The sequence below is a fragment of the Juglans microcarpa x Juglans regia genome, chromosome 4D (assembly GCF_004785595.1).
Source record: "Juglans microcarpa x Juglans regia isolate MS1-56 chromosome 4D, Jm3101_v1.0, whole genome shotgun sequence".
NCBI lineage: Eukaryota > Viridiplantae > Streptophyta > Magnoliopsida > Fagales > Juglandaceae > Juglans > Juglans microcarpa x Juglans regia.
Window position 1 is genome coordinate 23,408,887 of NC_054600.1, and position 57,561 is coordinate 23,466,447.

The window sequence follows — 57,561 nt, forward strand, 5'->3', positions numbered from 1 at the left end:
GTTCAGATTGGCACCTTTTGATGAGAATAACGGGTCGGGTTGCATGCTTAGTATTAACTCCTATAAAGTTAATTGAGATACTGCATTAGATGTTAATAATTCTAGAATGGGAGCTGGTATTGTGATAAGAAATTGGGAAGGGGAATTCATTGCTTCTCTATGCATGCCAAAACTTTGTGAATAATCTTGTTGTGGCTGAAACTATGGTTTTAGAGAAAGCTGTTGAGGTCTGTTTGTAAATTGGGATAGAAAATGCTATCTTTGAAGGTGATACTCTTACATAGGGATGTAAATTTAAATTGGAAAATCGGACCGGACCGGACTCGTTTTATCGATTTTGAACCGGTCCAGTTCGGGACCGGTTCTTAAAATGTGAAAACCGGCCGGTTCCGGTCCGATTCCGGTTTTAAGATTTTTCGAACTAGACCGGTTGATAAAAAATACATATAAAAAATAATATTTGTATTATTGTATATATAAGTTTTATAGAAAATATTATATATATATTAATATATATAAGTTATATATATTATGTATAATTATAAATTTTTATGTGAAATTTTTATATATAATATATATAATTATATATATTCATATATGAAATAATTTCTTATTGTAATTTATAAATTATTACATAAAATGTTAATATTAAATCACTAAAAGTTTATAACTAATACTAATAGTTTAATATAGACTAATGACTATAGTTATACTTATAATTAATACTACAAGTTTTTACTAAAAGTTTGTAACTAATACTAATATTAAATATATAGTTTATAACTAATACTAATATATAACTTATAACTATACTAATAGTCTAATATTAATACTATTATATAGTCTAATATATTAATAAAAGTATAAATCAATTTTTTTTAAATCAGTTTTTTTTTTTTTAAAAACAAATTTTTAATAATAAATTGTGAAACTTACATTTTAAAAAAATCGAAAAACCAGACCGGAAGTATCGGTTTATGAGGGTAATCGGTGCGTAATCGATTTTGAAAAATACAAAATCGATACATACCGGTTCGGTCATAGATTTTGTTTAAAACTGGACCGGACCGGATCGGTTACACCCCTACTCTTACAATAATTAAAGATGTTCAAAGGTTTGAAGAGAATTGTTCATGATATGAGCAGATAATAGAAGATAGTAAAAGTTTCTTTCGAAGAAAGAGAAATATGGTGGATTCAATATGCTCATAGAGAAGGCAATCATGCCACATCAAATTGGCCAAGAGGAGGTAGTTTGGTTAGAAGATGGTCATGAATTTATTATGCCTTGTATTCTTTCAGAGAAATGATGTAATGGTTGATTAGATTATAATGAATGAGAATGTTTTGATTTAAAAAAAATATATATTTTTTAATTATATTTTAAATCGAGTATTTATTTAAAATTCAAATTTTAAATTAAAAAAATTAATATATTTTTATGAAGTGGTATAATCATATTGATCAGTCATAAGATTATTCGTCACTAAACCAACTAATGAGAAATATAGAAAATTCTCATATTTATTAAAGTTTTATTGAATTTTTTGTGATAAATTATATAAGAATAAATCTTCACAACCTCCTCACACTCCACACTCCATATTTTTTTTTAATTTTTATTATTTTTTTCTTTTATCAAATATTTAATATATGAATAATGGATAGAAAATTTGAAATAATTTTAAAAAAATAAACTCAAAAAAAATTAAAAAAAAATATTAAAAAATTTAAAAATTTAAAAAAAGTAGAATGTAGAGTGTGGATAGAGATTGTGTAGCAAAACGTCTTCTTATACCTAATCGGGAAAAAAAAAAAAAAATCTCGCACGTAGCCAATTGCATAGTTGTCATATAAATCGTGTACACTTTTGTCTAATATCACAATAATTTATGACTTTCAGAGAAAATTAAATTTTACATTTTCAAATAACCACCTCCTTTAAACGTACACAAATATTATGAAAAAAAAATCAATTTGTACTCTAAATTACCAATAGATTTAATTTGTGCAATAAACAACGAAAGTTGTACACCCAAGTTAGATTAATATTAAAAGGTTTAACTTCACGCCACCCTTTTTTTTTTTTAATTTTTTGTTTATTGGTACTAGGGGTTCAGGAATAGCATCTGACTAATTATGGGGGTGCAGTGACCCTCGTAAAGAGTTTCTTACAAGTACACATCAAGTAATTTAAAAAGAAAATCTTTTAATCTGATAGTCTTTAAAAATTATTTACACTCAAGGAGATTTGAACGCTTTTTTTCTTTCTAATTAGTTCTTGTTTCAAAAATCTTAGATTCAATATATTTTTTTCATTTTGTTTTAATCTTTTTTCATTTTTTTATTACAAGATATATGGGATGTAGAAAATGAAACGATTTGTTATCAAAATACAAAACCTTAGCACCATTCTAAAATTCTGATTAATTATGCATTGAGTTGAGCTTATAAAAAAAAAAAAAATCCCCACTAAGAAGTATTATTTCTAATATTTTTTATTTTATTTTTGGTCGCGTATTCTCTTAGGAAAAATCAGCTGAATTAATTATCTTTGTAATTACGCTACAAGCAGCATGGTATTTTTCGTGAAGAGAAAAGACAGAATTACTACTATATAACAATTTGTTTACAATTATGTAATAAAATAATATTATTTTAAATTTGATTTTAACTTTTTATTTTTGATTTGATAGATTTATACTTAATATAAAAAATATTCTTATATTTAAAATTGTCTATAAATTATAAGAGTAATGATAGAGTTATTATTCTCTTATTAATTATAGTGTATTTGAAGTTTTTTTTTTATCATTTTCTTTTAAGTATTTTTTTAGCATCCTTAATCATTAAAAAAATTAAAAATATATATAATTTTATTAATAATCATTTGTTTAATCATTAAATAAAATTAAAAATTAAAAAAATAATTAAAAATAATAATAAATAAATAGTAAAAGAGTAGTAATAATCCTGTCATTTTTCCAATTAAAAAAAGATTGTAAGCGTATCTCTACGCTTATGGTGAAAGCCAAAGGTACAAAACTCAGCTGAGAAAGTCTACTTTCGTGACCATATATTTTATGTTATTAGAATTTAGAACTCTACGGGGAAATCCTTGTACAATGAAATCCTCGCAGTAAGATAGTTGGCAATGATCTAGTCATTATCAAGTCTAAAGTTTAGCTAAAATCTTAATTTTTAGCTATAATATCAACTTTTGACTAGGTGGATCCACATTGGATTAGCCATTATAAAGTTAAAATAATAATATAATATAATATTTTTCATTTTTTTTTATTTTTTTTTTTTGCAAATACTATTTATATATTTCTTAGATCTTCATGTTTTGTAGAAATAATATATCTACTCTATCAATTAGTATAAATAATGTGCATACCATGCATGTTTTACCATTCAAAGAGAGAGGGAAGTGATGAAATAATTAAATATTACTTTCTATTGTGAATAATAGCTAGCCATATTTGGAGATGACTTAAAATTTACTATTCATCAAGTCTTAAGCTTTGGACCATTGACTAGTCCAATGTGGAGGCTTTTTCTCACATCTAACTAAAGTTTGGACTTGCATTGACATTTAGCTAGTCCATTGCCAATGCTCTAACTGGCCATAACAACAAACGAATACCAGCCCTTGTAGAGTGGAACAGTTGCTTTTAAATATGAATAATGATATCTTCACAATATATTTTACAATATATTTCACGATACATATTATAAAATAAGGATATTTTGATAAAATAATAATATTTTTATAAGTTAGTTTACAAAAATAACCTTACCTTACACGTATTGTTGTGTAAAATGTTGTGAAAAGTAATGTGTGTTTATCATTTTTTTTAGATATATTGCCGTAATAGTAATATTATAAATCACACTCTCATTTCACTTTCATTCAATAGTAATAAATATGTCATATTTTATATAATGACATAAAAGTAGAATGATAATATAGTATATAAAATTTTCCTTATAATAAAATCGCGCCAAATAATATGGTTATGAATTGTATAGAGTTGAAATAGGAATCTATATACCTTAATGTCTGTTGGGGACTACTAGGCCCATCAAGAGATGGTCTCCTATCGATAAGTGTAAAATGTATTTTTTTATTTTATATTTTTTTAAGTATTTTTTAAATCACTTTAAATATTAAAATAAAAAAATCACAAACTCATTTAAAAACACTTACTTAACAATTGAGTAAACAAAAAATAATAGTAAGTAACTTTTATCAGGATCCATCCTCGGTGAATGCATCATTTCCCATGTCTATTATATATGTTGGATATAATATCTACAAAGACTCCTCAAATTATTGGCTCCCCCTCCAGAATTCTAAGAAACAACATCTTTTTTAACGTCCCTCAAACTCTATTTTCTCTATTGTAAAACAAATCGATGCAGTCTTTTATATAAAATCACGTAAATCTTTATGTTTCTTTTTTTTTTTCTTTATATTTTATATGTTTTATTTAATATTTATTTCATAAATCAACATCCAAAAAGGGTACCCAAACCATCGTTACGGGCCATTCAACCGTTGGGCACGGGTCATGTCCAAAAAATACATCAACAATATATATTCCTATATGTAATATTAAAGTCAGTTTAATACATACATATAAAAATGAAACCAATTCGCAAGAACGTCGTTAAGAAAAAATAGATAAATGAAAAGTATATTCTAATTTCTATATCCTCAAACTGAAATGGATTTTGCATTTTGTATCCAAAACTATTAAAATTGACACATTCTATTCTTCAATTATCAAAACATTATATATTTTCCACCATTGTCCAATAGTGAGTGTTAATTTAAATAAAATAAGACAAATGATAGAAGATAATCTTGATGATCAAGTCTCAATTAAAGGTACAAAGTGTTAATTCTCGATAATTTGAGTCCGTAATGTGTCAATCTTAGAAATTTGGGATGCAGAGTGCAAAACTTCAATTTTTGAGTGTATTTGTTAAAGAAAAAGTTATCACTGAAATTTAAAAAAAAAAAAATGGAGACTTTCTGGGGACATCAAGTACTACTGTACTAGGCCAAATAATAACAGTCTCTCTCTCTCTCTCTCTCTCTCTCTCCAGTTTAAGTGCATAGACTACTGAGAAACGTCCTCAAAACCTACACTCCTTTGTCTTGTTTCATCAACCTTTCATACAAATACATATAGAATTGGCCTCAAAAGTAAGGCAGGAAATTTAAAGAGTAAAAACCAGATTGAAAATTAAGATGAATTGTTGCATTACCTGCAAGTGCGTGCGTGCGTGCATGCACTTTGGGGCTTGGGAGGTTGAAGGGAGGGAGACAAGGGTGGGGAGCCCATGTTGGAGAAGGGGAGCACGTGCAAAGGGTTCACTGGCATTTCAGAGCCAAGAGCATTGCACGTGCCCTGCTTCTCCAGCAAGGAGCTTCCCAACCATCAAAGACTGCACACGCTGAAGAATGGTGGGTATAGGTATGTAGTTTAGTTGGAATGGATAAAGGAAGAAGCTCAGTATTTATAGGTGAATTTCAGAGAGAGAGAGAGAGAGAGAGAGAGAGAGAGAGTTAATGACAATGGTAGAAGCAATGAGTAAATTCGAAGTGTGGGTGTGGAGAAAATCTTTCTGCCAAGCCAAGCCAAGCCATGCCATGCCATGATGTAAGTAATTGAGGGAATTCAAAGTTGGGATGTCTAAGAAGACCCATACAGCTTCTTGTCTGCCTTATTTCCACAAAAGCGAGCAACCCTTTTTTGTTCCTCTACGGACTCAATGCACAGGGAGACAAGCACAAGCCTCTAAAACCTCTTTTTCCAGCAGTGAAATGCTAGCCTTTGGATCAAGAATCTCGGGTCCATGATAGTTATATGTTGGGTCCCACCAGCATGTGGGGCCTTCTAGATCACCTACATTAAGTGGGGCCAGCAGCGTGTAAGGATGATCACCTTTTTACTTTTTAGAAAGAACTGGATGGTGGGGTGCAAGCAGACGGGAAGAATAATGTAAGAGTGCACGTAGGCTTTGCGTGTTGGGCGCAAGTTTTTGAGTGGGGGAGGGTATGTGCGTGTGTGAGTTTTTGGGAAGGCTGTGACTTGTGAGGCTCCCTAGGCAGATATGATTCCCTAGTGCTGTAGGCATCAGCTTTCTTTCCCCCAAAACATGTTGTGAATTCATGGATGAGAGGACTCTTAAGAATTTCATACCTCCCGAAACCAAGGTATTAAAAATCTAGGTAGCAGAGTAAGCTTTAACATGGAAAACACCTCTTTCTCACCACCTAGCTAACTGAGAATTGAAGCATGCATGCATGAAATTAATTCCTCGCCGTTTTTAGAAGACACTTCAATCCTCGTGATATGGGTTATCTGTGTGCACGCCACAGATGTCATGCTAGCATCATTGTTCTACTGCAAATTTAGAATTTTGTATGCATCTGAGCTTCAAATATCAGCTTCAGATGCGTGCAGTGTACTTGGGTTCTTCCTTAGGATACTGGTTTTTCTGGATTCCACAGGATATATAGCAGCTTTGCACCGAATCAGTTAATTTATAGGTATTCTGAAATAATCAAGCATACAAGAATTAGTTATAGTAACTGAAATGGGTTTAAGCCACTGAATCATAAGTGTGAGTTAAGTGTTCTAATTTCTCACTCCTCACCTCTTTCAACGCCATAAAAGCGTCTTGTTTCCTAGAGAACTTTTATGCAGAAGGTCAATGTAGGTTGCCCACATCCATCATTTTTGTAGACTGCAATCTTCATAGCCTTGGAAGATTTACAGGTTAAAATCTAGAAAAACAGAGACCTTGTCCGCATGCTGATCTCTGTTTTTGTTTATCTGTAGAGACATAATATCAATGCAGCAAATGCATCCATTACTTCGTGGTTGGTGCATTAAAGAGTCGGTTAGGTGCATCGGACCGTCACACTGTGCCTGCCTCTTTATAATGGATGGGAAACTGTTATCACTCTTAAATCACCATAGATTGTCTTGTGGAAGAAGAACATAGATTCTGGATGAGGTCATTATCAAATCTAGGGACTTAAATACTAGCGTGTGCAACAGAAGCACTTGAAAATGGTGCAGTAAATGCTTTATTTGGTCATACACTCCTACGTTTTCAAAGGCTTTTGAAACTCAATCATGCTTCCAAGACATTAAATTCTACTCACACTTGATGCATATGTTTGACTTCTCTCGGGACTTAGGAACAGCAACAGAACAAAACGTACTTAAAAATCCAAGTGGTAAATTTTATCAGTTCTTTTTGGTTCGACCCTACATAATCATGCCTAATGCAGACAAGGACTGCTCTTTTCTATATTTTATGACCTCAGTTTTAACGAGTTTGTAAAGGTGGGTTAATCGACAATATCCAGATAAAAAGACAGATTGAAGTTAGACTCGAGAGGATTAAAGAGAGACTATGTTTTGACAAACATCATAATTTTTGCCCTTGTTTCTATGCTTACATTGGTAATTTAGTCAGAATTTCTTCTAGAAAATGAAACCTAGATGGGGCAAACTGACACGACCGGATTGTTCTTCCATCGGTGCCATGAAAACTCTGAAACGGCCCACTTAAAAATTCAGTTTCAATTGAAAATTATAACGAATTTCCTTTGACCGCTCATAATTCACTCAAAAACCTGTTATGTATCTGAGTTCCCTTTTAAGGTCCGAAAATTTAGGGCATACAATGCTATCACCTGGACACCTGCTAAAAAAACAGTAAGATATGCATGCCTTTTGAAGGTTTCATTACAGCTGGAAACATAAAAAGAAGAATTTTATGCATCAGCCACTATTCACTTTTACACCCTACACCTATAGTTTATTTTTTATTTTTTCATAAGATATAGGAGTGTTTTTCATAAGGTGTGAGGATAGGGTGTGAGGGTGTTTTTCATAGGGTGTGGAGTGTGAGATAGTGAATAGTGGCTAATGAGAAGAATTTTTCAACATAAAAAATCCCAAGAGTTGAGGATTGATACGAGAACTGCAGAATTGCAATTACACTCGAGAATCTTAAAGCTAGAAAATCACATCTCAAATGGCACATTTGCAACTAAAAAATATACAAACATTACATGCAAGTGCTCGAGATGGTATGATTCTTGTTCACATTGCCTACCCACAAGAAGAAGAGGTGAAAACTCCCCTTTCCCAATATACATTATCAAAAGCGTTATTGCTTGACGACTAGTAAATCGGCAACAAAAATGGATTAGTGCTCTGGTGCTAGCAATTCTTGAAATTTAGAACACTAGTCATCACATGAAATTGAAATTCACTTGAATGACATAACGCATCCTAATCTGATCCACATTGTAAACTATGTACTCATTGTACAATAACGCACCCTGCAAGAAGCACTTAAATGAGAATAAATATGAGCAATGTAACCTCCTTATTACGTGTCCTGCATAAATATTGTCCAGAAGGCAAAACAGTCCCAACGGGGCAGAAGAAAAAAGTATGATGGTTACCAATTAACACTGCCAAAATTTTCTAAATCCTGTGGCATTGTACCTGATGACCCAGTTGCTCCTTTGGTTTTCCTAGGGGAACAACAACACCGTCCTCAAGTGCATGAGCTTCTGATAGATCTGGCGCAGTACCTCCTACACCTTTTGTGCTGCAACATCAGGTTTTAAACCTCATTGACTTTAAAAGCCTTCAATATGATAATCTTGACCATGTGATGCCAAACAAGTATGGTTTCAGTTTGCAAAAGATGATAAAACTAGTATCTACCAAGTGCAACATCTGACCTAAATGGTACTTGAAAACTTGCAAATCTTAGGGGTGGTTTGTATTCGGAAGTCATTTCAAGTCATCTCAACTCATCTCACTACTATTTATTACTATTCATCAACTTTAACTCACAAATTTCACTACTATTCACAACTCATCTCACTACTATTCACAACCCATCTCAATTCATCTCAACTCATCTTCGAATCCAAACGACACCTTAGTCTCAGAGTATGGAAATTCATTTAACTTTTAAGGACGAACCAAGACACAAGCATGAAGCTTCATACAAGCAAAACCCATGCTCTGGAAATAATAACAACGTAATGACATGGTTGATAATATGGCTTCATAGGAACAAACTCGCTGCTTTGAAAACTGTGTACTGGTGCAAGAGCTGCAATAGGTTGATTGGCCAGATATGAATCCCATCATTTATATTCCTTTTACGCATTAGCAAAAACATGAGAGTATTTTTATAATTCGACCATTGATTTAAGCAATTCTTCTTTCTTCTTTTTCAGAGCAATGCAGATGGGCATGATTACAGCGTCAATAAAAATATAGAGAAACAAACCTTAACTTCCCCTCTGGCAACTTATCGGCATCATATTTTGCATTTAGAAGCTCAGCCATGTCACCAAGTGCTACCTAAGTCAATTTAAACAGTGGTATTTGGATATTCAGAACAATATAATTCCAAAAGAGTGGAACACATGTAGCTCACTCCAATATATAGAAGTCCAAACTATAGGCTTTTATATTATATAAGGTTTTCTGCAGGATGAAAAATAACCTCACACAAAAGCAGCACACCAGGCTTAGCAGCATGGGTAGCGTAGCAATAATTCGCACTTTTGGAGAACATATCAGCAAAGTAAACCCCCTTCCCAAACATGTAACCTGTTACAGGCGCTTCAGGAGGAGCTATGCGCAAACCTGATGGTTTTGTCACTATAGAAGTTAGACCTAGATATTTTCCAGTTATTGATGGAATTCCGTATCAAAGCTCAAGTGTGCAGTGATGGATGGAAGATTGTAATCTAGGGAGCACAGCTGGAGTGGGCCTGTTTTTTTTTTTTTTTTGGTTTTTTTTTTTTTTTTTTGGGGGGGGGGGGGGGGGGGGGGTCCACTTATTTCCACCCTTATATGAGTACACGCACACATTTGTTATTGCAATAAGAATCAGGAAAGAGTAAGGATCACCTTGGGATAAAATGCCAGTCCAGTTCGTCAGCCGAGAACCATGCCATAAGAGCATTCTATTTTTCGTACTGGAAAACTGCTTACAGGAGTAAATACAGTGAAAACAGGCCTTAAATTCTAACAATTAGGAGATATCAGAACCGGTTCTATACAACAAATTAGATATCCACAACAGAATAAACATTCTGTGAAAAAAACCTTTATTTTCACAGATAATGAATTGTCACCTTCTTGAAGCGTTCAGGTTCACCCTCTCTTGACACCCTGAATATCTGAACAATATCCACATCATAATTTGAATGTGATTTTGCATGAGTGTTCTGCATATATTTTGCAATCTGATGACCGAAGTGAAAATAAAAATAGAAAAAAAAAGGCATCAGAGCAAGCTATCAAAGTTTCCTGCAAATAAAGCAAATCATGGCTATATTTTTCCAGGGTATTGTAGTTTTGAACCCTTCTTCCAATATCAGTATTAAAAGGCTTAAGGACTTAAAATAGCATAAATTAATCAAGACATAAAGAGAAATGTTTGGTTCACAAAGAAATCTCATATAATTAAATCTCAAATTGATGTGGCTTGTTGTGGTATATCAGATTGTAAAGATCTCTTTATTGTAAAGCTCTCTTGATTGTAAAGTAGATCTAAGTTTCTAACTTATCACATCTAGCCACATTAGTTTGTAAACGTTACATTTGTGAAATCTCTTTGTGAGCCTATCACTTCTAAGATATAAATAAAACTTTTCTCTTCACTCCCTTTTTTTGATAAATAAGTATTCTTCAAGCTTCAAAGGCAATATTTCCAATGATTACCATATGGAATTCCTTAGAGTCAACGCCAATCGGTGTAAGTTCACAATGAAGGCGTCGGTAGTGAGAATACAAGGGGTCATCCTACAATGAGGGCAGGAGCATAGATTTAGTAAATTAGAGTATCTGAACATATAATATGGTAACACACTATGATCTTCAATACGTATAGTAGTAGGAATCTAACATATGTACCTGGAAGCACTGATAGAACCAGAAGAATAAATTTGAGTTAAGAGGGTAAAACTTGTGTATGAAAAAAGAAGGAACAGAAACAAAATATTTGGGAAAAATATAATGAAAATAGCGCACGAGAACGGGGGGAGAGGGGGGGGGGGATGGTGGGAGCAGTTTATGGATACACAAATGTGCTCCAGTCCAATGAAAACTCGAGAAATTATTTGATCATGAATTGCTACTTTTAAGAGATGCAATATTACTTACTTTAGACTTGGGATGTAGAAAACGCAAACCTACTCTAGGTTGTGGAAACCAACAAACAACTATAGAAAACAATAAAAATGTTAATTAGCCAACAAAGTAGAATCCAAGGGTGCATTTTGAATTGATGTCTCAAAATTATAGCACACAACAGCTCCAAATCTTAAATCAAACAGCTAAATAAGTGCAACCATGTGCTCTTTTTATAATTTCACAATTGTACTGATGAAAAAATAATATTACAATGAATTCTGATAAAAATGCAAATTTCACTTTCACAAAATTTTGTAGCCACAACCAGTCGATAATGAAAAAGGAGACAAGCAATACCTCTATCCCAGTGTCATCCTTCAACAACTTTGTCGCAACCTCAATTTCAGCTAGGGCTTCAACCTTCAATTAGGTGCAAGGATTTGATCAGATCAGTGTCTCATAATAAAGAGCAAATGAGGAAATTTTGACATATACAGATCTCAATGCTAGACAACAGAGGAGGGTGAAGGATGCTATACAATATCTAATGAATTCTTAAAAATAAGATAGTGAAGTTGTCAAGAAACAAGATAAACTCCAAAGCAGGCTCCCACCCCCTACGTGCTCCAAAAGCGTATAAGATGAAGTCAACAGTGACAATATGGATATACTGAACTAAAAAGCAAAAGAATTACCATTTCCAACTTGTGTTTCAATTTCTGAGGAGAGTCAATTACAAATTCCCCTGCCATTATTTATGCTTCCATGTTAAATAAGATTTTATTTTCAAGAAAAGTATACAAAGCCACCGGCTACCATACCCCTCGTATTTTCAGTGTATAGTGGAGAAAAAGAGAGAGGGCTTACTCATTTTTCTAAATCCAAAGTCGTGGGGGATAACAGTATAGAATTCTCTGGAAGAAACCATAAATAAAATTGGTATCCAATTTCTTAAAGCTAGAATTCATGATTTCTTACAAAAGCACAGAAAAATAAAAATAACCCAAATATGTATCTGTCTGCATGCACGCGTGTATTAGAAAGGTCAGACATGCTTTCTAAAATGCAAAGCCATAGTCAAGCACTTACAAATATACTGTAACAGAATCTCTAGTAAAAGAAGGACATTCTTACCCACTTAGTTCCTCAAGCTTTTTCCTATTAGACTTGCCGATCACATCGGCAATCCTCTTCAGAACATCATAGCCCTAGAAAGTCAAAGAAAATTAGTTCACGGGGTCTTCTAGGAAAACAGGGAGTGAGGAAGCAATAAGAAGTGTCCTTGAAACTCAATGAAACTTAAATTGCAGCCCCAAAAGTTCGGAAAGAACTATTCCCAGCTCCTTCTAATATTGTTGTTAGTTTTATGACAATTAATCAAAGAAAAGTCCATTAATATATAAGCCAAACCAAATTTGCATGCATATATCGAATCAAGAGATTCAAGACTTACCTTCAAAATTGTTGATTTGCTTAGCTTGCCGAGTGGCAGTTTATCAGCATTGTATCCTAAACAATGGTACACAAACGCAAATCAAATCTTGGTTAATGTACTAAAGAGAATGAACTTGCAAATAAATAAAATATCACGCTGAAGAAATCATCCAACAAAAGCACTTCTATGTAATAAACGAACTAATTAGCTGCCATATTTTTGCATTAGTTTGATCAGCATTATATCGCGTATAAACTGAATAATTGGTCAACAAACCTATTTCCATCATTTGCTGCTTCATCATGCTGACATTGCAGACAAGGGATATAAATCTTGCAATGCGTGGCTCAAGTTGTGTTTCCCGAGGTTGAGTTCCTATAGAGGAGTCAAGATTTTCTTTGACCTGATAATGATAACGAAGTACTTAGATAGCTTGGACAATAACATTTCTTTCTTTCTGCCCCCCTTCCCTTTGGATTAAACAGCACCATGGAATTCAGTTGTCAAAGAATCCCATCTACCTCAAACCTTTAGGCCCGGTTTGGATACACAAAACCATCTCATCTCATCATTACAATTTTCCCAAACTCCCACACAAAATATAAGAAACAATTCCACTTTTTCAAATTCCAAAATAAAAATTATATTAAAAAATTATATTCTAACAATATTTTATTCAACTTTCAACAAAACATCCCATCTCATCTGAACTGCGTAACCAAACGAAGCCTTAGAAACTTCAGTAGGGAAAAGGGTACTTGGAATAGGATAACTCACATCTGATTCTTTGTCCTCGGTATATTCCATTTCCAACCAAGTATAGAACTTTGGGTGGAAAATGAAATCTTTTCTATTGGACCATTCGTTCTTGGTCTTGGCAAAGAATTTCTGTCCAAACTCCCTAATTGCAATGTCTCTAGAGGTGTAAGGACCCTGTAATTTGTCTTGACCCTTTACACCTACTCTTCCCCACCTATTGTAAACCATGAATGCACCACCACTATCAGATTCTGCAAGTAATTTTGAAATCATTCGGTAAGAGTTCAGAATAATTAGTTCAACACACTAAATATCAGTATATTCAGTGGTGACTAAGAGAAGTATACGGCATCGTCCGCATATCAAGTGCCAAAGCCAAGTAAGATGCAAATTAAGCTTATTTTTAACTAAAAAGAAAAGGCAGCATTGTTATCATAAGGAGCTTGACAAAATTGAGAAATAATCTAGGTATTAAATCAATAAATGAACTGTTTTTTCAATCAAACACGGAATAAAGCATCACTGTTGTGGATTGCATAAGTTCTTAATCAACACCAATTAATAGTTAAAAAGAAATTGAAAAGAACATTTAGACAAACCCAAGATTCTCAAAAGGATTTTATATCTAACCAAGAACTTGAATCACATAAAATTTGTTATTGTTATCCCCGACATTTGTCTGGTTCAACATGGCATCATATATTTCATCACCCTGCATCATAAAAAAGCCATAGTCGATTTGAATTTAGAAATCCAGAGAGCAACTTTAAAAGAAACAAAATCGACAAAGCAAAAAAGAATAACCAAACAAATCCCATCAATCTTGATTATGTTTTACAGGAAAAAAATTCAACTTATTCACTACAAGCTGCTACGATAACTATAAGACTTGCCAGTTGCAAAACATGGTAGTGAGCCTTTATGTGATCTGGAAGCCATTGATCCAGCACTGCCGCACCCTTTTTGGTCACGGTTACAATCTTCTCATTCTTGCTTTCATTTTCTTCTTGACTAGATTTACCTGCCACCATGAGGTACTAATAAGCTCCCCAATTGTCTATCCAAACACAATATTTCATCTTTTTAAATTTTGAAAATATCTACTTAAATGAACAGTAAATAACAGTATAAAATAATGAAAACTGACGTGAACAGTATATAAACAGTAAAACTGATATGAACAGTACACAATTCGGATACTCTATAAAGAGTTTTGCTACACAACCTCCACCACACTTTACACTCCACATTTTTTTAAATTTTTAAATTTTTTCATATTTTTTTAAAAAAATTTTTTAGTTTATTCCTTTTAAATTATTTCAAATTTTCTATTCATTATTCATATAATAAATATTTGATAAAAGAAAAAAATAATAAAAATTAAAAAAAATTATGGAGTGTGTAGTGTGAGAAGGTTGTGAAAATTTATTCCTCTATAAAACAGTAAGACCCACACCTTTTTTCAAATTTCAAAAATTAAAAACTATCTATCTCATGTCACTGTCCAAACACATTTTTTTTTACAACCTATTTCTTCTCAACTTAACTCAAAAATTTTACTATTGTTCAAAATATCTGATCTCATCAAATCTGAAGTGTGTATCCAAACGAAGCCTTAAATTCCGCATATAAAACTATACTATATACGACAGACATTTCGAAGTAGTCGTTATAATACTCGTAAATCCAGTTGGCAAGTTCCTCGTTTCCCTACATTTTTTCAGCAACCAAACACAGCACAAAGACGCTTAGATGTTTTTTTTAAGTCAAAACTTTTGTCCATACCTTGAGGAATTTCCTGCAAGTCCTGGTCGTCTGAGTCTTCACAGAGCCTTTCTAGAATTTCTTTCTTGGATCCAGTTTCGGAAACGCCACGATGAGCAGCTAGTTCGCGCAATTGCCGGATGCCCATACCTCGAAGCTTCTCGATGGCTTTGATTTTCCCGGGCACACTTGAATCCCCATTTTCAGAGTCCCTCTGCCTCTTCTTATTGGTCGAGGCATCACCGTCTGTGCCCGTCGTTTGTTGCTTCTTTTCTTTGCGGAGAGCGGCTTCGAGTCTTCGAACCTGCGAGAAATACAGCTAGAGTGAGAAGACTTGTATAGAAATGTACGAGAGAGAGAGAGAGAGAGAGAGAGAGAGGTTGGGACCAGGGTGGGCTTGGTTCCGGTGGTGCTGAGACAACGCTGGGCCAGTTGGGTCCGGAGCTCTTCAACTTTGAGCTGGTTTGCCATTTTGCAGAGAGAGAGAGAGAGAGAGAGGTGTCTTGACCCTTGAGACTTGAGAGGCCGCGCGAATTGGAGGAAGCGCATTTAAAGAGGTTTCTAAAACCTCGATATACATACATAGTCGTTTCATATAAAAGAGTGCGCAGCACGATAGTCAAGACAGACTTGTCCAGGACTCCTGCCCGTGTTTGTCACTTTAGAGCACCAGTAGTGCTCAACAAAGTCAATATTTAACTAAAGTTTAATTAAATTATATAAAAAAGAATTATAGTGGAATCAATAAAATTTTAATAATTTTAACTTTAAATTTATTGAATCCAACTGCTGGCCAAAATAATATTTTGAGATAAAAAATTCCCATCCCACGTCTGTTCGTTTAGCGCGTTTCACTTGTGGCGCAATGTCATTCCGCGCTTTAACAAATGGCTTTCCTCACTCCTGGGCTGCGACCAATTTTAAGAGTGAGTTTAGACGATGAAGTGAGTTGAATTAAATTGATAAAATATTATATTTTATTATTATTATTATTTTAAAATTAAAAAAAATTGAATTATTTATTATATTTTATATTAAAATTTAAAAAAATTATAATGATGAATTATGTTTTCAAACATAACCTAGGTTTCTCTTTCTGCAGTCTGCACCGAACCCTTCCTTTTCGCATAAAAGGAATACAAAGAAATAATTTCTGTATTAAATGATGTGTAATTTAGATTTGTTAAATTAGTGATGTAATATTATATATATATATATATTCTTTAATACAATAATAAATATTAATACAACTATAAACTTTAATACAATCATATATAAGTTATAATTAAAATAAATAAAAAGTTTAAGATTAATATTTTAATATAATAATAATAAATTTGTTGAATTTGTTATTTGATATTGTTAAAAAGTGACTAATTAAATTTATAAAAATAAATTTCCTAATTAAATTTTAGCCAAAATTTGTTGAGATAATTACTAGTGCTTTTATATTTCAACAACGGGCCCAACTGGACCTTGCCAACGTGCCAGATAGCTTCCACATAAACAACCTTTATAGATTTTACGAAAATGTTAAATTCAGTATTTTACTATAATTAATATGAAAAAATTATTTATCATCTTAACTTCTATCATTATCTCATTATTCCATGACGTGGTATTAGATGATAGATATACAAGTGAAATATAATAAATAATTTTTAATCACCTAATGTCATATCATAGGACGATAAAAGGATGATGGAAGTTGGGATCATAAGTAGCATTACTCAATTAATATTAGTTATACAAAATAATTATCATCAATATCGTTTCTCAAATAATTTATAATAAAAATATTATTTTTTATATTTATATAAATATATTGTATATAGATATGTATAATTTATTAAAAACTTGAAGTCAAAATGTTAATAGGTTGCCTTGGTCTCATAGATTAACCTTTATATAGGAGGCCAAAGCAATACAATAGTCATACTTAAGCAATGTATGACTTACTGAATCCAAAATGTAACTCTAATGAGTTTATATCTTTTTTTAATGTATAAATTTCAATTTATAATTTAAATTATATTATAATTTGAGATTTTAGACCCGATATGTCATTGGATTGAGTGGAGGGTGGGGCAGGGTGTGGTTTCAACCCCGCCCCCGGTACCGGGGCGTGGTAGGAAACCCTCCCCCCGCATGGTGCGGGGTAAGGGCTGGGAGGGGTGCCCCTGCCCCGCACCATGCGGGTAGCACCCCTATTTTTAGATGACTAAGGTGCATTTTAGATAGTGAGTTGAAGTAAAAATTAAAAGTTGAATAAAATATTGTTATAATATTATTTTTTAATATTATTATTTTAAAATTTAAAAAAATTGAATTGTGTAAAAATTTGTAAAATTTATAAAAATTGTAATGATGAGATAAGATAAAACAATTTCAATATCCAAGCGGGGTCAAATGCTCTATTTGGGAACACAATTATTTTAAAAAATTCTCAATTTATTTCATTATTATTTACAGATAATTCACTATTATTTAATATTATTTATAGATAATATGAAATACTCTTAATATCTAAATTGAGCCTAACTTTTATTAATGGAAGGGACAAATTTTTTTTCTTCTTTTTTATGAATTAATTCACGTCCAAACACGAGAAGAGGGAGTGCTACATTTTTTGGGGGCCATTATAATGTAAATTTACATATAGCTTGAGAATTAAAGGAAATTTTAAAATCTTATTAGGTGCAATTGCATCCACTGATGAGTACATGGCTCTACCACTAACCTTGTCACACACACACACACATATATATATATATAATATGATTGATATTATCATAATGTATGAATGTTTGCGGATTTTTTAATGAATGCAATATAAATTTAACCTAATATTTGTTTTCTTAATAAATTAAAGGAGGCGAGTACGAGAGATTGACACTCTCATCTTCGATATAGTGGATAATTCAAACAAATGTTAATATCCACATGCACTCTAAAACAAGAAAAAAAAATAGAACATTAATAATGAAAAGTCTTCAACCATAAAATTAAACCCATATACTAATCGGTATCTATTTTGTTCAATCACTATTGTAAATCAAGCCCATTAACATCATATCCCTATCATTATTTTCTTTTTCTTTTTTTTAAACTAAGCTTCATGCATATTTTTAAGGTGTCCATGTCACCACAATCGGTGAAGTGACTTGGTGCTTCCCATCTGTCCACGTCAGATGACCAAACTCGCTCGTGGCCTTCTTCCCACCACGTGGCAATCCCACATTCTTGGCCCGAATCCGCACCGTATAGCTATGCTTTTGATCCTTGCGCAGGAACACCATCTTCTTATGATCAACCGTCACGATGACGTCTTTTGGGCTGGAGATTTTAACGCGGTACGTGGATGCACCATCGCTAACATGTGTAACTACTCTCTTAACCACAATCTCCGATTTGGATGGTGCTGATTCATTGAAAAAAACTAATATTGCCGGATAATTCAGGTCCCACAAGGTATGTTTCTGGGTCCCATTGCAAGCCACTGATCTCGTCGTGATTACCTTAATTTCATCACTACTGTAATCCGAAGCACAAAGAAAATTCAAATAATCATCCACCGTAAGATCATAGACCAAGCCTGGATCAACAGCTTTCTCTGGATCCACGTGTCCAGCACCCATTTCAAACACATCGGACGCGTTGAAATCTTTCTCATCCAGCAAAGCTTTGCCATCGTGATCGTACGTGTAAGCTGTGGTCATCAACGATGATTTGATCATCGCCGGGGACCAATCGGGATGGGCCCCTTTCAACAAAGCAACCACGCCTGCCACGTGTGGGCAAGACATGGAGGTGCCGGAGATTATGTTAAATGAGAGACGCCTCAAGTCGGAGGGTAATTCAGTAGGGGGTATGCCATCTGGCCATGCTGCTAGTATGTTGACACCTGGAGCAACGACATCGGGTTTTAACACGTGGGGAGATATTGAGTTGGGCCCACGGGAAGAGAAGATTGCAATTGTAGGTGCTGGTTTCACTCCCACCAGTGTGGTCCCATTGAAACGCAGAGTGGCGCGTGGGTTTGGAGAAGACTCGATGTATTTCAACACAATAGTGCGGTCTGATTCACTGATTGCGAGACCAGGATGTATATATGCATCTGCAATTGTACCCTGTCCTAATTTCTCCACGTTGGCGATGACAACACCGACCCCACCAGCCTCTTGAACCACCACTGATGCTACGACACGTGACACTTCCCCACGATCACACACCACGATTTTGCCACGTACCACATTCGGATCTAACGTATTGGGATAGCAATATTCACTGCCGATTCCGATTCGCCCCAATGTGGACGCATTGCCCGCGTAAATCAACGGCACATACTTCGCCTCCGGCGGCACTCGACTTTGGAAGAGCGACGATCCGGTAATGACGCGACCATCTTCGAGCACTAATTCGGCAGGGAATTTTCTATCAATGGTGCTCGCACCTACGGTGGTGATCCAAGGTGCCGTGTTCGTCACGCTCATATAATTGGGACCTGAATTGCCGGCGGCAGCTGAGAAGATAATTCCTTTCTCTATTGCTCCGAAAGATCCTATCGCAATTACGTCTTCATGGTACGGCATGGGTTCCCCGCCTAAGGAGGATGATATAATGTCAACACCGTCTTCTACGGCAGCGTCGATGCCGGCGAGAACATCTGAAGTTACACACCCTTGCATACCACAGACCTTGTATACGGCGATTCTTGCTTTCGGCGCAACACCGATTGCGACCCCATCAGCGAAACCGAGGAAGGATGCGTTATTTACATGTCTTCCAGCAGCAGTGGATGCAGTATGTGTTCCATGGCCGACTGTGTCTCTGGCAGACTTGATGAGCTCTTTGGTCTCTCCCACTTCGTCGCCATAGTGGGCAAAGTATCCGTCAGCGAAGTATCGTGCGCCAATCAACTTTCTGTTGCAAAGCGTCTTGGGGAATTTCTCACCACCAATGCATTTACCTCTCCAGTGAGAAGGTATGGGCCCGAGGTCTTTGTCGTTAAAGCTCAGACGTTCGGGCCAGACACCAGTGTCGATCATCCCGATGATGACATGGGAACCCGAATCGGACTCCCTGATAATGCCATTTGTGCTTGCACCAGTATCCTCGTCCTTTAGGCCCAAGAACTGAGGTGTACGTGTCGTTTGGATTGGGATAAGCCGGTCCGGGAACACGGCGAGTATTTCCGGGAGGTCTGTGAGCTTCTCAGCTTGTTGAGGAGAGAGTCTTGCTGAGAAGCCATGAAAGACGGAATTGTACACGTGGAGAAGGTCATGGCCAGTATCTTGTGTTTGGGCAGAATCATAAGTACTAGAACCGAGGCTATTTATAAGGGTAGATTTGTACCAGGCTTTGATATTGGAGAAGCGTGAGGGTTTAAGGTCATTCTGGACACGGACAATGAAAGTTCTAGCGTTTGGGACATCTGTTTTGCAAGGAACAACGGATGCTGAGAGCAGCAGAGTGAACAGAAAAGGCCAAATATCACCCATTAATTATGCAGGTCAAGAACAGAGGAGGTTTATAGATCAGCTAGCTAGCAATTAAAGATCAAAGTGAATATGCATGCATGGGAGTACTGATCTAACGTAAGAGTGTGGCTGTTATATATATAGCGATAAAGGCTATTGATTATAAAAGTTTCAAAAGGATACAAATTAAAAGAAAATGGATCAGTTAGAAGAGGTGGGGGGGAGAATTCCATGTTTCAAACTTGATCTGCTGCGATGCGAACGTATACATGATGTTGATGATGATGGAACCACTTATAACCAGTGAGAAGCGGATCATCCAAGCTGGGGAAAGACAGCATGAGACGCATGCTGCTGCATGCACTGGAGATAATATTCGATCCTTATAATTAATAATTTATATATGCGTTACCAAATTGGCAAGAATTTGATAGGCAATAACTTCCATTATGTGCATAAAACCCAGTGGTTGATATATATTTGGATGTGATTCTTTGTTCATGAGTTGGTAAAGCATAAAACGATGGATGTCAAAAGTAGTAGAAGATAGCTAGAGAGGTTGATTTGTTTCTTATTTTCCAATTTCAGTAGTCATATATTTCAAGCAATTATGTTTTCTCCAAATTGGATCATGCATGTGCTGAAGTAACGTACCCTAATTAGCTATATAGCTAGCTAGCTAGGCCTATGCAACACGTACGTATCATCACTATAAAAAAATTATTTATTTGTAGTTAGATATTTTCAATCAAAATGTGATTATTTTTATTATAAATAATCATTTTTATTGTAAATAATTAATGATAAATACTTATTTTTCTTATAGTACGATTGGAATCTCTATCATGTCCTTTTTGCAGAGGTTGCTAACTTGCTATACATGTATACTTTCTTTATCGGGATCGATATGATAAGATTTGTTCACATAATGATATTAAAAGTAGAAGGCCTAGAATTAAAAAATATAAATAAATAAAACAACTTCGATCTCCAAGTATTAATAATAGAAAAAATGTATACAACTTCTTACTAATAACATAATCTTCACACAACCTCCATACACACCATATTTTTTTAATTTTTATTATTTTTTTCTTTTATCAAATATTTAAAATATGAATAATGAATAGAAGAATTGAATTAGTTTAAAAAGAATAAACTCAAAAAAAATTAAAAAAATATATTTAAAAATTTTTAAAAATGTGATGTGTGGAAGTTGGAGAGGTTGTGTAGCATTGCTCTTAATAATTTGTTGTTACAAAAGAGTGTGGGTCCCTCTTAATTAAAAGTTATTTTATTTGGATTGGTTTCTTCATGAGTTACTATTATAACTAAGCTGGTCTTTGATGAATACTAGATCATTATATTATTACAGCATGCAATGCCATTAAAAATTTAACAGTTCTTCACCTTCTTAAACATGGCATTATGCAATATGAAAAGAAGAATTTAAGACTGTGAGAAAATCACTACCGACCTCATGCCAATATGTCAAAAATTAATGTTTTTAATTGGTTCCTATTAGGGTCTCTTTTCAGAAATTCCCATCCCAAATATTACTCAATTAACACAAAACATTTTCAATTTCAAATTTTTAACTTTTTCATTTAATAATTATCCAATCATTACAACTTTCCCGAACTTTCAAATAAAACACAAAAATAATACTATATTTTCAAATTTTAGAACAAAAATTATATTCAATTAATTTTTTAACTTTATAATATTTTTCTTAAACTTTTTATCTCTCTTTTCCCAAAATCCAAGCAATTTCACTACCATTCACATCACATATATACTAAGATATTGATCAAAGTATCCAAACAAGCCCTTAACGTTTAAAGAACTCTCAAATCTTAATTACGTAATATTTTTCTAACTAGTTTTAAAACCAAACTAATCATTCATAATTAATCAAATTCAGCATTTATCAGACTAAGAATTTTCTAAAATCTAAGTACCAACATATATATATATGTATGTGTGTGTGTGATAAAATCTAGACCCTTTAATTTGAAATAATAGCTAGCATTTAAGAAACTCTACCTAGCTATGCAGGTAGAGTTCGAGAAGAACTCCAACAAAAATAATCTATTTAACCTTGTGGAATCATCTTTTGATTTGACTATAATATAGCCGTGAATATCACAACGTACCTATTTTACTCTGGTTCGAAGAAGAAAGCTCACAAGTAAACAAAAGTCACGCATACATATAATTAAATGTGATAAATTAAATTCTTATATTACATTTTTGTTTGAGTTTTATGACATAATTTTTGAGAGATTTAAATCGTATATCCTATAATATTTATTGTTGTCAGTAAAATTTTTCAAATAGTACTAAATACTCAATAAATAGTATCACTATAAGATAAATGAGTATTTGTAACTGATTATTTATGACAAAAATATACTTATTTTGGCAAGAAATTATCATTTTCATATAAAATAACTAGTTACAAATAAATAATTTCTCGTGGTGAGTATACAACCCACACTTTGTATTTTTTTTTCCCAATTCAAGCCGGCCTATAACTCACATAAAACTTCCAAAAGATTATAATTCCAAATATTTTAAATTCATATATATATATATATATATAAGAAAACTTAATCCAATTACAATGCTCGATCTCAAGCTTATAAGGTAATTAAACGTTTTATTTAATAGAGAAGGATCATCATGAAGTGATCAGTGAATTTAATATCAAACGAGTATTACTCTTTTAATTTAAAGCTACCAATTGACAATTGAAACTTGGCTATTATTCCAAATGCGTGATTGTTTTTGTATGAAAGTTAAAAAGATACTAAAATAGGTTTCTTGGCCAAGTCATATGTATATACAATATGAAACTTCTGACCAAGACGCTAGATGCATGACACAGAGATTTGCCATAAAGCAATATGAAACCTGTCCAAGACGCTAGCTAGCTATATATCGTGCATGAGCTAGCTGTCTTTAGTGATTTAAAGTGATCACTTCTAATTTGTATTAAATGCTTAATAAATATTTTTAATATATAATTTCTTAATGTAATGTTCGGGAGTCTAATTTTACTAAACCGTGCTATTGTTTATTATCCGTCAATGATCAAACTCATATACACTTCGCCATTATTAATATGGTATTGTGGCGGAGACTATAGACTATAATGAATACAACACTTAATTAATGCATGAGGGTTAAAAAATAAGTTTAAGTAACGTATGAAGTACCGCGCGATTGACTTGTAGTTCAATTGGTATAATATATTATTTATGTTGTATATATATATATTTTTTTTTTTTTACAAAAGTGATATGTACGTGTTGTAGGATGATATGATATATTAGAAAAAATTAAAAGAATAATGTTAGATACAGTCATGGATTGTACAAATATCGCGCACTAGAATGAGATTTACTATTAAAAAATTAATTTTTTTGTATAAATTTCATATTTACTTATTTTTTTTAAATAATACGTAATATTTAGACATTCTATAATTACAAATATCATTTCTTTAATTAATATATTATCGTAAGATTGTAACTGTCGATTGGCAAATTAAAAAAAAAAAAAAAGTGTGACATATGAAGTATTGGAGGCCTCAAGCTCATGGACTCATACCAGGTCTGGGGCCGAGTTTTGGAATTACCAGGCTGGTCCAGTACTTATGTTTAGGATCAGGGCCATAGCCCATTTGCCTGTCCTGAATGGCTGAAACAGACGGATCCGGTTATAACGTAAATATAAATATTTCTTTATTCTACGCTCTCTTTCTTCGAAAACCGATCGTGTTAATTTACCTACTTTTTAATATTTCTTCTCAGTTCTGTATAGAAATGGCGGAGCGGCAAGCGCTGGATCAGCAGCACCAGATAGATCCACAGCTGCAATCCTCGCCGCCTCCAAGGGACGACATGAATGCTTGCGTCTCAGCACTAGAAACTGCTTTGCTTCCATGCTTGCCTGCGCGAGAGCTTCAAGCTATTGACCGTTCTCCCCACCCTTCTCATCAGAGTTAGTGAACCAATTTCCTCACTCGTCTTATTCCAGTTCATAGAAGCTCTGAAAAGAATCCATTTTTTTACTTCCTTTGTGTGTCTTTTTTTTTGTTTGGTATTCTTCTTTTTGGGTTTGATAAACTAGGAAAAATTTTCTTCTTTAGTTCATTCTTGGGGTCAAGTATAAATTAGCTGAAGGAGTAGCTTTAAATTTTATTAGGATGGGTTTTTGTTCCTTCCTAGAAGACTGCAGTGGGCGTGTTCTGCTTTATTTAGAAGAGCTCTGAGGTACAATTTCCCCGAAACCGCAATTTTTATAAGCAAGATTCTATAATTATTAATTTATTGTAGCTTGGTGGACGTCAAGGAATTGCATGATGCTTGTAGTGCTATATTAAGTCCTGGGAATCTAGGTGAGGTAGCAGTGTAAATACATGTTTTGTTTCAAAACAGCACTACTGCCTTAACCCACAAGGTGTAAGATTATGCGGAAAATTTCTTAAGATGACGCCGAGAAATTTTCTGTAAAGCCAAATCATTACAGCCTACTTAGAGGTCGATGTCTCGAAAACTTGAAAATTTTATGGGAATAATTAAATATCCATAGAGATATAAGGGAAGTAGGAGATCTATTAAAAAACACTCTGGAAAACATAATTGTTGGTTTATTTTTTTGAGCTATATCTATTGAGTTAGGTTTTTCCAAAATAGTATGTCTGGTAAAACTATGTGAGGGAGGAGCACAGAATGCTGTAGTTAGGGTCAAAGGAATGATACTGCCGAACAGATTGAGGGGTTGGAAAAATAGAATTTGAGGAAGAAGATTATGTTTCAACTTTATTCTAGAAGGTAAGGTAGAAGTGTGAGCCTGCAAAACTGGAATGGTCTGATCTTGTTATTCCAGTTTGGGTACAATTTAAGAACTATAAGTATGTAGATGGATACCAATTTAGGGTGTTTTTCTTGGCTAGAAATGATTGTTAATAAAATTGAATTATAAACACCTTTATGAGGTACCAATAAAAGCTCAACAAAACATTTACATTCTTACAATCAATTTTCTTTTAATCCATTGCTTTGCTAAAGCCATTTAGCATATGATTGCGGTGCATTTAACTGTGTATCATAATGTCCAATGAGGTGTAACATTTTCATCTGTTTTTGGATAAGGTTTACATTTCGTACGTGGAAGGATAATAAAGCTCAAGTGATTATTTTGGAGTTTAACCGAGACTTTTTTAGAAGGAAAGTGCACTGCTAGAAGTTGCGGTCTAGTATAATTACAAGATCTCTCTCTCTCTCTCTCTCTCTCTCTCTCAAGTGGTTAATGGTCATGGTTCTTTAAAGAGGTTAACAATGATAGTTCACTTGCATGGCTCTTAAAAATTAGTTGAGAAGTGTTTTAGTAAGTTGGCATTGGGCTTGAGGGAGTAGAATATTCAGTGTGCCCGAGAAGCTTGTTTCTAGGAAAAGTTTTGGCATCTCACAGGGAGGAACATGAGAAAAGTTTGGGTAAAGCCTCTGATAAGATTTAATTCCTTTGATGGAGGATATGATGATAATTAGAGTAATTGTGCAGGGTCTTGCTTATGCTCAAGTCTTGTACTTATTTCCTTCCACTTAAGATAATTTGTCCTGGAAGTATGGAGTGTCATTGATAGTGCTTTAGCTTGCTCTCATGAAGCAGATAGCCCCCTTCGGGGAAGATGGTTGTAAATCCCTGCCACACTGGAAATTAACAGTCCATTACTAATTTACTTTGCTTAAACCCCACCTCCCCAAAGAAAAAAAAATTCATTGGCAGCCATCTCTGTGTTTGTGTGATAGTGGAGTAATAAAGAACCGGCATAAAGATTACCTCTCTTGCATGTCTCACAATGCAAGTGATCATGGAAATAATGTACAATGAAATTACATAAAGCCTTTAGTGTTACTAATTTCTCTATGAAGAACTTCCCTTTATTCTTAATTTTATCCTTCTGATTTCTGAGTTCTTGAGGTGTTTCCACTTTCTTTCTTTTTTATTCCCCCATTTTGCTTTGGAAAAGCTTCACTGGACTCTGTAGTTAGCTCAAATCTGTGGGTAACAAATGCATTTGAAAGCTTTTCTCATATTTAAAGGCTCATTAGGACTTCACTTTTAGCTCATAATGATAGGTGTTAATTTTGTTACTGACAGTTGATGTGGAAAGGCATGCCAGAGATTTTATGGAGGCTGCCAAGAAGCTTCAGCTATATTTTATTGGCCTCCAACGTGAAGATAAACCAACAAAGGCTGAAACACTAGGAAAGGTAACCCAAAGTACATCTGCAGTTGGTATATAGTATATCCTATAGACATTCTCCTGTAATTCACAAGTCAATTGTGTCTTCATCATTACGTCTGCTTTCGACAGGAGATTGCTGTGATGGAGGAAGAATTAAAGATAAAGAGTGAGCTTATCAAGAAGCAGGAGAGGCTGATCCAAGGGTGGAGAAAAGAGTTGAGAGACCAGTTGCACAAACACAACACTGAGTTGGAGAGAGTCTAGTGTATGTCTCGGAAGCAATAAGCTTGTTATTTTCCACAATTGGGGGCATGCTCTCTTATTGTAACTTTAAGCTAATGGCATTTTTTTTTAACCATGCAATGCTTTTGTAGCTTGTAAGATGTGTACCAAAAATATTTATTGAATCCATAGCTACAAATTCCAAGTTTTGCATGGTGCCAAGAATGATTTGGTGAGAGATTGCAAATTGAAACATTAAGCAAGAGAACGGAAGTGGTTTTCCGCAAATGGACACGAAACAAACTGTAATCTGAATGGAAAAATCCCGAGGCGTTACGAGCAGATGAGGCCTGTAAATTGCAATGTCTTGCAAACCAAAGAGCTAGTCAAAAGCACCTAAAAAAGTTCGTATTTCAGCAACAATGCTCAACATCGAGAAGGATTTGGGACACAGAATTCGAATTTCAAAACTCCTCCATGGTTCTCCCCCTAAGATGAGACAGGAACATAATGTTAGTTTAACACGAATGTACTCTGTTTCAGTGTTGTGCTCATGTATTATGTAGCATACACATTTTCACATTCGTACATAAATGTGCCATATCCTCTTAGCGGCCTTCTTTTTCCACCAGTAATATATTCACTATATCATTAAAACCATCGTTGAGATCCAAGCAGCATGAGATAAATTTTTCTGGAAATTGGATAGACTTATCGAACAACAAAAATGAAACTTTAGACAGGTTGACCAAAGAAACAGTCAGATAAGAAACTCAATTCTTTGTAAATGGGAGAAAGGAGGATCAATAATATTACAACAACTACGACGATACACTATCATTTTTGAAAATTGAGAATGTAATTAAGTAAAAAGGCAAATAAGAGGATACGGCATTCGGTTGGTAACATTGAATCAAAGATGTGATTCCAGCCATTCGCCCCACCTGGATAGCAAAAGCAGAAAACCCATTCGTCTATTTCTTTGCATAAGTGATCAACATAGGGTTCTGTTGAGTTATCTTGAAACCTTGGAGTGCCTGCATCGCAGCTGTTGATTGAATCTCATCTCCATACTCCACAAAGGCAATCCCTGGCTTTGTTTCCACCATTCTAACTTCCTTAAAACCAGGATATTGGTAGAAGAGCATTTGCAGCATCATCGGAGTTGTCTCATGGGGAAGATTCTGCACGAATAGTATGCTATTTGGTGGAGCGGGTGCCTCTGGTACCATAGCCTTTGCACCACCAGGATAAGGTATCTGTGTGTGTGTGAGAGAGAGAGAGAGAGAGAGAGAGAGAGCAAAATGGCAAGGTTTGTATAAGAGAACTAATTAAACAAAAGTTTCTACATATAAGAAATAACACACCCATCAGAATGGGTATATGCACCAGCGTGAAGTGTTTATAGAGCCCAAAAAAATGCTAAATTTGAGGCCACATTTCATGAAGAATACAGAAGAAACGACCAAAAAGTCGGAGAACATGCTTACAGAAGGTGTTGCACCATAAGCACCAGCATAAGCAGGATTCAGACCAATTCCAGGTTGATTAGCATCATGTTGCTCTTTTTTCTTCCTTCCTGCCACATTAGGATGCATTTAAATCTCAGTTAAAACAAACCAGTTACAAGAAAACCAGGTGTACACCATACATTTGCCACTCTAGCCCAGAGAAACAGACAAGGAGGTGTCCAATACTTCTTAGAGACTCCATGATACATGTCTGATACTGGTTGACAAACACAATACAAACACAAACATGCACTCGTGACATACATTCTCAAGAAAGCTTTTTTGATGACAAAGAATTTTGGCAACTGCAAAATTCATGTCTTTTCACCAGCTTTTCACCAATGGGATGTTGCCTCTACAAATTATTTGCACCTAAGGGTTCAAACCTTAGACCTAAGGGAGCACACTCCAAAGACCAAGGTCTTTACCAGTGCCACTTAAGCCAACCCCTGGGGTTTGTTCTCAAGAAAACTTTTCAACGGCGAAAGAGTTCCAACTGTTCAAATAGATAGGAGAAAAAATTTTAGGTGATAAGAGAATAATAAAGAGGGAAGCGTCTCACCCTTATCCTCATGCCTCTTACGTCTTTCCCGTGGAACAAAAGTACCATCAGCCTTGGCTATTACGTCTGATTTTGTCTTCGCATATTGTATTCTCTGTTAATTATCAAATATCTATCAAATTCAATTGCTAGCAAAAAGAAGTTTCAAGAGCAACAGCTGTTGTAAAAACAGTAGGAGAAAAGCAATGCAGGAAGTTTTGCTGAGAGGGTAAAAGTAATCATTGACTAAAACATCTGACTACATAAAGTAAAATAAGAATGGGATCCGGGTTGCAGCTATTTAATCCATTTAAACTTCACCGATAACATACTAGTAGGCCATGTGGAAACTGCATTGAAAATAACCTTAAAAACGTATCAAATAATACATAGCAAGCAATAGTATGACTATAAGTTTTTATACAGTCATTGAGTTCTGGAACAAGTGCATTTATATACCTTATCTTTTATAATGATTTACGGTCTTCTTGGGATAAAATATTAAAATCCCGCTAAAAATTGATTGAAGGAGCCAGCTTAACGTGAGGCCTATTGAAATTGTCATTCCCTCTTAATAGTCTAACGATATTGATAATGAAGTTATCTAGCAATTGAACATGTGAGAGCGTGCGATAACGAATATGATAAAGCAATAAAGTCTGAATTCATGCTGCTCTCTGTGCGCCGAGCACGATGAAGAAGGACAAAACCTTAATCCTTTACTTTGATGATTATTGATGATTACAGATATTTACTTGAACAAATTCTTCGGATGCTTTTAGCATGTGATGAAGTTGCATACAATTCATCATTTTCCGTATACAATAGAACTAATGCCCTTAAAAAAAAAGTCTAATTCAAATCGTTGTCTAAACTTAGACCTAAAACAAAATAGTGAAATCGTGAGAGAGAGAGAGAGAGAGAGAGAGAGAGAGAGAGAGAATCAAGAAATCAAAAGGAATAGTACCATGGGCTTGTCGTAGAAAGGGAATCCCTGCATTTGGCGAAGCGCATTGGAGGCGGAGGAAACGTCCTCGAAAATCACCCAAGCTTGACCTTTGTGCTTCAGCGTCTTGAACGCGAGCACTTCCAGTATCTTCCCGAACTGCGAGAACACAGCGTGCAGCGACTTCTTCAACTCTGCCATTAAAATGAAAACGGTTCGTTTAAAGTACGAGATTGAGAGAGAAACTTCAAGAGAGAGTATGAGCGTGTACCTTCGAGCTTGATTTTCTCGTTGAGGTTGTTGATGTATATAGTCACATTCGGAGGGACCTCAGTGCCTGTAGCAACCTCTGCCATCGTCGATTTCACTCCCCGAGCTGAAACAGAAGCAAAGAGAGGCAGAGAGCTTTAAAACGGTGAGGTTTAAACGAGGGCGGAGGAGGTAAGGGCTTTGAGGGTTTTGGTTTGCTAGTTGCTACGCCGTGATTGGTCAGAAATCAGGAATGCCCGCAGCCGCAGCGAAAAAGATGGATTTGACTTGGGCTGGAATTGTTAGGCCGAGTTTCCTGCAGTTCTTGTTTTATTTCAAATTACAGGCCCATATTATTTATCTTCAGACCAGCCCTTGCAGTGGGAACTCCAACCCGAACACCCTTCATAAGATTGAGAAAATATTATCAATCAACAATGCCATTGAATTTATTCAAGAGAAATGTTGTTTCTCCTCTTAGATTTTATAATTTTCAATTACAACCATTATAGGGCACTTGTTAAATATTTTAAAAAATAAAACTTAAAACGTAATACATCAATAAGTATGACCGAGGATAATAAGATTTAGGACTCATTTGGATACTTCAATAAATAATAACGAAATAGTTTGAATTAAGATATTTTATTGTGTTTTGTGAAATGAGAAAAAAAAGTTGATTTAAAATATTATAAAATTAAGAAATCGTTTAAATATGACTTTTTAATTTTATTTTTGTTTTAAATTTTGAGAAAGTTGTATTGATTTTGTATCTTGTTTGGAAGTTTATAAAAATTGTATTTGTTTTTATGTTTAGATAATGATTATATAATTATTAGATGAGAAAATTGAAGATTGGAAATTACAAAGTATTTTGTATTTAAATGAAGTTTTTCTTTACGATAAACATTACTCTTTATTTAGACAAATTGTTTTATAAAAGCGACAAATCCAATCTTTTAGGTCCTGTTTGGATATAGGAACGGTTTCATCTTATCTCATCTCATCATTATAACTTTTCAAATTTTATATAAAATATAATAAATAATTCAACTTTTTCAAATCTCAAAACAATAAGAATATTAAAAAGTAATATTCTAAAAATATTTTATTTAACTTTTATTTAAAATCATTTTATTTTACTGTTCAAACGGGACCTTAGTTTACTTTGTACATATACCTGACTACATCCCTTGGGATCAACCTAAGGCCAGCAATGAACATTGTTGACACAACGAAAATAATTTTTTTAAGTGCAGTAGCATCAACATCCAATGTGCATTAAAAAAAAAAACAAAATATGCACTATTGTCGGGTTGGTTTCGGGATAAGGATGAAACAAATTGGAAAGTACTACGACACTAAGCAGAAGGAGATGCGCATCTTCATCTTCTGTGCAATTTGACCAATTAACAGAACATTTTACTTTTTCAACCTCAAGACCGAATCTAATCCCCTCTTCCCTTTAATAATTTAAAAACTTCGCTATATTTTGTTTTGGAACAGACTTTCTTAACCATTAGTCAGAATGACAAGTAGTATATTAGTTTTTTCGCCTCTCAATTATAATAAACGCCGACTTTTATGCAATTATATGTCTTGTGACGTACACAATCAGTAGGCATTTTAACGATGCGTTAATGGCAGTAAACATCAACCTAAAGCCTTGATCTAGTGTCAACTAATATTCCTTATTAATATTAAATGACACGTTGAAAGAAAGACCCACTTTGGCTTGATCTAGTGGAGCGCACCCCAAAGTCCTGCCCAAATAAATAGCCTACCTTTTATGACCAAAAGGCCGTCACGCTAACCACTACTTGTGCAGTCTATGTGCATTGTATCTTGACGGAGAACAAGAGAAAGTGATAAGTACTGTATTTTATGTTTGCATTCGTAATGTGTAAGTTTCACATAATTTTTAAAAAAATAATTAAAAAAATATAAGATTTATATTAATTTTTTAATAATAAATCTCACTCTTTTTTAAAATGATTGTACAGTGTTCGCTAGGGGTGTGCACGTGACCCGAGCACCTGTTGAACCCGATTATGCCGACCCGAACCGACCCGTATTTTGTCAGGTATGACTTGAGCGGGTCTCCAACCGACTAAATTAACGGGTTTATTAATTGGTGTCAACCCGTCTGACTGTTCCTCAAACCCTAACTAGTTGCTTACTCAATCGTTGGACTTGGTCCTCCTCGCGAAGCTTCCGTATTCATCTCATCAATCTCATCTTCACCACCAGATTAGAATTCAACAGTAGAAATATTACAAAAAAATCAAGAGTAAAAAAATCGAACTTGAAACCGGAATGGAGGACGAAATAGAAAAGGTTGAAACTCGCGGCCAAAAACCAACAATGTGGCAAAATCTCGCTGACTATGCTCAATCACGGTGCAGTAAGGTGCTGGAGAGTCCAAGCTCATCTTCGTCGTCTATCTCTCTTGCTCTCTTGTCTTGGAGGCCCTCTCTTTCCTTCCACCCAATACCCCATGCCCTCTTCTCGTCCACCATAATTTAAATTCCTTAGTAGTTGCCGAGAGAGAAGCAAAAAAGGATGAGTTTTTTTTAGTTTGCTATGCAGAGAAGAGAAGAATCTAGAAGATGCCGTTAGACGCCGCCGTTTACACATCTGCTTCTCTGCCTTCAACGTAGCATTGCTGGAGCTAGACACCACCGTTTATAGATATGCAGTTGCCGCTGCTGGTGCTAGGCAGGTCGACGTTTGGGAATGCCTCACCTTCTCAGCGAGATCTTCTCCTTCGATCCCAATACAACTTCTCTCTTTTCCTCTCCAAGGTTTGTAAATCGGTTTTCGTTTCTTTTGTTTTTTTCTTTAAGATTAGTTTTTGTTTCTGGAAGCATGGAGAAGAAGATCGACTTGTTTTTAAAGGTCGGGTCATACGGGTTTGACTCGGCTTAATTTTGTTCGTGTCGAGTCGGTTCGGATGGGCGCTTATCATGAGGACTTTTGGGTCGGGTCGGGTCGGGTTCAAACCCGGCTTTAACTAGCAGGTTGCAGGCCTAGTGCTTGCACACTTCACGACTCTATCTAGTATTGTTCATGTTTTTATTTAATATTATTCTTAATTAATAATTTTTCGAATCGTAGATTACTTTATTATTATTTACAATATTCCAGCCATGGGTTATAAAAGAAATGCAGTTGAATAAAATATGTAAAAGCTTGGATTGAAATTAGAGACAGCCTAAGCCACCTATAATTTTGAGGCAAATAATAGAACTCTCAACAAGAGGCCGACATGAGGAACTAGTGGAAGTCAATGGTCCTCATTGAACGTAAAGACGGACCACTTGTGACCCGAAAGCAGAACACGACAGCCTGTGCGACACCAACTTACGTACTAAAAAATACACAAATTTTAAAGCTCAGCAAATGCTGTAGAAAACCGCAACCTAAAGCATAACTCAATGGTCTCGTCGGCAGCTTTTGCAACTTTTGTTTTTTAAATATATCTTATAATTATTTTCATATATTTTTTTATAATCATATTTTAAAAGAAATACATTTTAATAAAATAAATCATAAAAATAATATTATTTTATAAAAATATCTTCAATTTATTATATAGTTATATAAAGAGTTATAAATATAACTAAATAATATAAAAAGATGAAATATGGGTAATTATATATTTTTAATATTTTTCTTGAAGTTTCAGTTGGAATTTAGAATTTAAAGTAAAAGATATGAACAAAAAATAAAAATAAATCTCATTATATTTATTGAAGACTGAATTGTGGTGTATATATATACACACACAAATTCATAAAAATTATGAATTTTTTTCTTAAGTGGATCTGATATTGAACTCTCAAATTTTACGCTATTAACAAAAATTAAATTATGTTAGTGGATAGTGTGTGATATAAAAATATTCAAATATAATTAATCTTTTATACATAAATTAGCATATGAAACATATTTTACATTGTTTTTACATTGTATACATTAAAAAAATTTACATCATTATTTTATTGTGAGCTTTGTATTGACTCTAAAAATTTTTAAATCTCAGTATTTCTCATAAGAGTTATTTTATTCTCAAGATAGAGTACATTATTTATGTTATTTAAATTTTAAGGCTTAATTTATAAGATTAAATTTTAAAACGGTGAGATTTTTAGATAAAATTATGTTATATAAATATTTTATACATTGAGTTCATAATATATTTTTGTACTAAATGATGCTGGATCAAGTCGTGCAAATAGGATATCTTAAATTTAAAGTTTTACATTTATATCTTAAATTGATTTGAAATAGTTTGTTAGATTATAAAATTATTTTTATTATAAGATAAATTTAATAGATTAAATATAATTACATCAGTTTATAGGATTATTTTTAAATAATTATTTTATAAATATAATATTACTTTTATTTAAAACCTGCACATTCCGTAATTACGATAACATATGTTAATAATAATAATACTAATAATAATAAGGAAAATGCTAGATGCCCCGCTGGGGACTCTAGTTGAGAGCTCCTGCTGAGCTCTAGTGTTTTTTTATATGGATTTTTTTTAGTTTTTTTTTTTATATATATTTTAATAATTTTAAATATTTTAAAAAAAAATTATAATATTATTAAAAAATATTTTCTTAATCATGAAGTAAAATAAAAAATAATTTTTATTCTATTTCGTAATTAAGGAAGTATTTTTTAATGATTTTTTTTATTTTTTAATTAAGAAATTATTTTTTAATGATGTTTTAAATTTATTTTATTTTTTAAAAATATTAAAAAATATTAAAAAATTTATATAAAAAATAATCAAAAAAAATACACATGAAAAAACATACTTAGAGCCCAGCGGAGTCCCAGCGGGAGCTCTAGCATCATCCTAATAAATAATAATAAATTGGCTCCCAGAAAGAAGCCGTGAAGAAGCCACCACAATCTCCCGTTGTCCTCTCCCACGCCACTTGGAGAGCCATGATGTTATTGATGTGACGTCGCCACGACCACTAACAAACCGCGCCTTCCCTTCTTGCCCACTTACAGGCGGCTGGCCTGCACCAGCTGTTACCTTGTAGCTGCGTTCTTTCCTCGTCCCACCATCTTCACGTGCTTCCTTATTTGACACTGTCACACTCCTCCTCCACCGTTGGACCAAACAAAAATCAAATCGTGACGGTAGCTTTGGTTTTATCAAACGACGAAAATGTAAAACGACGCTCTCGGTTAACGCCACGTGGGGGTGGCAGAAAACGTTCGATCAGAGAGGCCCTAGAAGCTTTGACTGACGGGTCACGGGGACGCGGTCCATTTATGTCTTTTTTCCAATCTTTTCTTACGTTTCTTCTGATTAATACAAATATCAAATAATATTAATGAACATCTAGAACCCTCTATTTTCTAATTTCTACGCGTGCCCGATCATCCTCTCCCTTTATAAAGCCCTGACCTCCTTCGTTTGAACGCCACCTTTGCAAGTCTCTCCCAATACGCACAAGTTTCTCTCTTTCGCTACTGTGGAAGGTTTTTTTTTTCTTTTTCCTCCAAAGAAAATTTTCCATCGAAGAAAGAAAATTCACTCTCCAGCAGCGTTCGTGCAATCAAATTTCCTAGTTTTGTTCATATAAAATGGCTCTCTCTTACTCCAACGCTAAGCTTCTCTCTGTTCTCGTTGTCGACGGATTCTCTAATGCTATGAGCAGGTACTGCCAAAATTCGTAGTCACTCTCCCTTTCTCTGTTCTTTAGGTTCTATGTAGTGTTTATTTAGTGTTGCTTACAAGACGCCAGAAAGTGATTTTCATTTTTTCAAAGTGATCTATGTCATTGTTTGTACGTTTTCAAATTTCTTTCGATTCTTGTTTTATGAACTGCGTTGTTCGCTTCCAAACAGATCCGTGTTGTATTTCTTTCATTTTATTCGTCTTAGTTGGTCCCATTGATTTTTATACTAAAAAAGAAAAAGACCTCGAACTTCGCTTGCGTTGTAATCATTAGGCACAGTAAACTGTCGATGCACGTTAGAGAAGGCTGGATTCCATTTATGTTATTTATACTAATACTTCTGCTATTGAATTATTATGGGTACAGGCGTGGATACTCGGCATCGTCACAAGGAATAATGGCTACGGTGGCAAGAGGAGGGACTTCCGGTGCGAGGATGGGGAAGACGCCAGGGGAAGATGCGGCACGGTCCACCGAGAAGGTGGCGTGGGTCCCAGACCCGGTGACTGGCTACTACAGACCAGAGAATCGCATGGAAGAGATCGACGTGGCAGAGCTGCGTGCACTGCTCTTAAACAACAAGCACTGATAAACGTCGTGGCGATTGGCGAGGTGGGGATTTCATTCTCCGACGGCCTTGAAATTACTCGCCTGCAACCGAAAAAAGAAACTTAAAAATTGGGCCCCACGCAGGGGTCTCGATTGTGGAGTGGAGAAACATTGGAAACATTGGACTCGGATGAATTATATTTATGGCTGGCTGTAGCCTGTAACTCTACTGTAGTGGCGACTGGATATTAATAACGACGGAGGCTTCCCTTCGTTCCTTTCTTTTCGAAATGAAATACTGAAACTATTTATGATTTTATATATTTTGTTAATGAGCAATTGTCACGCGCTTGCTTTAATTAATGAACAAGATGGAGCCAAAATTAATCCAATTTACTTGGAATAACCAGAGAAAAAAAAAAAAAAGGACCGACAAGAGATAATAAAAGTAATAAAGTTAAAACTGGTTGATTGATATTAAAAAAAATATTGAAAATGTTATAAAATAAGTGAGACTCAGATACTATAAAATGATCATTTCAAGGAAGGAAAAATAATACAAAAGGAGGGAGTTTTACAAAAATGAACACTTCTTCACGTCCGTTCGTTTGGAACCCCTTCTCTCAATCATATTTTCTCCATCACGTCGTATCCCGATTTTAAAAATCGGCGGATTATTGGAAAAAAAAGTCTGGACGATAGTAGAAATGTAAATCCAGATATCTAGGTTGTAATCGAATATCCAAATTTATTAACTTATTTTTAAGACTTTTTAAAACTTTTAAATTTTTTTTATAATATTAGTTTATTTTAATTTGAATATCATGTTTAATACCTAATTTAAAAAAAAATTATTTTAAAAAGTTATTTTTTGAATATTTTTAACAAATTAAAAAGCTTTTTTATTGACTTTTATGTTATTTTTTTTTATATACAAAATAAATAATAATACATCAATATTAATACAATACATTTAGAGTACGTTTAGAAGTATAATTCCTCTTAACTCATTTCAACTCATCATTATAATTTTTTTCAAATTCTAATATAAAATATAATAAATAATTTAATTTTTTTAAATTTTAAAATAATAATAATATTAAAATATAATATTTTAACAATATTTTATCATTTCAACTCAATTCAACTCAATCAGTTAATTTTCAATTCATTTGATAGAACAATTATAGGCCCAATCATGAAGGTCCTTATAACGTATTTTATAAGTCTTTTAAGTTTTCGTTTATTTTCATAATTTTTTTAATTTATTTTTTTTTATTTCGTTTAATTATTATAATATTTTTAAACTTTTATATAAAATAAAATAAATAATTTTAAATTTTAAATTTCTTTTTAAAAAATAATATTAAAAAAATATATTTTATTTAATTTTTAACTTTAATCTTAAATACTAATCTTATTTTATCTATAAAAACAAAATATAAATATCTCTGCCCTTGGAGACCTTTGCTGTAGCACATAAAATAACGGAAAATAAAAAATAAGATCATAGCATTTACTTTTCTATAGTTCTCGTATACTTTCTTTTATCAGGATTATTGACTTTTTTGTTGAAGATTTAAGGTTGGGTTTAGATATTGAGTTGAATTGAATTGAATTGAGATAATAAAATATTATTAGAATATTATTTTTTAATATTATTATTATTTTAAAATTTGAAAAAGTTAAATTATTTATTATATTTTGTGTTAGAATTTGAAAAAATTATAATGATGAGTTAAGATGAGTTGAGATGGATTGATGATCCAAACGAAATTATTAAACTCATCTGAATTTAATTTAATTCAATTTAATTTTAAGCTAAATTTAATATTTAAACATTTAATTTTTAAATATTTCAACTCAAAACATATTTATAAGCGGGATTTATAATTTTTTTTAATTTTCTATAAATACATCTAAATTTATTTTAATATCTAAATATATTTAAATTTATCTTAAATAAATTTCATAAAATTTATACAATCTTATGACCTTCTTAATGGACAAATTGACTTTAAAAGTCACGAGGTTACTGTTGGGTATAAAACAAACTAAGATCCAGTCCGTTAGAATCACCCATTGCTAAGAATCTTCTCTTTAATCTTATTTTTTTCATTATATTAAGAATTAAGTCGATTGTAAAATTATCAAATTTAATAGCTCTAAAGTAAGTTTTATGTCGAATTATGTAAATTTATACTTTTTTTTTAATTTTTTTTTTTTTATGTCATGTACTTTATTTATTATTTAGTTTCTGAATGAGCATTGGAGCACTATAGTGATATCAAAGCGTTATCATCGAACATTCGATCGTGCTTTTTGCCCCCGACCCCATAAAAAAATTGTTTCAATACAAGCAATGTCGTGACATCTGCAATTATTTTTTAAAACCCTATTTATTATAAACTATAAAGATTAGTATATAAAATTTAGAATTTAAATAAACAAAATTTAATATATATTTTCATGAAGTGGATCTGGTGATTCGATAATTAGTAGCTATGATTAATTAGGATTTCTCGTAGCTAGTTTTTTTATGGCCAAAAAACTTAAGCTTGGCTTCGGCCAACTCCAACAATTGGAGACATTAAACTATAATTTCTTTTGATAGATCATGTAATGGATTTTGATTATATGTATATAGACATAAATAATAATTAAGTTCTTGGTAGGTCTTCTTCTTATCCCTAATAAAAGGGTTAGTTCTGATTTAAACGAATCGTGCTGGCAATGCTAATCAGGCAAATTATAAGTAGAAAATCATGCACATATTCCGTGATTAATCAGTCAAGTTATTTAAAGAAGTAACGTCAGAGTTAAGAAGTTTGACCCATTAATTATAAATGAGATGCATTAAGATTGAGCCATTCAATCACATACTCATGATTCAACATGAGACAAACCGAAGTCATGGACACCAATTGTTACCATATTAACACATGCAATCTACAAAATTACTGGCATCTCCATTAAATCAAAAGAAAATTTTATATACTATATTATCATTAATTTATTTTTATCTTATTAAATAAGATGTAATATATTTATTACTATTAAATAATTATTTATTATATATATTTTTTATTATTTAAAAATAATAAATATGTCGTATATTATTTAATATGATTAAAATAAAATAGGAACGTGACGTATGGTATTACCCTAAATCAAATGCAATCGAAGGCATCAACCAACATTTATGGGACCTCTATGGAAGTGGTTACCTATCATCGCAAAAGCCGAAAAGTACAATGATGCAAGTGACACGTGTGGGTATTTTAAACTAATTGCTACAAAAGCAGATACTCCCAACCATAATTATAAGGTACAACTATCCAAATTCATGGAACATGATTCGCAAGAAATATATCATATGATACATAATTTAGGCATCTGTCCCGTTGGACATCTAATCACTTCACCTTTTTATCACTGATCTGCAATACTCTTTTTAAGGACACGTGATCAACTAACAACTATACTTTTTCCTCTTCTTTTTCTATTTCTTTATTTTTAACATTATATATATATAGATATATAATATAAAATAGTTATGAATTGGTTGAAGTGGTAAGAATCTTAATCTTGGTGTGGTATGTTTTCTCTAGCTCTAATATTCAAAAATCTTTTTTGAATTATCCGTAATACACTTACAGAAAATTCATTGTTAGGAAATTCACCTTATAATTAGTCAGAACTTTATTATTGAATACCCAATATCAACAAAAAAAGAAAAGAAAAGAAGTTATGATATATCATCACACACTTTACCTATTCTTATGTCGCTTAAGAGAATCAAGGACGTATAAGATAATAATATAGTTTTTAATATTTTCATTATAAAATGCTTTGATGAAACGGTAGTAAGCGGTTGAACTTGGAGGTGAGGGTCTAGTAAATAAAATATGCGACCCAAGTGGTCCTTCTTGACATCGAGGGATAAATGTATAAATTAAGCTAATTTTGTATATTTTGTAATTAACGTGGTTATATAACAGAGTAATGCTACAAATTACATCCTCATCTCATTTTTATCACACTATATAAAATGTGTCACTTTTATTATCTTGGGATCATTTTTTTTAAAGAAAAATTTAAAGATTAATGGATAATGTTTACTCATCATAGGGAAATAGAAGAAAGATATGAGCGTGATATGTAGAATTTTATTATCCTTGGATCACTTTTTTTTTATTGTTTTTTTTTTTTTTATAAAAAAGTTAATGGACAATATTTACACATCATAGTAGAATAAATGCGGGATATGAGCGTAGTACGTAGAATTTATAAATGTGTTTGGGGAGGATAACCCAAATATCTAACCCAATATGAGTAGGCCTAGCAAACTCCAAACTCAAGCCCAAAAGGCAGGAGAAGGCCTCTCCTTGTTAACATCTTACGAAGGCAATGAACCCAACTTTAATCGATCAAGGTGACCAGATATTCTCTGTGAACCTAATAACAGACTCTGTTTGGTGCGTGTTTATGTTGCAGAGTAAACCTCAAATGTTTTGATCAGGTCTACTGCTTTATAGCTTAGGTCTTTATAAATTGACTTTGCACTTCCCTATTTAAAAAAAAAAAAAAAAAAACTAAGTTTGAACAAGAACTTGAAATATATAGTAAATTGGTTATGAGGGAAGTTATTCCTTAGGTCAGACCAGGAGAAAGGCTCAGGTCGGGGGCCGGACTAGGAGAAAGGGCTCGGGTAGGAACTTAAACATGAAGTCTGGGTCAAACCGAGCACACTAAGAAGACCCGGGCTAGATATGAAGTTAGGGTCGGGCCATGTATACTTCAAAGGCCCAACTAAAGAAGATGGGTAGATAGAAAGCCATGAAAAACATATGGCAGGGAAGACAATCTGGAAACCCACTAGCCGATGGACAGGTACACTCACTGACTCCAAATATTACCACCCAAACATGACAGACAGAGGGGAAAAGTTGATGAAGGCACGCCATATTAATAGAAGATCTGAAACTTAGAGAGGAAGGCACGCTGCATTAATGAGGTAGAAGGAAACTTAGAGAGGAAGACATACCGCATTCAATGCGGCCTAGGACTTGGAACGCACTGGGAGAGGCCTAGAGTTGGGAGCAGTCACCATCAGACCTAAACATCATGTAACATGGTAGATGGGCAACATGAGTGTCCGATCTCCTATCGAGTAACACCACATTACCATGAAGGCCAGACCATTGGGTATAAATAGGCATTGTCCACGATCGATAAAAATGTTAACATCTACATACATTTCTACTACTTCCTCTCTTCATTTCCAACATTGAAACTAACTTGAGTGTTAGAGGTACTACAGACCCCGAGCTCCCATTCTCCTCCTTGCAGGAAAGAGTTTGAGTGCTGCCAGCATGAAGTTGTCTAAGCCCGCAAAACACGACATAAACATTGTGTTGGTTTATATTTTAAGTGGGCGATGGAAGATTAAAGTTGAGATAAGATGAAATGAGATGAGTTTTTGTTTGTTTTCGCAGATAAATTATGGAGGATTTGAATGCCAACCAACCTTCTCCATTAGGCTTGGTTTGTTTTCGCATATGAGATGAGATGAGATGAGTTGAGATAAAAGTTGAAAGTTGAATAAAATATTATTAGAATATATTTTTTAATACTATTTTTATTTTGGGATTTTAAAAAGTTGTATTGTTTATTTTATTTTGTGTGAAAATTTGATAAAGTTGTAATGATTATATGAGATGATTTGAAAATACTTGTGAATACAAACAAGGCCAAGGTTGTTTGGGAACTTATATGAAATTTCTCGTCACATCTTAAAACTTTTCAGAATATGTTTTCCAAGCTCCACTAAAATACAAAACACTTTTCAATTTCAAATTTTCAACCTTTTGATCTAATCATTACCTAATAATTATAAATTTTTCAAACTTCCAAACAAAACAAAAAAAATACAATTTTTTAAAACCTCAAAATAAAAATAATATTAAAAAAATAATATTTAAACAATATTTTAATTTTATAATATTTTTATTTAACATTTTCTATCTCATTTTCCAAAATCCAATTAAACATCTTAGCTTAAACTATTTTACTACTATTCATAAACAATTTCACTATTATTCATATAATTATTATTTCATGTCATTACCCAAACATGACCTAAGATTCAATACTTAGTAATGATTTGCTAAAGTATTTAAATATAGTCTCATGAACCAAGCATTTGTATTCATTCTTTCTTTGGTTAGTCAAAGGAAAATCATCATCAATGAAGAAGTGCTACAACTACAAATATATTTCACAAAAACAATCACAAACTGATATGATTTTATGTGATACTTTAAATTTACTTTACAATAAAAGTAAAATTAACAATCTGACGTATCACATCAAGTCACGTCAATTTATAAGTTTATTTTTATAAAATTGTTTTGTGTCCAAAGCATTTCGCATAAAGAAGTGCAATGGCTAATGCACAATTGCTTATTTATAAGTTTACTTTTGTAAAATTGTTTTGTACCCAAAACATTTCGCATAGAGAAGTGCAATGGCTAATGTGTAATGACTAATTTGCAAGTTTACTTTTGTAAAATTATTTTGAATCCCAAGCATTTCTCATAAAAAAGTGCAATGGCCAATGTGCTGTGGCTAATGTGCAATGGCTAAAATCAAGACCACAACATGCAACCACTAGTGCTGTAACAATGTCCTTTTTAGGAACAGTTCTTCAAGGGGTAGACAATTTGGGGGACACCCTGCGCACCCCCTGTTGACATGGCTTTAGAAAAAAAAGAAAAAAGAATAAGAAGAATTGAAAGAAAATGCTGAAAGGAATAGACCCACAACGCTTCACGATGAAGCTTCATGATATTGGTTTCTTGCTAAAAATTGTACCAATGCACCTACGTTTGGCCCGTCTCCTCTCAGAACTTCTTCGCACGTCTCTCTCACGGGAAGAAAACCACAAAGAAGCTTCAACTTGCTTTCTCGTTCACAAACCAGTGCACCTTTTCTCAAAACAGAAAAATCCTTGGCTTCTCCCACTGCCAGTCCTTGCTGTCCATCGTCGGAAGTGGTTGATTTTAAGCTTTATATTTTCTAGTCTTCAATTCTATTCTAACTTTTGTGCTTTTTATGCATATATGATTATTGTTAAGATTGAAGTTTTTTACTTGTTGTTCATGGTTTTCCCCTGTTTTTACCTATGTATATAGCTTATTCCGAATAGAATCCCACTACACAAGTATTGGAACTTTTGAGTTCCCCTAATTCCTTTATTTTGGATGCTAAAATATTTTCCCCAAAAAAATGTATATATATAAACCTGCTCATTTGATATTTCTCATTTTCAAGTTTGTATGTAAAATATAATGTGTAGTTGAATGAATGATTTTTGTACTTTTGTTCAAGTAAAAGCTTTGATTGTTCAAGTAAAAGTTTTGATTGGAGTCTTATCTGGGTTGAAGATGGATCACATAGTTTTGATCTAACATCAACACAGATGCCCTTGTTCTAAATTACTGGAAAGAATTCTGCAGTCCTATTACTACAAATATTTTGCTACATTCCAATTCTTGGATGCAATGAACATGTCCAATATGTTTGACTGCCGACTAGATGCTCAGATTTGGCTAATTATAGAACTCATGTCTGGGTTCCTTTAGGAGTTTTGCAGCCATTTTTGGCCCAGGTTTTTGTTTTTTTTCTTGGTTCTAATGGATTTGAAATGACAAAGTGATAATTAATGTTTCAACTTCACCAGGATTTATTTGTATGATTTATTTTCTTGTATCATGTTTATATATTACTAATAAAATATATATGTATATTTTATATATTTATATGTATTTGTATATAAAATCATGTTGATGTAAATGACATTTGAAATATGATGAATCCAGGTAATTTTTATTTTATATACTAATGACATAATTTTTGTAATAGAATCTAGATGGAGAAAGGGAAAGAGCACGCATCTCCGTTAACACCTCCTACCACAGATCCACCAACAAATTCATCAACCCAGGTATTCGTAACCATGCTTAAAATTCAGTATAACTATTTCATTTTATGTCTACATTTATTACACAAGTTTTGGTTCACTCTTCAACTAATGATTGATTTATATGTTAGGTGATAGCAAGACCCTTTTATCCACAATTCTCAATACCTCATACCACAAGTCTAGCAACACAGGTAATCTGTTATATTATTTTTGAATTATTTATTTATTCTATTAATATATTTATCTTAGGTCTTCAGTACATTATCATTATTCATTTATGTGTTAGCTGATACCAAGACCATGGTATCCGGATTTACCAGCACCTCCTACCACTGATCCATCAACCAATATAGCATCGTAGGTATTTTGAATATTAATTTTGAACTATTAAACTATTCTGTTAATGACTATATTTATTTTTGGTCTTCTGCACATTATTACTATTGTTTTATGTGTTAGGTGACACCAATACCATTTTATCCGAACTTCCAAAACTATATGCATGGTTTGCATGCACAAATGTCATATGCATGGTTACCACCATTTGTTTCTTGTCCTGATTCCAACCCAATGAAGCTGACTAGTCATGATAGATTTGTTCTTTACGTAAATTGCTTATTTCTCACCATGCTTATATTGATTTACGCATGATTTTTAATTGTTGTAAACTACAAGAAAATCTTATGTCTCCATTTTACTCTTCAACTACTCCTCAGGTTGGTATAAACTTTGCAAGCTCAAGCTATGTCGAAGAAATTCAGGACCCCACACTTGACTCTGGGGAAGCCGAGACTTTGTCTATGCCCTCTGTGCGTGATACTGTTGAATCCAAAGCTAACGAGGTGTTCGGGATACAAAATACAGCGCCGATTGATGGTGGTAATAATATTGAGGAGCCCAACTTGGGGATGGTGTTTAGATCCGAAGAAGAGTTAGTTTCTTATTATAAGAAATATGAAAAACAATGTGGTTTTGTGGTAATGATGCAAAGGAGTAAGAAGGATGAGAATGGGAGTCTGAGATATGTCACGTTGGGTTGTGCTCGTGGTGGGAAGGCATAAAACCGAACCTCAAATGTTGCAAGGCCACGTCCAACATAAAAAACAGAGTGTAAGGCGAAGATAAATGCTACATTTGTTGATGGGATGTTGAAAATATTAATAGTTCACAATACATACAACCACGGCCTATCTCCACAAAAATTAAGGTTTTTTCGTTGCAATAGAGAAGTGAGCGAATCAGTAAAGAGAGTGTTAGATATAAATGATCAAGCTGGCATTCGTATGAATAAGAGTTTTGCTACTCTTGTGCAAAAAGCTGGTGGGTTCTAGAACTTGCCGTTCCTAGAAAAAAACTGTCGTAATTATATCGACAAGGCACATTACCTTTGACTTGGGAAAGGTGGCGGGAGCCCTTAGTGAGTATTTTACGAGGATGCAATAGAGGAATGATGGGTTTTTTTGCAATGATGGATTTCGATGATGATGGCAGATTGAGGAATATTTTTTGGCAAATACACGAAGTAGGGTAGCTTACCAATACTTTGGTGATGTCGTCACATTCGACATCACATATTTGACAAACAGGTATGAGATGCCATTTGCACCTTTTGTAGGTGTAAACCACCATGGTCAGTCAATCCTTTTGGGAGCAAGATTGATCTCTAGTGAGGATATAGAAATGTTTACATGGTTGTTCCAAACTTGGTTGAATTGTATGGAAGGTAAAGCTTCGAATGTTATCTCACAGATCAAGATAGAGCAATGAAAAATGCCATTGCTATCGTCTTTCCAAACACCCGCCATAGATTCTCCCTTTGGCACATATTGAAGAAAGTACCTGAGAAGCTCGGTTCACATGGTGCATACAAAACTGGGTTGAAAAGTCAGTTGTTAAAGTGTGTGTATGATTCTCAAACAATTGACGAATTTGAGAAATGTTGGGAAGTGTTAATTATGATGTACAACTTGCAGGAGAATGCCTGGTTGCAGAGTTTATACACGGAGCATACGTATTGGGCACCGGTATTCTTGAAAGATGTGTTCTGGGCTGGAATGAGTACAACCCAATGAAGTGAGAGCATGAATGCTTTTTTTGATGGGTATGTTCATGCTAGGACAAATTTAAAAGAGTTTGTAGATCAATATGATAATGCGTTAAGGAAGAAGATTGAGAATGAAAATGGGGCAGACTTCCACTCATTTAATGTCACAATACCCGTGGTGTCAGTCAATCCACTTGAGAAGATATTTCAGGAATTGTACACGAACTCTAAATTTAGAGAAGTTCAGCAGGAGATAATGAGGATGCTCGGTTGTCTTCCAATTTTACACTAAAAGGATGGTGTAATTGCAATATATCATGTAGAAGATGAAGTTCGTGTTGATGGTTTCATTAAGAAGATTACCCATCGTGTGTACTTTAATGAGACTACGTGCGAGACCAAGTGTTCCTATGGATTGTTTGAGATGAGAGGGATCCTATGTACACATGTATTAGTCGTTTTCAAAATGAACCGTGTCCGTGATGTGCCAGAGAAGTATATATTGGATCGATTGAGAAAGGACATAAAAGGAGATACACTGTTATGAAAAGTAATTATTATGTAGCTGATGTGAGGCCAGAAGTGAGTAGATATGCATGTATAATCAAGATGTGTTACAACGTGGCAACAAATGCAGCATCATGTGATGACCATGCTGAGGATATGATTGCCAAGTTAACTGCAATGAACGAGGTCTACTGCACCAACAGGCCGTCATAACAAACTGGTTCTAACGTTGCAGTTACAACTGTTGATGCAAATACAGTTAGGAGTTCGAAGAAGGCACTCAGCCCCCATGTTGTGAGAGGTAAAGGCAGGCCACCATCTCTCCGAAAAAAATCAATGATTGAGAGTGCGCGCTAACCCACATTAAAGAAAGCTGCTCAGAAGGGAAAATGTAAATAGGTAAACTTAGTGTAACTTTGTAGTCTATGTATTGGTCATTTATCTTGTGTAATTGTTTGTTAGATGTAATATGGTGTTTCCTCCATTTCGTAGCTGCATGGAAGAGATAGCGAAGTTGTTGACACTTGCAGGAATTTATTTGGTCAAACAATTGTTAGGAATGAAGAGAGTGCTCCCTTTCAGGTTACATACCTATTATTGCCTTTAAAATATATTGTGTTATTATATTTGTTTAAATTATATGATTTATAATAGTTTTTAAAATAAATAAAAACTTTTTGTCTTGTTGAATTTAGAGATATTGATCACCAAACAAAAACTTTTTCTTGTGGTGGCTGTTTAGGTTGATCACTTCGTGTGAGCTCTTTTCTTGGCTTGGTTTTCCTCTAATAACCCTTTTATTTTTGAGACTCAATGTAGTTTAAATTGGCTATTGAATCACTCACTTGTTATGTTAGCAAATTGACATTTATCTTTGTTGTGTTGGTTATTGTATATTGTAGGTGCTGCTTAATTATTCTCCAGCTGGTTTTTCTTTTTACATGTATTTATTTTTGTACAAGATCTTGTAATGTGATGGTAATCAGTACTGGTGGTGAGCATGTGTTAATTGTGTCCTACGGGTTACTTTTCTCTAATTTTTTTTTTTTTTTATCTATTGTTAGCCACCCCAAGACACTATCGAAGTGTTGGAGTTAAGTGGAACCCAGTTTGGCGTTGCAGTGATTGACACTCAAGAAAGTGTACTTAATCTTGATTTATTCCGTCATTTTATCTAAAGTGATTGAATTTGTTATATTAGGTTCATTTTTAACTGTCTATATTACGTTCACAGATGCAACTTGAGATAGATGGAACCCAACTGGATAGCTTGCCTGGCCCACAGTTTGGCATTTCAGTGATTGAGAATCAATGTAGTTGGAAAAAATCTGATTGATGAGTAGAAGTAGCGAAGCCTCCATTTTTGTGAAGTGTTTTGTAAAGTGGTCATATTATGTTCACAATTTTGTGAAGTGTTTTGTAAAGTGATTGTTATATTATGTTCAATGTATATAACTTGTGTAATTTTAGTTCTGTCTAATGATTCCTGTAAATAAATATGTTCTACATCCCCTGATAATATGGGTTCTGTCCCTTAATGTATATACTTCAATGGTTGAGTCACTTTCAACAGTTTGATTAATGGGAAAAGCTGTATTTTGGAACAATCTTTGTTAGTGCACGAGATTTTTGTTGCATGTTAAATGAGTAAAAGAAGCTAGTATATTCCCAACAACAAACATATTCTATTACAAAGACTTGGTATATTCCCAACAACAAACCAATTCCATTACAAAGACCTGGTATGTTCCTAACAACAAACATATTCCATTACAAAGACCACATTCATTTCATTACAGGGACAATGTCCATTACAAAGTCTAGGTCCATTACAAAGACTACGTCTATTACTGTGATCGTATCAAGTACAACAAAATTAATACAAAGGATGTCCAATAGATACGAAGAAGTGTGCATTCACGCCGGATGCTTGCATGTTGCCTTTGGCAAATGTTGGGAAATGTTAACTGCTATGATCCCTTTCAGTCTGTTTAATAGCACTTCTAATTGCATTATTTGAACTTTCAGATCAAGATTGTCCATCTTATTTCCCAGCAAATTAAAAGAGCTGCATTGCTGTTGCTATTAGGTGTGGTAACAACTTTAAATTGGGCTACATTTTGTTCTTTCAGTGCAAACCCAACTCTCTCCCCTTCTTTGTACCCTTTTGCAACCTGTCAACAGGAATGACAAGAAATAGAACTATCATCCGTCTATCAGAAAAATATTGATGGTATATCGATATTGAAATAAAGTTCATAATGAAGAAAGATAATATTGAAGCAAAATAAGACCTCACCATGTGGAATCAAATAATAATAGATGTTGTCAATGATCTAATCTAACCTATAAAATTAAATTTCTTAAGGGGACCATATTATAATTAGGCAAGGCTACAAATATATAACTATATGCATGTTTAATTTAAAGGGTAGAGAATGCAGGCCTTTACATGTGCAGCTAGTAGTGACAATAGCATTGCAACTGATTAGCATTGAAAATGAGTTATTAATAGTACTACTACTACATAAAATGCATACATGCTAAGTAGCCTGATTTCATGTGAACTAATACATAACTGAGTACTAGTGGAATTATGTGATACATTGAGTTGGTGTCTTGTCAACCTTCATAAAACTAAGTAGCCTGATTTTTATTTGTCACTTAACCTGCCAACTATTCTTTTATCAGATTAGCAACCAAACTGGTTTTAATCAAATTAGCTAATTGATAGTTAATAAATATTTCATTCTCTCATGCAACCAGACAAATCTCTAACTGTCCATAAACCCACAACCCCTGTATATCTGGTGCACAAGTTTCTGTTATTCAAGATCTCTATGATCCAAACTTCCAGCCAATGGTGGATCAAGGACCAGACTAGACATGCAACTCATCCATTATCTACATGATCCAAGTGCTACCAAATCATTAGTGCCAAAGAGAAAGGTCAAATTTGCTCAAAGTGAAAGCAAATTTCCCTTAATGCAAATAGTCCAATGCAAATTTCTCCATTCACCATCCATTGATCAGAAAGCATTTAAATAAATAAGTATTTATAAGAGAGTAGAAAAATTGATTAATAATAATATTTGGGAATTAAAATTCAAGCACCCGAGCTTCCTGAAATGAGGTTAAAGGTGCATTTCAAAACAGTCACCAAAACAACAGAACTTTTTTTTTTTATACATAAGCAAAGATTTTTGTTTAAAGACGCAAAAGTAGTAGCCCCAGTATACAAGGAATACACAAAGAGTAACATCTAACCAGAAAACCAGTATGAAAAAAAACATATCAAAGCAGGCATTAGCAAACTTTGTAGATTTTTCCCAGCCACCAATTGTCATGCAATAAACACATTATGAATAGGCAAACCTCGTCCAAACTCAGGTTCCTCCACATACTTCCAGAATTTCCATTCTCCCCCATCAGTTACCACAAGCCCCACTTGATCCAATGCCTACAAAACCATGTACTTTGAAACCGGAACTCAATACTAATATAGATGCAAACAATCTCACATTTTATTACACCATAATTTATTGAGAAAAAAAAGAGAGAAACCGCGTTGTGAAAAAAAATAGTCAGTCTAGAGCAAAATTGATATCAAGTTTCCTCAGCTTGATCTTCTCTGAACATGATTCGGCGCCTACGACGACAATCTGGGACTCGAATTCTCCTTCCAAAAGGTTCAGCCGCGTGGAAGGTAGGTCCCAGAGCTCAGAACCCACGAATGAATCGTACTCTTCGTTGCCAAATCTATTCGGGTGCGTATGTTTGACGAGGAGGAATTTCGCGTGGTTTAGTAGATTCTTGAGGATCACCGTGAGGTTGTGAATTGCCACCATCGAAAGGGGAAGGATGGGAATGTAAGAGGTATGGAAGGTTAGGGGTAGGTGGAGAGGAATGGGGTTGTAATCAGCCCTGAGAAGAGCAGATGGATGGATTTGGGTAGTGCCATGTTCGCGGGATGGATGAGAGCAGATGGAGTGGGAATGTGGGAATGGCTAGCTGTCTGATTTAGGGTTAGGATGAAAACGGTGCATTTTATTTATTTAATTAGTTTGAAATGTCATCCGTTTCTTTACAATTCGTCTCCCGCTAGCAACTATCCGCACCGTTTCATTTAATCTACTGGCATGCCAACTAAGGAGTGCGCAATGAGAGTGCGTGAAACGGACTGGCTTTAGACTTTTCCTTTTAGGAAGGACTATTTTTTGCAGGATCGCCCATGGACTGACTCCACGGCACAGCTTGCAGCAGAAGCAATGGCAACGTTGATTCTCTGTCTCTTTCACATGCATGCCGACTGTTTTCCTTAGAAAACAAACCTACTTCACACTCTTATTTGCAAAACTAGCAAAACGCCATCCAAATGAATTCTATAGACTATGATTAAGGTCTTGTTTGTTTTCATAATTTATCTCAACTTATTAAATCTCATCTCATCAAATCATTACAATTTTTTTAAATTCTCATATAAAAATAAAATAAACAATTCAACTTTTTCAAATTTTAAAATAAAAATAATATTAAAAAAATATATTTTAATAATATTTTATTCAACTTTTAATTTTAATCTCAACTCATCTCATTTTTTTTATGAAAACAAACAAGACGTGTTTATCTTAAATACTATACTGATCAGGTAGATTCCATTAAGATGGTAAGCCATTTCGGAAAGTGTTTCACTTTCACCTCCATCATCGTTTCTACAGCATAAACTTTGATGACATATATGCTCTATGCATGACAATGGTTTCGTTTTGTCACACACTATTGGAATATAATACCATGTTCTTAAACGGCAAAGGTTTATGTTCGAATATGATCCATTTTTTTCTTTGTCATCTCCTGGTCCCACCAATCCCAGCCTGTCCCAACCTACCAGTCCTTGAGTCTTCCCTCCGTTACCACCTAACATTACCTACCTTTTCTGTTTATAAAAAGATTGTGACTTTTGACGTTTAGGCTATTGTGATTGAGAAAGTTCCACATCATTCTCTTGCATTTTGCGACTACTTCTACCGGTCTAATAGGCCTTGCTTGTTTTTAAGAAATTTTTTAATTAATTTTAACTCATTTCAGTTAATTATTAGAATTTTTTTAAATTTTTATATAAAATAAAATAAATAATTTATCTTTTTCAAATTCTAAAATAAAAATAATATTAAAAAAATATATTCTAATAATATTTTATTCAACGTTTTAATTTTAATATCAATTTATCTCATCTGTAAAAATAAACGAGGCCTAAGAGATTGTTCGGATGTTCAGATGTTTTCATCACATCCCATCACATCTCATCTCAACATCTAAATACTACTCAAATATACACTTTTTAATTTCAAATTTTTAATTTTTTCATTTAATTATTATCTAATCATTACAAATTTTTCAAACTTTTAAACAAAATAAACAAAATACAAATTTTTAGACCTCAAAACAAAAGTAATATTAAAAAGTAATATTTAAACAATATTTTAATTTTATAATATTTTTATTCAACATTTTCTATCTCATTTTTCAAAATCCAATTAAACATCTTAATTCAAACTATTTTACTACTATTCATATAAGTATTATCTCATCTCATTACCCAAACATAACCTAAGATTCAATACTTAGGTAATGATTTGCAAATGTATTTAAATATAGTCTCATGAACCAAGCATTTATATTCATTCTTTCTTTGATTAGTCAAAGAAAAACCATCATCAAAGAAGAAGTGCTATAACTATAAATAGATTTTATAAAAATAAATTTACAAATTGATGTAATTTCATGCGATACTATAAATCTACTTTACAATAAAAGTAAAATTAACAATCTGACGTACTACATCAAGCCATATCAGTTTATAAGTTTATTTTTGTAAAATTATTTTGTGCCCAAATCATTTCGCATAAAGAAGTACAAAGACTAATTTATAAATTTACTTTTATAAAATTGTTTTGTGCCCAAAGCATTTCTCATAAAGAAGTGCAATGACTAATGTGCAATGACTAATTTGTAAAGTTAATTTTGTAAAATTGTTTTGTGCCCAAAGTATTTCTCGTAAAGAAGTGCAATGGCTAATGTGCAGTGGCTAAAACCAAGACCACAACATGCAACCACTAGTGCTGTAACAATGTCCTTTTTGGTTAGGACCATTATTTGCCGGATCGCCCATGGACTGACTCCACGGCACAGCTTGCAGCAGAAGCAATGGCAACGTTGATTCTCCGTCTCTTTCCCATGCATGCCGACTGTTTCACACTTATTTGCAAAACCAGCAAAACGCCATTCATCCAAACGATTTCTGTAGTGATTGTTTGGATGTTGAAATGTTTTCATTACATCTTATTTCATCTCATCTCAACATCCAAATACTATTCAAATATATACTTTTCAATTTCAAATTTTTAATTTTTTCATCTAATCATTATAATTTTTCCAAACTTTCAAACAAAACATAAAAAATAATTTAACATTTTTAAATCTCAAAACAAAAATAATATTAAAAAAAATATATTCTAATAATATTTTAAATTTATGATATTTTTATTCAATTTTTTCTTTGTCATTTCCTAAAATCTCATAAAATATCATAACTGAAATCATTTCACTACTATTCATGAATTTTTCATCTCATCTCATCTCATCTCATTCTCATGCAGCCCTAGCATTATTTGCTCAGATAAGATTCAACTTTTCCCATATTTGATACAGTAGTTAGATAATATCGGCAACTCAAAGGCTGATACCTCACTTTTGGTTCTAGCTGCACTTATATAAGAAAAAAAAAAAACTTTTGGTTCTAGCTGCATCTATTCTTTCTTTATGAGTAGAAAACTAGCAATTTAATGTCTTCCATCCAAAAAATTCAAACTTCTCCGGATTTCAAACCAAAGCTTTGAGTTTTAAATGAAGACAACTCCATTCAACAATGTGGATTGCTAAGGAGGCGGCTTTTAATCTAAGCTGTATGATCGGATGAACTAACACATTTTCAGCTCTACAATATGAGTCAAATTCAGTTCAACACCATCTAGGCTTCTAGCATTAACATAATGCAGAGCTCCTTGATCTACAAACAGCTGTAACATTCATCATCATTTCCTCATGGCTAAATCTTTTCCCCCCCTCATTTCATGGGGAATATATCAGGTCTCTAAGACTTCTTACATCATATATCAACAAAGTAACTCTGTAAAAGCTAGAAACAGGTAAATAGCATATGGATTAGCTTCGATAGAAGCTACCTGTGGTCCTGTACACCTAAGAAGTAAGAAGCACGGAAACTTCAAACTAATAGCTGTTCCCTGATACGGGATTTTTTAACCTTTTTTTCTTCGCTCTTTATCTCTCCTAAAGGTTCTACCTATCAAAAAAAAAAAAATCTCTCCTAAGGGTTCTGTGAATGCTAGTTGCTAAGGAGTGAAAGCAGATCATATGTTTCACCATCCTAATGGCAGTTGAAAGCAATGAAAATGTTTAAGGCAGTTTGAGTTCTCACCAGTGTTTCAAGTGGAACTACTATGAATACAAAATCAAATTCAACAAAACTATTCGGCTCAATAATTTTTGGATAAATTTCTATACGCCTAATTCTCCCAAGCTGTAGCGAGAGTCACACCAAGGTTCACACATAACATAGTAACGTGATAACAACCTCCTCAACACCTTTCCATTCTGTAACGTTCCAAAATGACTAGTTGATAATACAATTAGAATTCCATTAGAACCTTATAAAAAACAAGAACTTCTCATTCCCAAGTAACGTGGAATCCCATACACTACCTACCCTTATCCTTATCATAAGGGATATCACAATCTACCTCTTTAAATTTCCGACGTCCTCGTCGGACCAGTCCGTCGTATGTAACATTTCTGATTGGGGCTGGCTCTGATACTATTTGTAACATGTGAATGGAAGGTCCAAATCACATGACTTATAATCTAAAAGACTAGTAAATGATACAATTAGAGCCCTATTAGAATCTTATAAAGAACAAGAACTTCTTATTCTGAAGTGTGGGATCTCAAATACCACCTATCATTATCTTTATCACACGGGTATGACACGTTCTCTCCCCCAGCCAACATTTTTTCGAAGAACAAGAATATGAAGTATCTATCACTTTCGTTGGTTCTCTGCAAATAAAATTTCATGACAAGGCAAAAAAAGGAGCACAATATTTCAAGTAAAATAGTCAATCTTCAGTAAACAATAAAACTATATTTCAGAAAACGTCATTCGCAATAAATAACATAAACCCATTTCCTTTAGTCTGATGCGAAATAAGAAACGCCATCCAAATCCCACAAAGAACATCTTTTAGAGTTCCAAATTCCGATCAAATGGAAGAAAAAAAAACGGTTCAATTTCAATTTCCTTACTTGCCCCTTATCGCAATCAAATCCACAGCCACACTGCGGGCAGTCGTAGAAATTATCAATAGGAAAAGACGCCGATGCAATACCTACAGATAACTCAAGCTCGTCCCCTTTCCTAACCACCTCCACGATATTCAGCCACAAGAACAAAACCTTGACGCTGATACCAGTCAGGCTCGAGAGCCTGTTCTCAGAGATGTAGCCACTGATGGTGGACTTGTATTTCAATTCATACGATCCCTCGAGCGAGTAACCGCACGAGCCGTTCAGATAGGCGTAGAATCTTCCAGAGGCTTGGTCCAGTTCGTAGCCCACGGCACCCTTGGGGAGGAGACCGACGGGGAAGTTGAAATCCACGAGGGCCTTGTACGCAGAGGATCCATCGTCGGTGATGGCTACGGGGGATGAGGTGGAGAATGGTGATAGGAGGAGGAAGAGGGTGAGAATCGCCGTCGGATACATCGGATCTTTCTGCGTTTTCTCTGGTTGTGCTGCTGTTTGTGTTTGTTTAGGGGAGTGTTTACTTTTCTGTGGTCGTTTGGATGCCAGGAAAGCGTGATGTGGAAAAAGGAGCAGCAGTTGAGACAAAAAAACGATGTCGGATTGGAGAAGTTGGTGTTTTGTGGACGGAGCACGTGGTACCTATTTTCGTCAAATCAATACGGACATGGACATAAATTGACCGAGTACCAAAAAAACAAACAAACAAAACATATCTCATGATTTGGGTAAAGAGGTTGGAAAAGAACACTAGAGGTTTATAAAGTGAGTTGAGAAAAGATAAAATGAAAATTAAAAATTAAATAAAATATTGTTTGAATATTATTTTTAATATTATTTTTATTTTGAGATTTGAAAAGTTAAATTATTTATTGTATTTTATGTGGGAGTTTGAAAAATTTGTAATAATGAGATGAGATGAGATGAGAGGCTCTTTCAATCTAAACAAATCCCAACTGATTCTTTTAGTTCTTGAGTTTTTGTTTTGACTAGGGGTGGGTAAAAACTCTACCCACTCCAACTCCGTTCGAAATCAAACAAGACTTCGACTCCCCTACTCAGAGTCGGAGCTAGAGTCCAGAGGCCATATCAGCTCTGAACTCTGACTCTGAACTCTAACATCTATATTTAATATTGTAACAAACATAAATAACAGGCAGTTGAGTGGCCTAATGGTGCAACGTCGCATTTTAACCCTACGTCGTTTCCCTCCTCTTCATTCGTTTTCTCAAAATTGAAAGTCTCTCTCTTTTCTCGCTTGCTATCATTTTTGTCATTTCCCTCGTCCTCATTTGTTTTCTCACAAATTTTCTTTTGTCTCTTATCCTCTCACTCGACAACTTTTTTTCATCATTATTTTCTCTATGCGCTTGTCTTCCTCTGTTGCAATTCAAAACTCTAAGATGTGAAAATCTTCTGTGAATTTGTTTGTTATAGTTTATGTTATTTGTTACTTGTTAGGATGAGAAAATCCTTTGTGAATATGTTATCTGTTATTTTTGAAATGTTTTTTGTTAGGAGATTCTGAGATTTCATTACAAGAGAGAAAACAAATTGTGAATTGTGAAGTGTTCTTTGTTGGGATTTTCTTTTGTTCCTTTTATTTCCTTTATTTTTTTTTCCTTTTCTTCTTTCATTCAACTCCAATCAAAGCTCCGACCTCGAATCCGATTCACACAACTCTGATTGGATTTGGAATCTGCTCTGATTCGGAGTTGGAGTCAAAGCCCAACTTGATCTCCGACTTTGGTCGGAATCGGAGGTTAGAGTTGAACTTTCTGATTTTGTCAGAGTCAGAGTCTAGCCCTACTTCAGACAATTCTTTAATCATTATTTTCAATTAAATAGATGGAATTTTATTAACTCAATATTTAACTCAATAATATAAGCAATATATCAGAAAACTGACAAAACAACTTTTAGAACATTCTATAAACACAACGATTCTGTAGGATACACCGTATGAACAATACACTATATTAATAGCATCTTGTTTTGAAATTAGTAC

At 33.7% G+C, this 57,561-nt stretch overlaps 6 protein-coding genes and 1 long non-coding RNA gene across 9 annotated transcripts; 3 read left to right on the top strand and 4 right to left on the bottom strand.

Moving 5' to 3' along the window:
* Positions 1 to 8,045: 8,045 nt before the first annotated feature.
* Positions 8,046 to 15,716, bottom strand: LOC121260401 (poly [ADP-ribose] polymerase 2). 3 transcript variants are annotated; one of them, XM_041162265.1, is made up of 18 exons: positions 15,553 to 15,716; positions 15,187 to 15,469; positions 14,295 to 14,422; positions 14,032 to 14,113; positions 13,420 to 13,652; positions 12,919 to 13,045; positions 12,661 to 12,716; positions 12,342 to 12,415; positions 12,075 to 12,121; positions 11,903 to 11,952; positions 11,565 to 11,627; positions 10,797 to 10,877; positions 10,208 to 10,300; positions 9,981 to 10,056; positions 9,571 to 9,713; positions 9,352 to 9,425; positions 8,550 to 8,655; positions 8,046 to 8,380 (listed from the first exon to the last, which is right to left on the bottom strand). In XM_041162265.1, the coding sequence occupies exons 1-18, from the start codon at positions 15,712 to 15,714 to the stop codon at positions 8,291 to 8,293; spliced, it is 1,968 nt and encodes a 655-aa protein (XP_041018199.1). In that variant the 5' UTR covers positions 15,715 to 15,716; the 3' UTR covers positions 8,046 to 8,290. The 3 variants fall into 3 exon arrangements, with proteins under 3 accessions (XP_041018199.1, XP_041018198.1, XP_041018200.1); XM_041162264.1 differs by having other exon boundaries at positions 10,208 to 10,318; XM_041162266.1 differs by lacking the exons at positions 12,919 to 13,045; positions 13,420 to 13,652 and having other exon boundaries at positions 10,208 to 10,318.
* A 2,441-nt stretch (positions 15,717 to 18,157) lies between these two features.
* LOC121260400 (subtilisin-like protease SBT1.5) lies at positions 18,158 to 20,754 on the bottom strand. The gene has a single exon (XM_041162263.1). It carries the CDS (start codon positions 20,664 to 20,666, stop codon positions 18,294 to 18,296), a length of 2,373 nt encoding a protein of 790 aa, XP_041018197.1. The 5' UTR covers positions 20,667 to 20,754; the 3' UTR covers positions 18,158 to 18,293.
* A 3,643-nt stretch (positions 20,755 to 24,397) lies between these two features.
* Positions 24,398 to 27,335, top strand: LOC121260403 (mediator of RNA polymerase II transcription subunit 28-like). The gene is made up of 3 exons (XM_041162268.1): positions 24,398 to 24,653; positions 26,817 to 26,929; positions 27,034 to 27,335. The coding sequence occupies exons 1-3, from the start codon at positions 24,476 to 24,478 to the stop codon at positions 27,166 to 27,168; spliced, it is 426 nt and encodes a 141-aa protein (XP_041018202.1). The 5' UTR covers positions 24,398 to 24,475; the 3' UTR covers positions 27,169 to 27,335.
* Positions 27,336 to 27,885: 550 nt separating this feature from the next.
* On the bottom strand, positions 27,886 to 30,673 carry LOC121260402 (U1 small nuclear ribonucleoprotein A-like). Its single transcript, XM_041162267.1, has 5 exons — positions 30,396 to 30,673; positions 30,146 to 30,318; positions 29,200 to 29,293; positions 28,617 to 28,705; positions 27,886 to 28,385 (listed from the first exon to the last, which is right to left on the bottom strand). Exons 1-5 carry the CDS (start codon positions 30,478 to 30,480, stop codon positions 28,101 to 28,103), a joined length of 726 nt encoding a protein of 241 aa, XP_041018201.1. The 5' UTR covers positions 30,481 to 30,673; the 3' UTR covers positions 27,886 to 28,100.
* Positions 30,674 to 35,813: 5,140 nt separating this feature from the next.
* LOC121260404 (indole-3-acetic acid-induced protein ARG2) lies at positions 35,814 to 36,955 on the top strand. The gene is made up of 2 exons (XM_041162269.1): positions 35,814 to 36,066; positions 36,454 to 36,955. The coding sequence occupies exons 1-2, from the start codon at positions 35,993 to 35,995 to the stop codon at positions 36,674 to 36,676; spliced, it is 297 nt and encodes a 98-aa protein (XP_041018203.1). The 5' UTR covers positions 35,814 to 35,992; the 3' UTR covers positions 36,677 to 36,955.
* Positions 36,956 to 43,536: 6,581 nt separating this feature from the next.
* On the top strand, positions 43,537 to 45,006 carry LOC121260405. The gene is made up of 3 exons (XR_005939713.1): positions 43,537 to 43,693; positions 44,563 to 44,644; positions 44,752 to 45,006. It is a non-coding gene; the product is annotated as an uncharacterized LOC121260405 (long non-coding RNA).
* A 10,369-nt stretch (positions 45,007 to 55,375) lies between these two features.
* LOC121260407 lies at positions 55,376 to 56,141 on the bottom strand. The gene has a single exon (XM_041162270.1). It carries the CDS (start codon positions 56,013 to 56,015, stop codon positions 55,443 to 55,445), a length of 573 nt encoding a protein of 190 aa, XP_041018204.1. The 5' UTR covers positions 56,016 to 56,141; the 3' UTR covers positions 55,376 to 55,442.
* Between the last annotated feature and the right edge of the window lie 1,420 nt (positions 56,142 to 57,561).

Excerpts from the sequence above, each read along its gene's own strand:
- LOC121260401 (XM_041162264.1), bottom strand. The coding sequence starts at position 15,714 with ATGCGCTTCCTCCAATTCGCGCGGCCTCTCAAGTCTCAAGGGTCAAGA. Across the intron at positions 13,653-14,031 it reads TTATGTGATTCAAGTTCTTG|AATCTGATAGTGGTGGTGCA; the intron begins GTTAGATATAAA and ends AATTACTTGCAG. Across the intron at positions 10,878-11,564 it reads AGGATGACACTGGGATAGAG|GATGACCCCTTGTATTCTCA; the intron begins GTATTGCTTGTC and ends CCCTCATTGTAG.
- LOC121260400 (XM_041162263.1), bottom strand. The coding sequence starts at position 20,666 with ATGGGTGATATTTGGCCTTTTCTGTTCACTCTGCTGCTCTCAGCATCC.
- LOC121260403 (XM_041162268.1), top strand. The coding sequence starts at position 24,476 with ATGGCGGAGCGGCAAGCGCTGGATCAGCAGCACCAGATAGATCCACAG. Across the intron at positions 24,654-26,816 it reads TCCCCACCCTTCTCATCAGA|TTGATGTGGAAAGGCATGCC; the intron begins GTTAGTGAACCA and ends TGTTACTGACAG. Across the intron at positions 26,930-27,033 it reads AGGCTGAAACACTAGGAAAG|GAGATTGCTGTGATGGAGGA; the intron begins GTAACCCAAAGT and ends TGCTTTCGACAG.
- LOC121260402 (XM_041162267.1), bottom strand. The coding sequence starts at position 30,480 with ATGGCAGAGGTTGCTACAGGCACTGAGGTCCCTCCGAATGTGACTATA. Across the intron at positions 29,294-30,145 it reads CTTTCTACGACAAGCCCATG|AGAATACAATATGCGAAGAC; the intron begins GTACTATTCCTT and ends GATAATTAACAG. Across the intron at positions 28,706-29,199 it reads TAAGAGGCATGAGGATAAGG|GAAGGAAGAAAAAAGAGCAA; the intron begins GTGAGACGCTTC and ends CTAATGTGGCAG.
- LOC121260404 (XM_041162269.1), top strand. The coding sequence starts at position 35,993 with ATGGCTCTCTCTTACTCCAACGCTAAGCTTCTCTCTGTTCTCGTTGTC. Across the intron at positions 36,067-36,453 it reads TTCTCTAATGCTATGAGCAG|GCGTGGATACTCGGCATCGT; the intron begins GTACTGCCAAAA and ends TTATGGGTACAG.
- LOC121260407 (XM_041162270.1), bottom strand. The coding sequence starts at position 56,015 with ATGTATCCGACGGCGATTCTCACCCTCTTCCTCCTCCTATCACCATTC.